Raw genomic sequence first — 69,608 nt, forward strand, 5'->3', positions numbered from 1 at the left:
TTTCTGGTCAAACGCCGAAGTCAAAGTTATTGATGGCGAAGGGAAATTGCTGTCCGTGTTCATGTACGCGATGAGCACGTCTGCATGTTCTTCTGTACCACACGCCTTTCTGTGGTTTTTCCTATATCTGAGCAGGTGTTCCTGCATCCCTCTTCTGCACTATATATAGGCATGGCTTATTTCAAAGTCACACCTGCTCCACTTCTAAAGCGTTTTGCTCATGTGCCGTTTTCTATTTTTTACACCTTTAACGTCCTGAATTTTCACTGGCCTTCATTTGTAGAATGAATTTGAGTTTTAGCCTTAAAAAGCTTCAGTTTTCACTTTCTTTTGTTTCTTGTCCTACAACTGTTATTATTGATCACCGCATTACTGTACTCGACATGACTTCATTCAGCCTTCCCTGAACGTCTGTGACAGGCAGAGAGAGGGCTGTTTCTTGCTCATAAATCACTTCTTCTCTATAAACACAGCGTGATGGCCCTCCGAAAATCCTCTTTTTCTTGTTCGTTTTGGAGACCTTGATCGAAACTGACCTTATTTGTCAGAACGGATTTACAGTATGTTCTCTGCATTTCTGTGCGCGCATTTCCGACATCGCTTTATCTGTCGCAATTTTAACTATATATTTAGGTTCAGATTTCAACTCTAAATCGTACACTAATTACTAGCAGTACAAACTGATGTTTTGCTCCCTCTGACCACAAAAACATATATGTATTGTAGCCGGCATGAACTTCATTTCGTACGCGTGGCTAGTGCGATCCGGACACGGTTAAAGACGGCGACGAGTCGGGCAAACGGAGCCCCTGTTTCAGATCTTTTTGAAGCTGATGCAACACTTCAAGGACAGGCGAAGCAGTGATTTTCCATTCCTCCTACAGTAGGCCTCTGAGCAGTTCTTAAGAGTGTCTCACCCTCCCTTCTTCAAGCAGCTAAGACACCCCGTACCCTCCAGCTGCAGCTGCTCCTGGGCCTAGACAGCATCTTTAAAACACTCCCGGCTAACTCCCCGAGTGGTCTGTCCGCCACAAAGGCCTCATACCGATAAATAACTCCCCGCGGGGTGTGTCGACTGACGGGGTGAGCTGAGCACCTCTACCCTGCGTCAAATAATAATAATAATAATAATAATAATAATAATAATAATAAAGGACAAGAGGCAGGCGGCTCAGCTCCCAAAAGTTGCCGATTCACTTTCCGGCTACAGCACCGCCGGTCCGGGTACCCGAAAATCACCCCGAAAGGGTAAAGAGTTCAACCCCACGGTCTCGGCCTTGGCGGTTTGAAACCCGGCGCGGCTCCACTCACCGTTTCATGGGCGCGCTGAGTCGGCGACACTGGGAAAAGTTTAACCTACCAGCAACAAAGCGAAATGTACACGATAGGCTACCTCAAACTGTCAGTTACACGACCGGGTGTGTCGCTTAATCCAGTCCTATCTGGAATTTTACTTATGGAGGCGAGAAGACGCCCCTCCCCTCTGGGTCCGTGATTCGCCGCCATCTTTAACTGTTCCGTGTCCGAATCGCAGTAGCCACGCGTACGAAATAAAGTTCATCCCAGCTACAAAACATACATATTTTTGTGGTCAGAGGGAGCAAAACATCAGTATTTACTGCTCTCAATTACTGTACGATTTATAATTGAAATCTGAGCCTAAATATAAAGTTAAAATCTCGACAAAGCAATGTAGGAAATACAGAGAAAATAAATCCTTTCTGACATCTAAAATCAGTTTCGATCAAGGTCTCTAAAACGAACAAGAAAAAGAGGATTTTCGAGGGCAATCACGCTGTGTTTATAGAGAAGAAGTGATTTATGAGCAATCTAATTTCTTGTTCGTTTAAAACAGTGAAATGTCAGCTGCACAAGATCGCACCAGAAACAGCCCTCTCTCTGCCTGTCATAGACGTTCAGGAAAGGCTGAATGAAGTCATGTCAAGTACAATAATTCGGAGATCAATAATAACAGTTGTAGGACAAGAAACAAAAGATAGTGAAAACTGAAGCTTTTTAAGGCTAAAACTCAAATTCATTCTACAAATGAAGGCCAATGAAAATTCAGGACGTTAACGTGCTAGAGGTGTAAAAAATACAAAAATGCACATGAGCAAAAAGTTTTAGAAATGGAGCAGGTGTTACTTTGAAATAAGCAAACAGAAAAAAAAACATGAATAAAGTGCAGAAGAGGGATGCAGGAACACTTGCTTAGATATACAAAAAAATCACAAAAAGGTGTATGTTACAAAAGAACATGCAAACATGTTCATCATGTACATGAACATCAATTTCCCTTCGCGATCAATAAAGTCTTATCTATAAACATGAAACAGAGTGAGGAATCAGAAAATTAGCATGCATAAAAAACAGCAATTCTGTCAGTGAGCCCTAAATGAATTAATAGCAACCATGGTTTCATGGAGGACTTCTCAGATAGTTGGACATTCAGGTAGATTGCCAGGTGAAAGGATTTGTAAACATATTTTGTTGAAGCAAGTCAGTTTTTTCCACAACACATAAAAGACATTTTTCCAAGAAAGTTTAGCCTTTGTCACTAATGAAACCACTAAATAAAGACATAAATATAGAAATCTTAAGATTTTTTTATTCAATGTTGGTAGCAGGATGAACTGTGCTAAGTGTATATTTTGTCGCAGAGTTGCTGCAAGATGTTAACAGTGAAAAAAGGTATTTAGAAATGAGTTATTTCAAGAAGAAAATTTTCAGAATAATTGCAAATCTAGCAGGACAGAGAAAGCACAGAAAACAGGCAGTTAGATTGATCAGATTAGTATGAAAAGTCATTTAGCAAAGGGAACGAGAAGAGTGACAAACAAGTATACTTTAGATCTTTTTTTTCTGAACCAGGGAAAATCTGATCATGTTTCTCTATAACAATAATAAAAAACTTTTATTTTATATATCACCTTTAAAAGTGGCATCTCAAAGCAATACAGTAGATGTAAAAACAGATAAAAGGACCACAGATTTCAAAGTAAATCATATAAGAAAGACAAGCAGTTCGAGGTGCTACCAAAATTAGAAAATGAAGCAGATACAGACACTAAGTTCTGAGAAAGGTTCTGAGGTTAGATTTAAATGCACTCAGGGTACGTGACTGATATCACTGGGGATACAAATTGAGAGCTCTGGGGTGCAGCTAGAGAAGACCCTGTCACCCACAGAATGTAGATGTTCTTGAGGACAGCTAGAAGACCAGAGTCAGACGGACAAAGGTGGGGAGTAGACAGATAATAAGCCATATACTGTAGGTACTGAATGAGGATGAGGATTTTGAAGTTGACTCGAAACCCGATAGGTAACCAGTGCAAGGACTTGAAAGCAGGTGTAATGCATCCCTGATAGGATTCTCGCTGTCATATTCTGAACATATTGAAGATTGCTCAGTGTGGATTTAATTTCCCCAGTGAACAGGATGTGCATTTATTAATTCTAGAAAAAAAAAGCCTTTCTTGATTTCTCTAGTTCCCCTTAAAATAAACGATTATTCCACAATGCAGAGTATTACATGGCCAGTATTTACACATGATATTTGTGATTTAAAGAAATTAACACAAGCAGCTTTTGGGGATTTAAGTGTTGGCTGAGTTATTGCAGGATAAAAGACTAGAGATGTTGGTAAGAAGAAGATAATTTTGGGAAAGCTGAGGAATACACTTATAACAAGAACACTTCCTAATGGGGTTAGGCATACTTTTGATGAAGATGATGAAGTTAACAGACTGTATGTTTACATAGATACTGAAATGAGGATTGTATTTTAGATTTTGTGTAGTTGCTGGCATTGAACTGTGTGTTGGATGCACATGAATTGAAGGAATGGGCAAACATAGCTGATGCGGATCCACAGAGCCAGCATATTAAGATGTTTATAATTAGAGGCAATTTGTTTAAATAACTAGGTATGGATACTGATGTGCAAGAGAGGTGGAAAGGCTGTTTCCTTAAGCCAGCAGTATAAAATGTTTTATTCTCAGTGAGATGCTGCCATTTCATAATGGGTTTCTAACACTGTGTATAGTTCCATCCACACAGTGCCTTTACTTCCATTTCTAATCTTTTTATCCAGTACAGAGGATTTGGAGCCTATCCCAGTAAGCAACTGACACAAGGCAGAATACACCCTGGACATGGCGTCAGTCCATCACAGGACAGACAGACACAAACACACACACCAGGGCCAGTTTTCCCATAAACCAATTGACTTACCAGTATGTTTTGGAGTGCGAGAGGGAGTCATATCACACATATGGAGAAAAACCATGTAACCCAGAGAGAACATGCAAACCCCACACACACAGGATGGCAGGAATTGAACCTAGGACCCCAGTGCTGCAAGATAGCAATGCTAACCACTTCGCTACCATTATAAATGGATGGATATCTTAGTTATCTTTCTAGTTCACAGGTTTGCATGCTAATTTAATTTTGAAAGCCCCTGTTCTGTGGGCGACAGCAGGACCAGGTCATCTGCGTAGAGCAGGAACTTGATTTCTGTGTCGTGTAGTGTGAGACCAGGAGCTGCAGACTGTTCCAACATTCCTGCTAATTCGTTGATATAGATATTGAACAGTGTTGGGCTCAGGCTGCAGCCCTGTCTCACCCCGCGGCCTTGGGTGAAGAATTTAGTCCTTTTGTTTCCAATTTTCACTGCACATTTGCTCTCTGAATACATTGATTCAATGATGTCGTACACTTTGCCCCCTATGCCACTTTGGAGTAGTTTATAAAACAATCTCTCTTGCCAAATCGAGTCAAATGCTTTTTTGAAATCGACAAAGCAGGCAAAACTTTTTCCTTTGTGTTTTTGGTGGACGTGTTTGTCTATCAGTGTGTGCAGGGTGTAAATGTGATCAGATGTGCGGTGATCTGGCAAGAAGCCAATCCGACTCTTGCTCAGGACATTGTGTTCGGTAAGGAAGGCCAGTATTCGTGTGTTCAGGATACTGCAGAATACCTTCCCCAGGTTACTGTTCACACAGATGCCCCGGTAGTTGTTGGGATCGAGTCTATCTCCACTCTTATAGATGGGCATGATCAGTCCTTGGCTCCAGGCCTCGGGGAAACATCCAGCTGTCATGATGAGATTGAGGAGTTTGAGCAGGGCTTGTTGCAACTTTGGGCTGCTGTGTCTCAGCATCTCATTTATGACACCATCATGGCCACAGGCTTTGCGTGGTCTGAGGGCCTGGAGTTTGTCCAGTAGCTCCTGCTCAGTGATTGGGGAGTCTAAGGGGTTTTGGTTGTCTTTGATAGCCAATTCCAAAATTTTGAGTTTTTCATAAATGGTGTTTTGGTCTGATTGATTTGTATTTGGGAGCTTTTCATAGAGATTTTCAAAGTATGTTTGCCAGATTGTTCCATTTTGGATGGCCAATTCTTCTGGTTTTGATTTGTTTAAGTTGTTCCACTTCTCCCAGAAACAGTTCTGATTTAGTGACTCCTCAATTTCTGCAAGTTGTTTGTCTATGTATGTGTTTCTTTTCTTTTTCAGCGTGTGTTTGTCAAGTTTTACCATGTCACAGTACCTGAGTCGCAGATCTGTGTTGTGTGGTTGTCTGTGTTTTTCATTTGAGACTTTTCGTAGTGCATTTCTGATGTTTTTGCACTCCGTATCAAACCACTTTTCTTTGGCTTTTGTTTTTTGGTAGTTTTTTGATTTAGTTGTTTTTAGCTTAGATTTTGATGCTAGTTTGTGGAATAGGTGATTTAGTTTTTGTGTGGCCAAGTTGATGCCTAATTTGTTGGTTTGATACGGAGTGTTTAGGAATGTGTCCATCAGTGTCTGAATTTCGTCATGGCCCAGTGCAGTTTGGTATCTGTCCAGGCTGTCTGTGTCCCATCTGTACGCCTGGTTGAGGTCATACAGCTGGCTGGGCTGTGTCAGTGTGTCTCTGTGCTGGTGTGCTCTCTTCATGTAGAGTGTGATCTGGCTGTGGTCGGAGAGGGGAGTTTGTGGCCTGACAGTGAAGGCACTGATACAGGAGGGGTCCAGGTCGGTGATGGCGTAGTCCACCACACTGCTGCCCAGAGCTGAGCTGTAGGTGAACCTGCCTAGAGAGTCCCCTCTAGTCCTGCCGTTGACGATGTACAGGCCCAGCCCTTGACAGAGCTGCAGCAGCTCGCGCCCGGTGCTGTTGACCGTGGTGTCATGGCTGCACCTGTGGGAGGTGACCGGTGTGTGGTACAGAGGGGATTGTCCGAATATGTGAGTGTTTCCCTGTGTGCTGGTGAAGTCTGCCAGTGTGCCTGTTCGTGCGTTGAGGTCACCACAGAGCAGCACGTTTCCCTGGCCCTGGAAGTGACCGATCTCCGTGTGGAGGCTGGGGAGAATTCCCTCACTGTAGTAGGGGGATTCTGAGGGCGGGATGTAGACAGCACACAGGAAAACCTCGTTTTCTGTACAGATGGTATTTCTTTTGATTTTAAGCCAAACTCGTGACTCTTCTTTCTTTACTAATTGTATGGAGTGACTGAGCTCCGCTCTGTACCACACAATGATCCCCCCAGAGTCTCTGCCCCGGGTGATTTGGGGTTTTTTGACAGAGGGCACCATGATCTCCTTGTAGCCTGGGGGACAGTGGGTAGCCAAGTCTCCCCGACACCATGTCTCCTGTAGGATCATGATGTCTGTCTCCTTTACATCCTTGATAAATTCAGGATCAGTGCTCTTCAGCCCAAATGCTGACGAGCCCAGACCCTGAATGTTCCACATACTTATCTTTAGAGATCTCATTGTTATCGTGTGAATTATCTTTGCAAGTTGTTATTGTTTTCTGGAACTGTATCAAATTTGTGTCGGACATTTACATCATCGACAGAAACAAGTATTGTGCTGGGTTTTTGTCTGTCGCTGTGGGTGGTGGAAGTTCAGCTCATAAGCCGGGTGCAGATGAGGTTCAGGAGCTGCTGGATTTCTCCCAGCTCCAAACCGCTCGGGACTGCTGGTCTGGCCAGGGCTGCGGCGTAGCTGTGCAGGAGGGGCTCGGTCCGGCTCTGCTGTTGTGCTGGGTGGGGAGGGGTTGTGGTTCTGGTCCGGTTCAGCTGCTGGTCTGGGTGAGGGGCATGGGGTGGGGCGCTGGTTCTGGTCCTGTTAGGTCGTTGGTCTGGGTTGGAGGGCTGTAGGGTGGTGCTGGTTCTGTTCTTTGTGGGTTGAGCTGGTCTGGGTTGGGGGTGTGGGTGCTGGGGCGTTCCTCTGGTAGTCCTCCTGTTTCTCTCTGGGGTGCTGTTCGGGTGTCTGCCCAGTGTGGTGTCTTTCAGAGTTTTTGTGAAGAGTCCAATGGTCTGTTTTTTGAGGTGTTTATGGTCGTGTAGGTGCTGTGGTCCAAGGGTGGAGTGATGGGCCAGGTAGACGTTTGGGAGCAGGGCGCAGCACCGTGAGATCTCGGCGTTGATTCTCTGGATGGTGTGGTGCTGCTCGTCCCGTCTCGGCAGCAGGGTGGAGATGACAATTCGGGCGCGAGGGAACTCCTGTATGGCCCTCTCTGCCACTCTCCTGATGGACTGGGCCACCTGCTCCCTCTGGGTCCTCAGGTCGTTGGTGCCGGTGTGGATGATGATGTGCTGAGGGGCTCCCAGTACCGACCTGGACAGCAGCTGCAGGGCCTTCTCTGTCGTCGGACACCAGAGCTTTGCTGTTTGTAATCCCGGGAAGAGCCTGTGCTCATCGATGTACCTCCCGTTGGAGTCGATGAGAAGGGCTACTTCCATGCGTCTGCCTCTGGTGTCCAGTCTGCTGGAGGGGCGCTGTGCTGCCGGGCGGGCGGCTGCTTGGGGGGGTGCAGTGTGTGAGGTGGAGGAGTTGGGTGGGGCCGGGTGTGTGTGTGGGTCACCCTGAGTGTTCGGCAAGGTGGATGTGCTTTTGGGCAGTGGAGTTATGAGGGGATTTGGGGTGCCGGGGGGTGCAGTGGGTGTGGTGTTTGCTACGGTGGGGGTACTGGGTAAGTGGGAGTTGGTGGTGGGGGTTGTAGGGGTGTCAGGTTGTGTGGAGGTGGGTGTGTCTTTGCGGGTTGGGGGTGGGTGTTGTGTGTTGTGTGTTCTGGGTCTCAGGGCTGTTCTGTTGCAGTCCGGGCTGCAGTGGGAAGTAGTGAGTTTCCTCAGCTGGTCTTTGAGAGTCTTGCTTGTCCTCTCCGCGAGCTGCAGCTCCTCTCTCAGCTCTGCTACTTCCGACTGCAGCTTCCTGTTGTCCTGCAGCAGCTCCTCCATCTGTGCCCTGAGCTGTTTGTTGGAGGTTTTACATTCGTTCCTGTGTTTGTTAACCTCGTCTCTTAGCTGTTGTGCTGTCTGCCCCTCTGTGAGTCTCCCCAGCATCAGCTCCTTGAACTCAGTGAAGTCCAGCTCCAGAGCAGAGAGTTTCTCTCTCAGGAGGCGCGCTGTGCTGTGGTCACAGGGGGGTTGGTGTGGGCTGTGTGTGTCCGGGTGGTGTGTTTCCGTGTTGCCGAGGGCTACACTCTTGCTGGGCTGTTCTGTGGCTGAGGCTGTGTTTGTGGGCTCCGAGTCAGGTGGAGCTGAACTCTCCGGTGCTGTGGGCATCAGGCTGCTGGGTCTTTCTCCTGTTTCTGGGGGAGGTTTCTCCAGGTCGGCCTGTGTTTTAAGGTCTGTGAACTTTTCCTCGAAAAGCTCCAGAGCGGCCTCACTGCCCTGTATCATCACTGTACCATTGTGGTAGGCGTTGACGGTCAGGACAGTGTCTTCTACCTCGCTGTCGCCCCCTATGGAGATTTGCCTGCCTTTGCTGATGCCCCTTCTGGTGGTGTTTGTATAATTCTTACACACAGCTGTGTGCCAGGCATTCGGATGCTCAGTAGAAAAGAGCAGGTTGGTTTTTATGTGTTTTTCTCCTGCCTGGCAGTAGTCAGCAATGAGGGTCTCTGGGTTTTCTTTCATCCAGGAGTCTTTGTACTGTTTCCTGGTCTTAACGGTTTTCGTGTCCTCAGGGTACTGGAGTACTGTGCTGAGGGGGCAGGGCTGCTCCAGTGGGGCTGTGTTCTGCTCTGTACTCATCTTCCTCTTTTAAATACAATGGGCCCAGGTGAGAAGAGCAAACAGGCGGCCTGGCTCGGGCGTTTTGAATACAATCAGCCCCCTGTTGCTTGGGGACAGGTTCTTCAACTTTGGCCTTTTGAGTGTAGTGGGCCCAAGTGGTATTTTGTTTAATTTAAACTTTAAGGTAACTTTTTCTAAAGACTTTTTAAACTTTTATCTAGCAGAGCAGTTCAATTTTTTAGAGGCCTCTTCAAGAAAGGAGAAGAAAGAACAGGGCTTACCAGGTGTTTCTCGTGTTGGTGGCTGAGTTCTTGGCTTCTCCTGATGCTGCTTCTATTTTCCTTTTCCTTTTTGTTTCCTTTGGTGTACTTTTTCTTTCTACACTCTGGGGGTGACAGGGCCGTCTCCTCCTGCTGGAGCTATCAGAGAGAGTCTCCTGCCCATCCAGACTCCAGCCCTTCCTCTGACTCTGGGCTCCTGTCTGTCTACACTCTGGGGGTGACAGGGCCGTCTCCTCCTGCTGGAACTGTCGGAGAGAGTCTCCTGCCCATCCAGACTCCAGCCCTTCCTCTGACTCTGGGCTCCTGTCTGTCTACACTCTGGGGGTGACAGGGCCGTCTCCTCCTGCTGGAGCTATCAGAGAGAGTCTCCTGCCCATCCAGACTCCAGCCCTTCCTCTGACTCTGGGCTCCTGTCTGTCTACACTCTGGGGGTGACGGGGCCGTCTCCTCCTGCTGGAGCTATCGGAGAGCGTCTCCTGCCCATCCAGACTCCAGCCCTTCCTCTGACTCTGGGCTCCTGTCTGTCTACACTCTGGGGGTGACGGGGCCGTCTCCTCCTGCTGGAGCTATCAGAGAGAGTCTCCTGCCCATCCAGACTCCAGCCCTTCCTCTGACTCTGGGCTCCTGTCTGTCTACACTCTGGGGGTGACAGGGCCGTCTCCTCCTGCTGGAACTGTCGGAGAGAGTCTCCTGCCCATCCAGACTCCAGCCCTTCCTCTGACTCTGGGCTCCTGTCTGTCGACACTCTGGGGGTGACAGGGCCGTCTCCTCCTGCTGGAGCTATCAGAGAGAGTCTCCTGCCCATCCAGACTCCAGCCCTTCCTCTGACTCTGGGCTCCTGTCTGTCTACACTCTGGGGGTGACGGGGCCGTCTCCTCCTGCTGGAACTGTCGGAGAGCGTCTCCTGCCCATCCAGACTCCAGCCCTTCCTCTGACTCTGGGCTCCTGTCTGTCGACACTCTGGGGGTGACAGGGCCGTCTCCTCCTGCTGGAACTGTCGGAGAGAGTCTCCTGCCCATCCAGACTCCAGCCCTTCCTCTGACTCTGGGCTCCTGTCTGTCTACACTCTGGGGGTGACAGGGCCGTCTCCTCCTGCTGGAGCTATCAGAGAGAGTCTCCTGCCCATCCAGACTCCAGCCCTTCCTCTGACTCTGGGCTCCTGTCTGTCTACACTCTGGGGGTGACAGGGCCGTCTCCTCCTGCTGGAGCTATCAGAGAGCGTCTCCTGCCCATCCAGACTCCAGCCCTTCCTCTGACTCTGGGCTCCTGTCTGTCTACACTCTGGGGGTGACAGGGCCGTCTCCTCCTGCTGGAGCTATCGGAGAGCGTCTCCTGCCCATCCAGACTCCAGCCCTTCCTCTGACTCTGGGCTCCTGTCTGTCTACACTCTGGGGGTGACGGGGCCGTCTCCTCCTGCTGGAGCTATCGGAGAGCGTCTCCTGCCCATCCAGACCAGCCCTTCCTCTGACTCTGGGCTCCTGTCTGTCGACACTCTGGGGGTGACGGGGCCGTCTCCTCCTGCTGGAGCTATCAGAGAGAGTCTCCTGCCCATCCAGACTCCAGCCCTTCCTCTGACTCTGGGCTCCTGTCTGTCTACACTCTGGGGGTGACAAGGTCGTCTCCTCCTGCTGGAGCTATCAGAGAGAGTCTCCTGCCCATCCAGACTCCAGCCCTTCCTCTGACTCTGGGCTCCTGTCTGTCTACACTCTGGGGGTGACAGGGCCGTCTCCTCCTGCTGGAGCTATCGGAGAGAGTCTCCTGCCCATCCAGACTCCAGCCCTTCCTCTGACTCTGGGCTCCTGTCTGTCTACACTCTGGGGGTGACGGGGCCGTCTCCTCCTGCTGGAGCTATCGGAGAGCGTCTCCTGCCCATCCAGACTCCAGCCCTTCCTCTGACTCTGGGCTCCTGTCTGTCTACACTCTGGGGGTGACAGGGCCGTCTCCTCCTGCTGGAGCTATCGGAGAGAGTCTCCTGCCCATCCAGACTCCAGCCCTTCCTCTGACTCTGGGCTCCTGTCTGTCTACACTCTGGGGGTGACGGGGCCGTCTCCTCCTGCTGGAGCTATCGGAGAGAGTCTCCTGCCCATCCAGACTCCAGCCCTTCCTCTGACTCTGGGCTCCTGTCTGTCTACACTCTGGGGGTGACGGGGCCGTCTCCTCCTGCTGGAGCTATCAGAGAGAGTCTCCTGCCCATCCAGACTCCTGCCCTTCCTCTGACTCTGGGCTCCTGTCTGTCTACACTCTGGGGGTGACAGGGCCGTCTCCTCCTGCTGGAGCTATCAGAGAGCGTCTCCTGCCCATCCAGACCAGCCCTTCCTCTGACTCTGGGCTCCTGTCTGTCTACACTCTGGGGGTGACAGGGCCGTCTCCTCCTGCTGGAGCTATCGGAGAGCGTCTCCTGCCCATCCAGACTCCAGCCCTTCCTCTGACTCTGGGCTCCTGTCTGTCTACACTCTGGGGGTGACAGGGCCGTCTCCTCCTGCTGGAGCTATCGGAGAGAGTCTCCTGCCCATCCAGACTCCTGCCCTTCCTCTGACTCTGGGCTCCTGTCTGTCTACACTCTGGGGGTGACAGGGCCGTCTCCTCCTGCTGGAGCTATCAGAGAGCGTCTCCTGCCCATCCAGACCAGCCCTTCCTCTGACTCTGGGCTCCTGTCTGTCTACACTCTGGGGGTGACAGGGCCGTCTCCTCCTGCTGGAGCTATCGGAGAGCGTCTCCTGCCCATCCAGACTCCAGCCCTTCCTCTGACTCTGGGCTCCTGTCTGTCTACACTCTGGGGGTGACAGGGCCGTCTCCTCCTGCTGGAGCTATCGGAGAGAGTCTCCTGCCCATCCAGACTCCAGCCCTTCCTCTGACTCTGGGCTCCTGTCTGTCTACACTCTGGGGGTGACGGGGCCGTCTCCTCCTGCTGGAGCTATCGGAGAGCGTCTCCTGCCCATCCAGACTCCAGCCCTTCCTCTGACTCTGGGCTCCTGTCTGTCTACACTCTGGGGGTGACAGGGCCGTCTCCTCCTGCTGGAGCTATCAGAGAGCGTCTCCTGCCCATCCAGACCAGCCCTTCCTCTGACTCTGGGCTCCTGTCTGTCTACACTCTGGGGGTGAAAGGGCCGTCTCCTCCTGCTGGAGCTATCAGAGAGAGTCTCCTGCCCAGCCAGACTCCAGCCCTTCCTCTGCAGGAGGGCTGGCGTTGAACTGGCTCTGCCTCTTGTTGTGGAAGGCGTTTCGAGAAGGCGCAATATGAAATGAAGCTTCATCACTCAGGCTGTCAGGCTCTACCGGCGCGCACCCCAGTTCCAGAAGCGGGGTTGAAGTCCCCCAGTGTGTTGTGTAGCTTGTATGTATTTACCTTCTGATTTGCACTGTGTGTATCCTGTCGGCGACGTCGGTGTCCTGCCCGTATTTGTTCTCCTGTCTCTCTGTGTCTCTGTGTCTCCTTTCGTCCTGCTGCTCTCCTGTCTCTCTGTCTTCTCTCGTCCTGCTGCTCTTCTGTCACTCTGTCTCCTCTCCTCCTGCTGCTCTCCTGTCTCTCTGTGTCTCCTCTCGTCCTGCTGCTCTCCTGTCTCTCTGTGTCTCTGTGTCTCCTCTCGTCCTGCTGCTCTCCTGTCTCTGTGTCTCCTCTCGTCCTGCTGCTCTCCTGTCACTGTGTCTCCTCTCCTCCTGCTGCTCTTCTCTCTGTCTCCTCTCCTCCTGCTGCTCTCCTGTCTCTCTGTGTCTCTGTGTCTCCTCTCGTCCTGCTGCTCTCCTGTCTCTCTGTGTCTCTGTGTCTCCTCTCGTCCTGCTGCTCTCCTGTCTCTCTGTGTCTCTGTGTCTCCTCTCGTCCTGCTGCTCTCCTGTCTCTCTGTGTCTCCTCTCGTCCTGCTGCTCTCCTGTCACTCTGTCACTGTGTCTCCTCTCGTCCTGCTGCTCTCCTGTCTCTCTGTCTCCTCTCCTCCTGCTGCTCTCCTGTCACTCTGTGTCACTGTGTCTCCTCTCATCCTGCTGCTCTCCTGTCTCTCTGTCTCCTCTCCTCCTGCTGCTCTCCTGTCACTCTGTGTCTCCTCTCCTCCTGCTGCTCTCCTGTCACTCTGTGTCTCCTCTCCTCCTGCTGCTCTCCTGTCTCTGTGTCTCCTCTTGTCCTGCTGCTCTTCTGTCTCTCTGTGTCTCTGTGTCTCCTCTCGTCCTGCTGCTCTCCTGTCTCTGTGTGTCACTGCCTGTATTTGCACCGGTGACCAGGAGGAACGATGTGTCTTTCCACTGTGTGCCTGTACGTGGCTGGAGTGACACATAAACGTCAACTTGACCTGAAGGGCCCATTTCGATCGTAGCAGCGCATCTTGTCCAGAAGAGGGCAGGCTGTTCCTCGTTATGGGCATCGTCTTGGAGAATCTGCCGCTGTCTGAACTGGGGAATTCTGGGACCTGGCCTTTAACTCACAGGCGGCAAATTCAGGAGAAGTCATGTGGAAGGTTAAAATTATTCTTTCTATGTGTGTTCTGGACCTCCACTGCCGGACCAGCTGTCTTAACAGAACCGGACCTGAACCACCGGACCGGCTGTCCTCCTGGTGTAACAGGACCGGATCAGAACCACCGGTCCATCCAGTATGTCAGTGTTCATTGCAGTTTTTCTTCACAGCTTCTTAAGATGCAAATTCAACTATTTTTGATCTGCCTCTGCTCTTGCCCTCAGAAAGCAGGACTGGGGTGCTCACGAGCGTTTCCGATCATCAGAAGCCACAGAGGACGGGGAGTGTTCTGCCACTCCTTCGCTGCAGGTCCGGCTGTGTCTCGTGCGAAGGAGGAGCTCTCGGGCTGTGCACTGGAGGGAAGGGGGTTGCAGGTTCAAAGCCGGGGGGGCCCTTTTGCAGGGCACAGCTCTGCCGCCTGCCCCTCGAGCGAAGTGCCTGACAGACGTCAAGGGATGACAGAGCCAGTAGCGTGAGGAGTGAGTAAATTGAGTCAGTAACGAGCTGAGGCCCCCGATCCCCACCTGCCTGCGGCCCAGGAGGCAGAGTCGCCAGGCCAGTACTGCAGTAAAAACACAGGACAGCCCAGTGAGATCAGGGTAAAAACACAGGACAGCCCAGTGAGATCAGGGTAAAAACACAGGACAGTGCAGTACAGCCCAGTGAGATCAGGGTAAAAATACAGGACACTGCAGTACAGCCCAGTGAGATCAGGGTAAAAACACAGGACAGCGCAGTACAGCCCAGTGAGATCAGGGTAAAAACACAGGACAGCGCAGTACAGCCCAGTGAGATCAGGGTAAAAACACAGTAGAGCCCAGTGAGATCAGGGTAAAAACACAGGACAGTGCAGTACAGCCCAGTGAGATCAGGGTAAAAATACAGGACACTGCAGTACAGCCCAGTGAGATCAGGGTAAAAACACAGGACAGCGCAGTACAGCCCAGTGAGATCAGGGTAAAAACACAGGACAGCGCAGTACAGCCCAGTGAGATCAGGGTAAAAACACAGTAGAGCCCAGTGAGATCAGGGTAAAAACACAGGACAGTGCAGTACAGCCCAGTGAGATCAGGGTAAAACACAGTAGAGCCCAGTGAGATCAGGGTAAAAACACAGGACAGTGTGGTAATAAGTGCTCTGGGTGCTGGCCTGATGAGTCAGCTGCTCATGGGGTCTCACTTCCTCCTGCTGGAAACTCTTTCTCTTTCTCTTTCTCTGCAGGACAGCTGAGCTCCGAGCTGGGTGAGTAAAGACAGATCCCGAGCGATTATTTAATCAATCGAGAGAGAGAGAGAGGCTCGGGTTAGCTCAGGTTGGCTCAGGTTGGCTGTGGGACTTCAGCACAGCCCTGGGAGACAAGAGTACCTGTCGGACAGACAGACAGCGGTCGGGTCCCGCTGCCGGTCCGGCGCTTCCTGTAGTCAGAGCTGTTTCAGCGGCCCAAACCGGCCCGGTTCTCCGACGACGTTGTGGGGGGTGGGGGGGCTTTATTTCCTAATTAGGGGATAAACGCGTCACCTGGCAGCCGGGCGACAGCGGCGAGGACCTCAGGGTGCGCACCTGCGGCGGAGAAGCGCCCGTCAACTCGGTTCATGTAACAGTTCAAGACAAACCCCATCGTCAAGGGGGTACACAGCGCGAAATAAAAACAATTTCTGAGAAGGGTTCAAGCAAATTGGAGTCTGCACCGCTTTCGCAGTTGAAACAGTCTGCAGATACTGCTTCCCACCCGGTTTCAAGTGCTCGGACTCAGGACGTTCATTACCAGCGAGATTTTAGTGTCGTTTTCGACGGGGCTGAAACTTTTTCTCCACAGCAAACACCAGCCTCGGTCTCTCTCTCTCTCTCTTTTTATTAATATCAAGGTTGCAGCTCGGTCCAGAAAGGGACATGGCCGACATAAACGGGGGAATCGTTTCAGGGCTCCAGTTTTTCACACACGGAAAAAGAAAACCACAACGTGCTTCCGCTTCCGGCTTCACGACCGCTTGGCGAGGGGAATAAAAAGATCAAACCAATGCGTTCGCGCGTGTCAGACGAGAGGGGCCCCCAGTGTTGTTTCTGCAACAGCAGTACCTGGATCAACTCGGTGTATAGCGCCCTGCAGCTCCCAGCTGGCCGCCCCACCGGAGCCCAGCAGGGGTGAGCCTGGCCAGTACCTGGAGGGGAGACTCCTGGGAAAACACTAAGGTTGCTGCTGGGAGAGGTGTGAGTGGGGCCAGCAGGGGGCGCTCTCACCCTGCGCTCTGTGGGGGTCCTGATGCCCCAGTATAGTGACGGGGACACTGGACTGTAAACAGGCGCTGTCCTGCGGATGAGACATCAAACCGAGGTCCTGACTCTCTGTGGTCATTAACAATCCCAGGGTGTCTCTCGAGAATAGTAGGGGTGTCATCCCGGTGTCCTGGTCTTTACCCATCATGGCCTCCTAATAACCCCCCTCTCTGAACTGGCTCCATCCCTCTGCTCTCCTCCCCACTGAGAGCTGGTGTGTGGGGAGAGGACTGGAGCATCATCCAGGTGGGGCTGCACACTGGTGGTGGTAGTGGGATCCCCAGGACCTGTAAAGAGTTGCACACTGGTGGCGGTAGTGGGATCCCCAGGACCTGTAAAGAGCTGCACACTGGTGGCGGTAGTGGGATCCCCAGGACCTGTAAAGAGCTGCACACTGGTGGCGGTAGTGGGATCCCCAGGACCTGTAAAGAGCTGCACACTGGTGGCGGTAGTGGGATCCCCAGGACCTGTAAAGAGCTGCACACTGGTGGCGGTAGTGGGATCCCCAGGACCTGTAAAGAGCCGCACACTGGTGGCGGCAGTGGGATCCCCAGGACCTGTAAAGAGCCGCACACTGGTGGCGGTAGTGGGATCCCCATGACCTGTAAAGAGCCGCACACTGGTGGCGGTAGTGGGATCCCCATGACCTGTAAAGAGCCGCACACTGGTGGCGGTAGTGGGATCCCCAGGACCTGTAAAGAGCCGCACACTGGTGGCGGTAGTGGGATCCCCAGGACCTGTCAAGAGCCGCACACTGGTGGCGGTAGTGGGATCCCCAGGACCTGTAAAGAGCTGCACACTGGTGGCGGTAGTGGGATCCCCAGGACCTGTAAAGAGCTGCACACTGGTGGCGGTAGTGGGATCCCCAGGACCTGTAAAGAGCTGCACACTGGTGGCGGTAGTGGGATCCCCTTGCCCTGTAAAGAGCTGCACACTGGTGGCGGTAGTGGGATCCCCAGGACCTGTAAAGAGCTGCACACTGGTGGCGGTAGTGGGATCCCCAGGACCTGTAAAGAGCTGCACACTGGTGGCGGTAGTGGGATCCCCAGGACCTGTAAAGAGCTGCACACTGGTGGCGGTAGTGGGATCCCCAGGACCTGTAAAGAGCTGCACACTGGTGGTGGCAGTGGGATCCCCATGACCTGTAAAGAGCTGCACACTGGTGGCGGTAGTGGGATCCCCAGGACCTGTAAAGAGCTGCACACTGGTGGCGGTAGTGGGATCCCCAGGACCTGTAAAGAGCTGCACACTGGTGGCGGTAGTGGGATCCCCAGGACCTGTAAAGAGCTGCGAGTGGAGTGTCCAGAAAAAGCGCTATGTAAGTGTAAGGAGTTATTAATTATTATGATTATTATTTCTTCAGCTGTTTTTTCAAAAGGACGGCAGTGTGACGCGCTCGTTAAGCTCTCTTGGTGAGGACGTGCGATTGTACGACGACACCCGCAGCTCTTCTGATCAGGGTACGTGATCTTCCTGCTCACACAGAGGCGCAGAAGACACCGATATTAAACACAGAATCCACCGCCCCCCACCCAGGCACACAGAGGACCACAGCTACAGAGCTGTTCCTCTCGCACCGGTAACAGAGCGCCTGAACTGGGCAGACTGGGGTCACTGGATCACCCGAGAGACGACACCTGCAGCTCTTCTGATCAGGGTACGTGATCTTCCTGTGCACACAGACGCGCAGAAGACACCGATATTAAACACAGAATCCACCGCCCCCCACCCGGGCACACAGAGGACCACAGCTACAGAGCTGTTCCTCTCGCACCGGTAACAGAGCGCCTGAACTGGGCAGACTGGGGTCACTGGATCACCCGAGAGACGACACCCGCAGCTCTTCTGATCAGGGTACGTGATCTTCCTGCTCACACAGAGGCGCAGAAGACACCGATATTAAACACAGAATCCACCGCCCCCCACCCGGGCACACAGAGGACCACAGCTACAGAGCTGTTCCTCTCGCACCGGTAACAGAGCGCCTGAACTGGGCAGACTGGGGTCACTGGATCACCCGAGAGACGACACCCGCAGCTCTTCTGATCAGGGTACGTGATCTTCCTGCTCACACAGAGGCGCAGAAGACACCGATATTAAACACAGAATCCACCGCCCCCCACCCGGGCACACAGAGGACCACAGCTACAGAGCTGTTCCTCTCGCACCGGTAACAGAGCGCCTGAACTGGGCAGACTGGGGTCACTGGATCACCCGAGAGACGACACCCGCAGCTCTTCTGATCAGGGTACGTGATCTTCCTGCTCACACAGAGGCGCAGAAGACACCGATATTAAACACAGAATCCACCGCCCCCCACCCGGGCACACAGAGGACCACAGCTACAGAGCTGTTCCTCTCGCACCGGTAACAGAGCGCCTGAACTGGGCAGACTGGGGTCACTGGATCACCCGAGAGACGACACCCGCAGCTCTTCTGATCAGGGTACGTGATCTTCCTGCTCACACAGAGGCGCAGAAGACACCGATATTAAACACAGAATCCACCGCCCCCCACCCGGGCACACAGAGGACCACAGCTACAGAGCTGTTCCTCTCGCACCGGTAACAGAGCGCCTGAACTGGGCAGACTGGGGTCACTGGATCACCCGAGAGACGACACCCGCAGCTCTTCTGATCAGGGTACGTGATCTTCCTGCTCACACAGAGGCGCAGAAGACACCGATATTAAACACAGAATCCACCGCCCCCCACCCGGGCACACAGAGGACCACAGCTACAGAGCTGTTCCTCTCGCACCGGTAACAGAGCGCCTGAACTGGGCAGACTGGGGTCACTGGATCACCCGAGAGACGACACCCGCAGCTCTTCTGATCAGGGTACGAGATCTTCCTGCTCACACAGAGGCGCAGAAGACACCGATATTAAACACAGAATCCACCGCCCTCCACCCGGGCACACAGAGGACCACAGCTACAGAGCTGTTCCTCTCGCACCGGTAACAGAGCGCCTGAACTGGGCAGACTGGGGTCACTGGATCACCCGAGAGACGACACCCGCAGCTCTTCTGATCAGGGTACGAGATCTTCCTGCTCACACAGAGGCGCAGAAGACACCGATATTAAACACAGAATCCACCGCCCCCCACCCGGGCACACAGAGGACCACAGCTACAGAGCTGTTCCTCTCGCACCGGTAACAGAGCGCCTGAACTGGGCAGACTGGGGTCACTGGATCACCCGAGAGACAAGACACTATATCTCTGGAGCGAGACCGGCACAAACAAATGAGGGGGGTCTTCCTCGACTTCCTGCTGCAGAGAAACGTCAGAACTCCTGCCCCCCGCCCCACCCCACCCCATACCCCAGTAACCCGACCAGAACAGGACGGCGCCGATCCATACCGTGCTCGGATCTGTCGGTGTGGTCGACACACACACACACACTGTGAGGATTTGTGTGAGATGATGCCATTCATGTTTGTGTTTTAAATGTTTTTCCCGTTGTCCGGACAGGATCGTGGTGACTGCAGGCATGGGGAATTCGCAGAGCCTCCCAGACAAAAGGTTGTCCTATTTATTAATTATTATTATTATTATTATTATTATTATTATTATTATTATTAATGTTGTTGTTAGACCAGGAGGACAGCCGGTCCAGTGGTTTAGGTCCAGTCCTGTTAGACCAGGAGGACAGCTGGTCCGGTGGTTCAGGTCCAGTCCTGTTAGATCAGGAGGACAGCTGTGGTTCTGATCTGGTCCTGTTACACCAGGAGGACAGCCGGTCTGGTGGTTCAGGTCCAGTCCTGTTACACCAGGAGGACAGCTGTGGTTCTGATCCAGTTCTGTTAGACCAGGAGGACAGCTGGTCCGGTGGTTCTGATCCGGTCCTGTTCCACCGGGAGGACAGCTGGTCCGCTGGTTCTGGTCCAGTCCTGTTAGACCAGGAGGACAGCCGGTCCAGTGGTTTAGGTCCAGTCCTGTTAGACCAGGAGGACAGCTGTGGTTCTGATCCGGTCCTGTTACACCAGGAGGACAGCCGGTCTGGTGGTTTAGGTCCAGTCCTGTTAGACCAGGAGGACAGCTGTGGTTCTGATCCGGTCCTGTTCCACCAGGAGGACAGCTGGTCCGGTGGTTCTGATCCAGTCCTGTTAGACCAGGAGGACAGCTGTGGTTCTGATCCGGTCCTGTTACACCAGGAGTACAGCCGGTCCGGTGGTTCAGGTCCGGTCCTGTTAGACCAGGAGGACAGCCGGTCCAGTGGTTTAGGTCCAGTCCTGTTAGACCAGGAGGACAGCTGGTCCGGTGGTTCTGATCCGGTCCTGTTAGACCAGGAGGACAGCTGTGGTTCTGATCCGGTCCTGTTACACCAGGAGGACAGCCGTTCCGGTGGTTCAGGTCCAGTCCTGTTAGACCAGGAGGACAGCTGGGCCGGTGGTTCTGATCCAGTCCTGTTAGACCAGGAGGACAGCCGGTCCGGTGGTTCAGGTCCAGTCCTGTTAGACCAGGAGGACAGCTGGTCCAGTGGTTTAGGTCCAGTCCTGTTAGACCAGGAGGACAGCTGTGGTTCTGATCCAGTCCTGTTAGACCAGGAGGACAGCTGGTCCGGTGGTTTAGGTCCAGTCCTGTTAGACCAGGAGGACAGCTGGTCCGGTGGTTCAGGTCCGGTCCTGTTAGACCAGGAGGACAGCCGGTCCAGTGGTTTAGGTCCAGTCCTCTTAGACCAGGAGGACAGCTGTGGTTCTGATCCGGTCCTGTTACACCAGGAGGACAGCTGGTCCGGTGGTTCTGATCCGGTCCTGTTACACCAGGAGGACAGCTGGTCCGGTGGTTCAGGTCCAGTCCTGTTAGACCAGGAGGACAGCTGGTCTGGTGGTTCAGGTCCGGTCCTGTTAGACCAGGAGGACAGCCGGTCCAGTGGTTTAGGTCCAGTCCTGTTACACCAGGAGGACAGCCGGTCCAGTGGTTCAGGTCCAGTCCTGTTAGACCAGGAGGACAGCTGGTCCGGTGGTTCAGGTCCGGTCCTGTTAGACCAGGAGGACAGCCGGTCCAGTGGTTTAGGTCCAGTCCTCTTAGACCAGGAGGACAGCTGTGGTTCTGATCCGGTCCTGTTACACCAGGAGGACAGCTGGTCCGGTGGTTCTGATCCGGTCCTGTTACACCAGGAGGACAGCTGGTCCGGTGGTTCAGGTCCGGTCCTGTTAGACCAGGAGGACAGCCGGTCCAGTGGTTTAGGTCCAGTCCTGTTACACCAGGAGGACAGCCGGTCCAGTGGTTCAGGTCCAGTCCTGTTAGACCAGGAGGACAGCCGGTCCAGTGGTTTAGGTCCAGTCCTGTTAGACCAGGAGGACAGCTGGTCCGGTGGTTCTGATCCGGTCCTGTTCCACCGGGAGGACAGCCGGTCCGCTGGTTCTGGTCCAGTCCAGCCGGTCCGGTGGCTCAGGCCCGGTCCAGTTACACCAGGAGTGTGCTCGTCTCCCCTCAGCGCCAGCATGTCCTCCGCCTGCCTGCTCCCGGAGGAGGAGGAGAGCTACCCGCTGGCCCGGCTCCAGGAGGAGGCGGAGGTGAGCTCCCTGTGCTCCGAGCCCGCCTGCTCCATCTGCCTGGGCGGCTTCTCCGACCCGGTGCGCACCGAGTGCGGCCACGAGTTCTGCCGGCGCTGCATCGAGACCTTCTGGGCCGACCACGAGCCCACCTGCCCCCAGTGCCGCCGGGTCTGTGACCCGGCCAGGACCGTGAGCAGAGAGGAGGTGAGCCACAGGGGGCGCTGTAGGCCGCCGAACCCATCCGGATGGGCAGCTTGTTCCCCCCTCCCACCCCTCACTGTGTACAGTAGAGCCTCCTGTCCTGACTGGAGGAGCTCACCCAGCTGTGTCTGGAGAGAAGCCAGGGTATCAGCTTGTTCCCCCCTCCCGCCCCTCTCTGCGTACAGTAGAGCCTCCTGTCCTGACTGGAGGAGCTCACCCAGCTGTGTCTGGAGAGAAGCCAGGGTATCGGCTTGTTCCCCCCTCCCACCCCTCTCTGTGTACAGTAGAGCCTCCTGTCCTGACTGGAGGAGCTCACCCAGCTGTGTCTGGAGAGAAGCCAGGGTATCGGCTTGTTCCCCCCTCCCACCCCTCTCTGTGTACAGTAGAGCCTCCTGTCCTGACTGGAGGAGCTCACCCAGCTGTGTCTGGAGAGAAGCCAGGGTATCGGCTTGTTCCCCCCTCCCACCCCTCTCTGTGTACAGTACAGCCTCCTGTCCTGACTGGAGGAGCTCACCCAGCTGTGTCTGGAGAGAAGCCAGGGTATCGGCTTGTTCCCCCCTCCCGCCCCTCTCTGTGTACAGTAGAGCCCCTGTCCTCAGTGGTTAATGCCCGGTGTGTCCCCAGGCCCCTGGGAGGCCCGTCCAGCTGGTCAAGGTCGGCGCCGATGGCTCCCTGCTGCTCCACCAGGACGTCCTGCAGAACTGCTTCCTGCGCCAGGACGTGAGGCAGACTCCGGTCTGCGTGGTGGCCATCGTCGGGGAGAGGAGGATGGGCAAGTCCTTCCTCCTGAACTACCTCCTGCGCAAGCTGTCCAGAATGGTGAGCACTCCCCTCCCCCGCCACTCTCTGTGTAGAGCGGTCTCCTGTCACCCTCCCCCGCCACTCTCTGTATAGAGCGGTCTCCTGTCACCCTCCCCCGCCACTCTCTGTGTAGAGCACTGTCTCCCGTCACCCTCCCCCGCCACTCTCTGTGTAGAGCACTGTCTCCCGTCACCCTCCCCCGCCACTCTCTGTGTAGAGCACTGTCTCCTGTCACCCTCCCCCGCCACTCTCTGTGTAGAGCACTGTCTCCTGTCACCCTCCCCCGCCACTCTCTGTGTAGAGCGGTCTCCTGTCACCCTCCCCCGCCACTCTCTGTGTAGAGCGGTCTCCTGTCACCCTCCCCCGCCACTCTCTGTGTAGAGCGGTCTCCCGTCACCCTCCCCCGCCACTCTCTGTGTAGAGCACTGTCTCCCGTCACCCTCCCCCGCCACTCTCTGTGTAGAGCACTGTCTCCCGTCACCCTCCCCCGCCACTCTCTGTGTAGAGCACTGTCTCCCGTCACCCTCCCCCGCCACTCTCTGTGTAGAGCACTGTCTCCCGTCACCCTCCCCCGCCACTCTCTGTGTAGAGCAGTCTCCTGTCACCCTCCCCCGCCACTCTCTGTGTAGAGCACTGTCTCCTGTCACCCTCCCCCGCCACTCTCTGTGTAGAGCACTGTCTCCTGTCACCCTCCCCCGCCACTCTCTGTGTAGAGCGGTCTCCTGTCACCCTCCCCCGCCACTCTCTGTGTAGAGCACTGTCTCCCATCACCCTCCCCCGCCACTCTCTGTGTAGAGCGGTCTCCTGTCACCCTCCCCCGCCACTCTCTGTGTAGAGCGGTCTCCTGTCACCCTCCCCCGCCACTCTCTGTGTAGAGCACTGTCTCCCGTCACCCTCCCCCGCCACTCTCTGTGTAGAGCACTGTCTCCCGTCACCCTCCCCCGCCACTCTCTGTGTAGAGCACTGTCTCCCGTCACCCTCCCCCGCCACTCTCTGTGTAGAGCACTGTCTCCTGTCACCCTCCCCCGCCACTCTCTGTGTAGAGCACTGTCTCCTGTCACCCTCCCCCGCCACTCTCTGTGTAGAGCACTGTCTCCCGTCACCCTCCCCCGCCACTCTCTGTGTAGAGCACTGTCTCCCGTCACCCTCCCCCGCCACTCTCTGTGTAGAGCGGTCTCCTGTCACCCTCCCCCGCCACTCTCTGTGTAGAGCACTGTCTCCCATCACCCTCCCCCGCCACTCTCTGTGTAGAGCGGTCTCCTGTCACCCTCCCCCGCCACTCTCTGTGTAGAGCGGTCTCCCGTCACCCTCCCCCGCCACTCTCTGTGTAGAGCACTGTCTCCCGTCACCCTCCCCCGCCACTCTCTGTGTAGAGCACTGTCTCCCGTCACCCTCCCCCGCCACTCTCTGTGTAGAGCACTGTCTCCCGTCACCCTCCCCCGCCACTCTCTGTGTAGAGCACTGTCTCCTGTCACCCTCCCCCGCCACTCTCTGTGTAGAGCACTGTCTCCTGTCACCCTCCCCCGCCACTCTCTGTGTAGAGCACTGTCTCCCGTCACCCTCCCCCGCCACTCTCTGTGTAGAGCACTGTCTCCCGTCACCCTCCCCCGCCACTCTCTGTGTAGAGCAGTCTCCTGTCACCCTCCCCCGCCACTCTCTGTGTAGAGCACTGTCTCCCGTCACCCTCCCCCGCCACTCTCTGTGTAGAGCACTGTCTCCCGTCACCCTCCCCCGCCACTCTCTGTGTAGAGCAGTCTCCTGTCACCCTCCCCCGCCACTCTCTGTGTAGAGCACTGTCTCCTGTCACCCTCCCCCGCCACTCTCTGTGTAGAGCACTGTCTCCTGTCACCCTCCCCCGCCACTCTCTGTGTAGAGCGGTCTCCTGTCACCCTCCCCCGCCACTCTCTGTGTAGAGCACTGTCTCCCATCACCCTCCCCCGCCACTCTCTGTGTAGAGCGGTCTCCTGTCACCCTCCCCCGCCACTCTCTGTGTAGAGCGGTCTCCTGTCACCCTCCCCCGCCACTCTCTGTGTAGAGCACTGTCTCCCGTCACCCTCCCCCGCCACTCTCTGTGTAGAGCACTGTCTCCCGTCACCCTCCCCCGCCACTCTCTGTGTAGAGCACTGTCTCCTGTCACCCTCCCCCGCCACTCTCTGTGTAGAGCGGTCTCCTGTCACCCTCCCCCGCCACTCTCTGTGTAGAGCACTGTCTCCCGTCACCCTCCCCCGCCACTCTCTGTGTAGAGCACTGTCTCCTGTCACCCTCCCCCGCCACTCTCTGTGTAGAGCACTGTCTCCTGTCACCCTCCCCCGCCACTCTCTGTGTAGAGCACTGTCTCCCGTCACCCTCCCCCGCCACTCTCTGTGTAGAGCACTGTCTCCCGTCACCCTCCCCCGCCACTCTCTGTGTAGAGCAGTCTCCTGTCACCCTCCCCCGCCACTCTCTGTGTAGAGCACTGTCTCCCGTCACCCTCCCCCGCCACTCTCTGTGTAGAGCGGTCTCCTGTCACCCTCCCCCGCCACTCTCTGTGTAGAGCGGTCTCCTGTCACCCTCCCCCGCCACTCTCTGTGTAGAGCGGTCTCCTGTCACCCTCCCCCGCCACTCTCTGTGTAGAGCAGTCTCCTGTCCCGCTGCTTGGTTCTGACCCGTGAGCTTGTGCCCCAGGAGCGTGTGGAGGACTGGATGGATGACGAGGGGCCTCTGCGCGGGTTCGAGTGGCAGCCGGGAACCAACAGCACGACTAGGGGCATCTTCATCTGGGACCGGCCCCTGTTCCTGGAGACGCTGGAGGGCAGGGTGAGGGGGGACAGGGGGGTCCCTGGTCTCTGTGCTGACTGTCTCTGTCTCTGTCTCTCAGACGGCCGTGTTCCTGCTGGACTCTGAGGGCAGGGTGAGGGGGGACAGGGGGGTCCAGGGGGACAGGGGGGTCCCTGGTCTCTGTGCTGACTGTCTCTGTCTCTGTCTCTCAGATGGCCGTGTTCCTGCTGGACTCTGAGGGCAGGGTGAGGGGGGCTCTGGGGGTCCAGGGGGACAGGGGGGTCCCTGGTCTCTGTGCTGACTGTCTCTGTCTCTGTCTCTCAGACGGCCGTGTTCCTGCTGGACTCCGAGGGCTGTATGGATCTGAATCGAAAGCCTGAGCTCAGTGTGAAGCTGTCAGCCCTGAGTGTCCTCCTGAGCTCCCACCTGGTGAGCCCCGCTGACCAGTACTGACCCCACTGAATCTCACTGAGCCCCGCTGACCCCTACTGAACCCCACTGAATCTCACTGAGCCCTGCTGACCCCACTGAATCTCACTGAGCCCCGCTGACCCCTACTGACCCCCACTGAATCTCACTGAGCCCTGCTGACCCCACTGAATCTCACTGAGCCCCGCTGACCCGTACTGACCCCACTGAATCTCACTGAGCCCTGCTGACCCCTACTGACCCCCACTGAATCTCACTGAGCCCTGCTGACCCCTACTGAACCCCACTGAATCTCACTGAGCCCTGCTGACCCCTACTGACCCCTACTGAACCTCACTGAGCCCTGCTGACCCCTACTGACCCCCACTGAATCTCACTGAGCCCTGCTGACCCCTACTGACCCCTACTGAATCTCACTGAGCCCTGCTGACCCCTACTGAACCCCACTGAATCTCACTGAGCCCCGCTGACCCGTACTGACCCCACTGAATCTCACTGAGCCCTGCTGACCCCTACTGACCCCCACTGAATCTCACTGAGCCCTGCTGACCCCTACTGAACCCCACTGAATCTCACTGAGCCCTGCTGACCCCTACTGACCCCCACTGAATCTCACTGAGCCCTGCTGACCCCTACTGAACCCCACTGAATCTCACTGAGCCCCGCTGACCCGTACTGACCCCACTGAATCTCACTGAGCCCTGCTGACCCCTACTGACCCCCACTGAATCTCACTGAGCCCTGCTGACCCGTACTGACCCCACTGAATCTCACTGAGCCCTGCTGACCCCTACTGACCCCCACTGAATCTCACTGAGCCCTGCTGACCCCTACTGAACCCCACTGAATCTCACTGAGCCCTGCTGACCCCTACTGAACCCCACTGAATCTCAGAGCCCTGCTGACCCGTACTGACCCCCACTGAATCTCACTGAGCCCCGCTGACCCCTACTGACCCCTACTGAACCTCACTGAGCCCTGCTGACCCCTACTGAACCCCACTGAACCTCACTGAGCCCTGCTGACCCCTACTGAACCCCACTGAATCTCACTGACCCCTGCTGACCCCTGCTGACCCCTACTGAATCTCACTGAACCCCGCTGACCCCTACTGACCCCACTGAATCTCACTGAGCTCCGCTGAACCCTACTGACCCCCACTGCCCCTGCTTGTACCCCACTGCCCCCCACTGCCCCTGACTGCCCCTGCCTGTACCCCTCTGTCCCTGCCTGTACCCCACTGCCCCTGACTGTCCCTGCCTGTACCCCTCTGCCCCTGACTGCCCTTGCTTGTACCCCACTGTCCCTGACTGCCCCTGTTTGTACCCCACTGCCCCCCTCTGCCCCTGACTGCACCTCTCCTCTCTCCCAGATCTTCAACGTGCGTGGCGATGTGAAGGCGTCAGAACTGGAATACCTGGAGGTACAGCTCACGGGGCGCGGTCTGGGCTCGGGACTCGAACCGGGGACCACCCCTTCCCCCAGGCAATAGACACCAGTGGGCACCCCGTGACCCAGACATGTGCGCCCCCTGCTGGTGACTTGCGATGTGGCCGGGGCTCTGCAGGTCTCCTGGTGCTGGGTGTGCTGATCAGGCAGGCTGGGGAGCTGCTGTCCCTGTATCTGTGTGTGAGAGGATTCTGTCTCTGTCTCTGTCTCTCCTGTCTCCTGTCTCTGCTCTCAATTCAATTCAATTCAATTCAAGGTGCTTTATTAGCATGACCGATGGGTACAATCAGTGTTGCCAAAGCAAATGAAAGTAATGATATTTACATGAAACAAAACAAAAATAGAAGTAAAATAAAATCTACAGACATATTACAGACATTTACAACAAAGACATATTATAAAATATTGACATATTCTGTAGGCGGCTGGAGCATTATTGGGAGACAGACTCACTGTTCCTCAGGCTGGGACAGGAGATCACATACTGGGCTGCCAGTTCAACTGAGTTCCCTCCTCCCTCTCCCAGTAGGATTGGGACCCGTTGTGATTCTGGCAGGTGTGGGAACTCTGGGATTAGATTTCTGAATTTAGGGAAGAATGTTTCTCTAATCCCAGAGTATCTGTCACAGTGCAGTAGGAAGTGCACCTCTGTCTCTGTTTCTCCCCGCTGGCAGTGGGAGCACAGCCTGTCCTCTCTGGACAGCCAGGTCAGCCTGTGTCCAGTTTCTCTGGCCAGGCTGTGGTCACTTAGCCTGTCCTCTCTGGGCAGCCAGGTCTGTCTGTGTCCAGTGTCTGTGTCCAGGCTGTGGTCACTGAGCCTGTCCTCTCTGGGCAGCCAGGTCTGCCTGTGTCCAGTGTGTGTGTGTCCAGGCTGTGGTCACTGAGCCTGTCCTCTCTGGACAGCCAGGTCTGCCTGTGTCCAGTGTCTGTGTCCAGGCTGTGGTCACTGAGCCTGTCCTCTCTGGACAGCCAGGTCTGCCTGTGTCCAGTGTGTGTGTCCAGGCTGTGGTCACTGAGCCTGTCCTCTCTGGACAGTCAGGTCTGCCTGTGTCCAGTGTGTGTGTCCAGGCTGTGGTCACTGAGCCTGTCCTCTCTGGACAGCCAGGTCTGCCTGTGTCCAGTGTGTGTGTCCAGGCTGTGGTCACTGAGCCTGTCCTCTCTGGACAGCCAGGTCTGCCTGTGTCCAGTGTGTGTGTCCAGGCTGTGGTCACTGAGCCTGTCCTCTCTGGGCAGCCAGGTCTGCCTGTGTCCAGTGTGTGTGTCCAGGCTGTGGTCACTGAGCCTGTCCTCTCTGGACAGCCAGGTCTGCCTGTGTCCAGTGTGTATGTCCAGGCTGTGGTCACTGAGCCTGTCCTCTCTGGACAGCCAGGTCTGCCTGTGTCCAGTGTGTGTGTCCAGGCTGTGGTCACTGAGCCTGTCCTCTCTGGGCAGCCAGGTCTGCCTGTGTCCAGTGTGTGTGTGCAGGCTGTGGTCACTGAGCCTGTCCTCTCTGGACAGTCAGGTCTGTCTGTGTCCAGTTTCTCTGGCCAGGCTGTGGTCACTGAGCCTGTCCTCTCTGGGCAGCCAGGTCTGCCTGTGTCGCCCAGTTTCTATGGCCAGGCTGTGGTCACTGAGCCTGTACTTCGTCAGGGTCTGTTTCTGTTTGTTATTTTTTATTTTGGTCAAATATTCAGCTAGTGTGTATTGTCTGTTTAAGGTTCTGTAACATTCCAGTTTATGTTGTGTCTGTGTGTGTGTGTCCCAGTGTGTGAGATATTGCTGTTTGATCTGTGCTGTGATGTGGTTGAGTCTGGGTGGTGGTGCTCTAGCAGTGCTGTCCTGAGGCTGGTTGTGTGTTGTGTGTATTGTGCTGTGATGTGGTGGAGTCTGGGTTGTGGTGCTCTAGCAGTGCTGTCCTGAGGCTGGTTAGTGTCGGTGTGGCTCAGGTCGGTGAGCCTCAGGACCAGCTGGCTCAGGGGGCTCTGTTTTGGGCTCAGCTCTTGGCTCAGCAGGGCTTTGTGGTGGTAGGAATTTTGGTCACTGTTTTTTAGGTGTAGCCAATACTTGAATATTCTTTTCTGTATGTTTATCAATAGTGGGTACTGGCCTAATTCGGCCCTGCACCCGTTGTTAGGAGTTCTTCTCTGCACACGGAGGATGTTTCTACAGATCTCCATGTGCAGAGCTGGACTTCACTGGGCAGGAGCTGGAGGCTTCACTGAGCAGGAGCTACTGGACAAACTCCAGGCCCTCAGACCACGCAAAGCCTGTGGCCATGATGGTGTCATCAAGGAGATGCTGAGACACAGCAGCCCAAAGTTGCAACAAGCCCTGCTCAAACTCCTCAATCTCATCATGACAGCCGGATGTTTCTCTCTCTCTCTCTCTCCCTGCAGCTCCTGTGTCAGGTGCTGGAACAGGGTGGAGATGTCTTCCGCCTGCAGCACCTGCAGGTAAACCCCCTCCTCTCCGATCTCTCACGTCGAGGTGTCCAAGCGTCCGCGTCTGACTGGGGCTCTCCGGGCGGACATGTTGCGTGAGTCTCCCTGAGACCTCTCTCCATCTCCGGTCCAGGGCTTCGACTTCCTGGTGCGGGACTGGACCCAGTCTGCGGAGCTGGGCCTGAGGAGGGGAGACCAGCACCTGGAAAATATCGTCAAGGTAAGAGGACAGGAGTCAGCGCCCCCTACAGGCTGGGGCACAGATACTGCAGACTGGTCAGAGCCCCCTACAGGCTGGGGTACAGCCCCCTACAGGCTGGGGTACAGATACTGCAGACTGGTCAGAGCCCCCCTACAGGCTGGGGTACAGATACTGCAGACTGGTCAGAGCCCCTACAGGCTGGGGTACAGCCCCCTACAGGCTGGGGCACAGATACTGCAGACTGGTCAGAGCGCCCCTACAGGCTGGGGTACAGATACTGCAGACTGGTCAGAGCCCCTACAGGCTGGGGTACAGATACTCCAGACTGGTCAGAGCCCCTACAGGCTGGGGTACAGATACTCCAGACTGGTCAGAGCCCCCTACAGGCTGGGGTACAGCCCCCTACAGGCTGGGGTACAGATACTGCAGACTGGTCAGAGCCCACTACAGGCTGGGGTACAGATACTGCAGACTGGTCAGAGAGCCCCTACAGGCTGGGGTACAGATACTGCAGACTGGTCAGAGCACCCCCTACAGGCTGGGGTACAAATACTGCAGACTGGTCAGAGCCCCCCTACAGGCTGGGGTACAGCCCCCTACAGGCTGGGGTACAGATACTGCAGACTGGTCAGAGCCCCTACAGGCTGGGGTACAGATACTGCAGACTGGTCAGAGCCCCCTACAGACTGGGGCACAGATACTGCAGACTGGTCAGAGCACCCCTACAGGCTGGGGTACAGCCCCCTACAGGCTGGGGTACAGATACTGCACACTGGTCAGAGCACCCCCTACAGGCTGGGGTACAGATACTGCAGACTGGTCAGAGCACCCCTACAGGCTGGGGTACAGATACTGCAGACTGGTCAGAGCCCCTACAGGCTGGGGTACAGATACTGCAGACTGGTCAGAGCCCCCTACAGGCTGGGGTACAGATACTGCAGACTGGTCAGAGCCCCTACAGGCTGGGGTACAGATACTGCAGACTGGTCAGAGCCCCTACAGGCTGGGGTACAGATACTGCAGACTGGTCAGAGCGCCACTACAGGCTGGGGTACAGCCCCCTACAGGCTGGGGTACAGATACTGCAGACTGGTCAGAGCGCCCCTACAGGCTGGGGCACAGATACTGCAGACTGGTCAGAGCACCCCTACAGGCTGGGGTACAGCCCCCTACAGGCTGGGGTACAGATACTGCAGACTGGTCAGAGCCCCTACAGGCTGGGGTACAGATACTGCAGACTGGTCAGAGCGCCACTACAGGCTGGGGTACAGCCCCCTACAGGCTGGGGTACAGATACTCCAGACTGGTCAGAGCGCCACTACAGGCTGGGGTACAGCCCCCTACAGGCTGGGGTACAGATACTGCAGACTGGTCAGAGCGCCCCTACAGGCTGGGGTACAGATACTGCAGACTGGTCAGAGTGCCACTACAGGCTGGGGTACAGATACTGCAGACTGGTCAGAGCCCCTACAGGCTGGGGTACAGATACTGCAGACTGGTCAGAGCACCCCTACAGGCTGGGGTACAGCCCCCTACAGGCTGGGGTACAGATACTGCAGACTGGTCAGAGCACCCCTACAGGCTGGGGTACAGATACTGCAGACTGGTCAGAGCGCCACTACAGGCTGGGGTACAGATACTGCAGACTGGTCAGAGCCCCTACAGGCTGGGGTACAGATACTGCAGACTGGTCAGAGCGCCACTACAGGCTGGGGTACAGCCCCCTACAGGCTGGGGTACAGATACTCCAGACTGGTCAGAGCGCCACTACAGGCTGGGGTACAGCCCCCTACAGGCTGGGGTACAGATACTGCAGACTGGTCAGAGCGCCCCTACAGGCTGGGGTACAGATACTGCAGACTGGTCAGAGCCCCCTACAGGCTGGGGCACAGATACTGCAGACTGGTCAGAGCACCCCTACAGGCTGGGGTACAGCCCCCTACAGGCTGGGGTACAGATACTGCAGACTGGTCAGAGCACCCCTACAGGCTGGGGTACAGCCCCCTACAGGCTGGGGTACAGATACTGCAGACTGGTCAGAGCCCCTACAGGCTGGGGTACAGATACTGCAGACTGGTCAGAGCACCCCTACAGGCTGGGGTACAGATACTGCAGACTGGTCAGAGCACCCCTACAGGCTGGGGTACAGCCCCCTACAGGCTGGGGTACAGATACTGCAGACTGGTCAGAGCGCCCCCTACAGGCTGGGGCACAGATACTGCAGACTGGTCAGAGCACCCCTACAGGCTGGGGTACAGATACTGCAGACTGGTCAGAGCACCCCTACAGGCTGGGGTACAGCCCCCTACAGGCTGGGGTACAGATACTGCAGACTGGTCAGAGCGCCCCTACAGGCTGGGGTACAGATACTGCAGACTGGTCAGAGCAATCCTACAGGCTGGGGTACAGATACTGCAGACTGGTCAGAGCCCCTACAGGCTGGGGTACAGCCCCCTACAGGCTGGGGTACAGATACTGCAGACTGGTCAGAGCCCACTACAGGCTGGGGTACAGATACTGCAGACTGGTCAGAGCCCCTACAGGCTGGGGTACAGATACTGCAGACTGGTCAGAGCCCCTACAGGCTGGGGTACAGCCCCCTACAGGCTGGGGTACAGATACTCCAGACTGGTCAGAGCCCCTACAGGCTGGGGTACAGCCCCCTACAGGCTGGGGTACAGATACTGCAGACTGGTCAGAGCCCCCTACAGGCTGGGGTACAGCCCCCTACAGGCTGGGGTACAGATACTGCAGACTGGTCAGAGCCCCCTACAGACTGGGGTACAAATACTGCAGACTGGTCAGAGCGCCCCTACAGGCTGGGGTACAGATACTGCAGACTGGTCAGAGCACCCCTACAGGCTGGGGTACAGATACTGCAGACTGGTCAGAGCACCCCCTACAGGCTGGGGTACAGCCCCCTACAGGCTGGGGTACAAATACTGCAGACTGGTCATAGCCCCCCTACAGGCTGGGGTACAGCCCCCCTACAGGCTGGGGTACAGATACTGCAGACTGGTCAGAGCGCCCCTACAGGCTGGGGTACAGATACTGCAGACTGGTCAGAGCACCCCTACAGGCTGGGGTACAGATACTGCAGACTGGTCAGAGCCCCCTACAGACTGGGGTACAGATACTGCAGACTGGTCAGAGCGCCCGTACAGGCTGGGGTACAGATACTGCAGACTGGTCAGAGCGCCCCTACAGGCTGGGGTACAGATACTGCAGACTGGTCAGAGCCCCCTACAGGCTGGGGTACAGCCCCCTACAGGCTGGGGTACAGATACTGCAGACTGGTCAGAGCGCCCCTACAGGCTGGGGTACAGATACTCCAGACTGGTCAGAGCCCCCTACAGGCTGGGGTACAGATACTGCAGACTGGTCAGAGCCCCCTACAGGCTGGGGTACAGCCCCCTACAGGGTGTCATGTCCTCCTGTGTTTCAGCACCTGCAGGACTCCAGCACATACAAACAGGCTCTGAGGATCCTGAGGGAGAAGAGACCGAGCTGCTTCCTGCTGCCCTTCCCTGGGAACAGGCTGGTCCGGACCCAGCGAGGGTCGGTCCAAGGTCAGACTCCTGAACACCTGCCAGTTCCCCCCTCCCGCCCCTGTCTGTGTACAGTAGAGCCTCCTGTCCTGACTGGAGGAGCTCACCCAGCTGTGTCTGGAGAGAAGCCAGGGTATCGGCTTGTTCCCCCCTCCCGCCCCTCTCTGTGTACAGTAGAGCCTCCTGTCCTGACTGGAGGAGCTCACCCAGCTGTGTCTGGAGAGAAGCCAGGGTATCGGCTTGTTCCCCCCTCCCACCCCTCTCTGTGCACAGCAGAGTGTCTGTGAATACCAGGTCCCCTTGCAGCCTCTTTTCAAGACGACAGAGGTTTAGGAAGTTCTGACGTCTCTGGCTTCTCGCTGTGTTTTTCTAAGACATGGATGAGGAGTTTCAGCTCCACCTGATGGACTATATCAACCACACCGCCCAGGTCCTGGAGAGAAGGCAGCCCACCGAGACTGGAGCAACACTGGCAGGGAAGTTCAAGGTAAGACTGGACCAGCAGATCCACACACTGACTTGTCACCCCTCACCCACCGAGACCCGTGAGGCGGAACTGAGCTCGTTCTTGTCTTGGCAGGAAGCAGCTCGTGTCATTCTTCAAGGCAAATACAGCATTTCCTCCCCTGCAGAGGTGAGCCTCCCTGAAGCACAGGAAAAACTACTCAACTGTCTGTCAGTGTGGGACCCTCCCTCCAGACTGAAGAGACTCAGTTCCTCCAGCCTGTCAGTGTGGGACCCTCCCTCCAGACTGAAGAGAATCAGTTCCCTCAGCCTGTCAGTGCGGGACAGACAAAGATATCAGTACAGTATAGTTACAGTATCGGTGTCAGTACTGTAGCAGTGTGGATATCAGTACAGTACAGTTACAGTATCAGTGTCAGTACAGTAGCAGTATCAGTGTGGATATCAGTACAGTATAGTTACAGTATCAGTGTCAGTACTGTAGCAGTATCAGTGTAGATATCAGTACAGTACAGTTACAGTATCAGTGTCAGTACTGTAGCAGTATCAGGGTGGATACCGGTACAGTATAGTTACAGTATCAGTGTCAGTACTGTAGCAGTGTGGATATCAGTACAGTACAGTTACAGTATCAGTGTCAGTACAGTAGCAGTATCAGTGTGGATACCAGTACAGTATAGTAACAGTATCAGTGTCAGTACTGTAGCAGTGTGGATATCAGTACAGTATAGTTACAGTATCAGTGTCAGTACAGTAGCAGTATCAGTGTGGATATCAGTACAGTATAGTTACAGTATCAGTGTCAGTACTGTAGCAGTATCAGTGTAGATATCAGTACAGTATAGTTACAGTATCAGTGTCAGTACTGTAGCAGTATCAGTGTGGATATCAGTACAGTATAGTTACAGTATCAGTGTCAGTACTGTAGCAGTATCAGTGTGGATATCAGTACAGTACAGTTACAGTATCAGTGTCAGTACTGTAGCAGTATCAGTGTGGATATCAGTACAGTACAGTTACAGTATCAGTGTCAGTACTGTAGCAGTATCAGTGTAGATATCAGTACAGTACAGTTACAGTATCAGTGTCAGTACAGTAGCAGTATCAGTGTAGATATCAGTACAGTACAGTTACAGTATCAGTGTCAGTACAGTAGCAGTATCAGTGTGGATATCAGTACAGTATAGTTACAGTATCAGTGTCAGTATAGTAGCAGTATCAGTGTAGATATCAGTACAGTACAGTTACAGTATCAGTGTCAGTACAGTAGCAGTATCAGTGTGGATATCAGTACAGTATAGTTACAGTATCAGTGTCAGTATAGTAGCAGTATCAGTGTGGATATCAGTACAGTATAGTTACAGTATCAGTGTCAGTACAGTAGCAGTATCAGTGTAGATACCAGTACAGTACAGTTACAGTATCAGTGTCAGTACTGTAGCAGTATCAGTGTAGACATCAGTACAGTACAGTTACAGTATCAGTGTCAGTACTGTACCAGTATCAGTGTGGATACCAGTACAGTATAGTTACAGTATCAGTGTCAGTACAGTAGCAGTGTCAGTGTGGATACCAGTACAGTATAGTTACAGTATCAGTGTCAGTACAGTAGCAGTGTCAGTGTGGATATCAGTACAGTATAGTTACAGTATCAGTGTCAGTATAGTAGCAGTATCAGTGTGGATACCAGTACAGTACAGTTACAGTATCAGTGTCAGTACTGTAGCAGTATCAGTGTAGACATCAGTACAGTACAGTTACAGTATCAGTGTCAGTACTGTACCAGTATCAGTGTGGATACCAGTACAGTATAGTTACAGTATCAGTGTCAGTACAGTAGCAGTGTCAGTGTGGATATCAGTACAGTATAGTTACAGTATCAGTGTCAGTACAGTAGCAGTATCAGTGTGGATATCAGTACAGTACAGTTACAGTATCAGTGTCAGTACTGTACCAGTATCAGTGTGGATATCAGTACAGTACAGTTACAGTATCAGTGTCAGTACTGTACCAGTATCAGTGTGGATATCAGTACAGTATAGTTACAGTATCAGTGTCAGTACTGTAGCAGTGTCAGTGTGGATACCAGTACAGTACAGTTACAGTATCAGTGTCAGTACAGTAGCAGTATCAGTGTGGATATCAGTACAGTACAGTTACAGTATCAGTGTCAGTACAGTAGCAGTATCAGTGTGGATATCAGTACAGTATAGTTACAGTATCAGTGTCGGTACTGTAGCAGTATCAGTGTAGATACCAGTACAGTATAGTTACAGTATCAGTGTCAGTACTGTAGCAGTATCAGGGTGGATACCGGTACAGTATAGTTACAGTATCAGTGTCAGTACTGTAGCAGTGTGGATATCAGTACAGTACAGTTACAGTATCAGTGTCAGTACAGTAGCAGTATCAGTGTAGATATCGGTACAGTATAGTTACAGTATCAGTGTCAGTACAGTAGCAGTATCAGTGCGGATATCAGTACAGTACAGTTACAGTATCAGTGTCAGTACAGTAGCAGTATCAGTGTAGATATCAGTACAGTATAGTTACAGTATCAGTGTCAGTACTGTAGCAGTGTGGATATCAGTACAGTATAGTTACAGTATCAGTGTCAGTACAGTAGCAGTATCAGTGTAGATACCAGTACAGTACAGTTACAGTATCAGTGTCAGTACTGTAGCAGTATCAGTGTGGATACCAGTACAGTACAGTTACAGTATCAGTGTCAGTACAGTAGCAGTGTCAGTGTAGATATCAGTACAGTATAGTTACAGTATCAGTGTCAGTACAGTAGCAGTATCAGTGTAGACATCAGTACAGTACAGTTACAGTATCAGTGTCAGTACTGTAGCAGTATCAGGGTGGATACCGGTACAGTATAGTTACAGTATCAGTGTCAGTACTGTAGCAGTGTGGATATCAGTACAGTACAGTTACAGTATCAGTGTCAGTACAGTAGCAGTATCAGTGTAGATATCGGTACAGTATAGTTACAGTATCAGTGTCAGTACAGTAGCAGTATCAGTGTAGATACCAGTACAGTACAGTTACAGTATCAGTGTCAGTACTGTAGCAGTATCAGTGCGGATATCAGTACAGTATAGTTACAGTATCAGTGTCAGTACAGTAGCAGTATCAGTGTAGATACCAGTACAGTACAGTTACAGTATCAGTGTCAGTACTGTAGCAGTATCAGTGTGGATACCAGTACAGTACAGTTACAGTATCAGTGTCAGTACAGTATCAGTGTCAGTGTGGATACCAGTACAGTACAGTTACAGTATCAGTGTCAGTACAGTATCAGTGTCAGTGTGGATACCAGTACAGTACAGTTACAGTATCAGTGTCAGTACTGTACCAGTATCAGTGTGGATACCAGTACAGTACAGTTACAGTATCAGTGTCAGTACTGTACCAGTATCGGTGTAGATATCAGTACAGTACAGTTACAGTATCAGTGTCAGTACAGTAGCAGTATCAGTGTAGATATCGGTACAGTATAGTTACAGTATCAGTGTCAGTACTCTAGCAGTATCAGTGTAGATATCAGTACAGTACAGTTACAGTATCAGTGTCAGTACAGTAGCAGTATCAGTGTGGATATCGGTACAGTACAGTTACAGTATCAGTGTCAGTACAGTAGCAGTATCAGTGTGGATACCAGTACAGTACAGTTACAGTATCAGTGTCAGTACAGTAGCAGTATCAGTGTAGATATCGGTACAGTACAGTTACAGTATCAGTGTCAGTACAGTAGCAGTATCAGTGTGGATATCAGTACAGTATAGTTACAGTATCAGTGTCAGTACTGTAGCAGTGTGGATATCAGTACAGTACAGTTACAGTATCAGTGTCAGTATAGTAGCAGTATCAGTGTGGATATCAGTACAGTATAGTTACAGTATCAGTGTCAGTACAGTAGCAGTATCAGTGTAGACATCAGTACAGTACAGTTACAGTATCAGTGTCAGTACTGTAGCAGTATCAGTGTGGATATCAGTACAGTACAGTTACAGTATCAGTGTCAGTACTGTAGCAGTGTGGATATCAGTACAGTATAGTTACAGTATCAGTGTCAGTACTCTAGCAGTATCAGTGTAGATATCAGTACAGTACAGTTACAGTATCAGTGTCAGTACAGTAGCAGTATCAGTGTAGATACCAGTACAGTACAGTTACAGTATCAGTGTCAGTACAGTAGCAGTATCAGTGTAGACATCAGTACAGTACTGTTACAGTATCAGTGTCAGTACTGTAGCAGTATCAGTGTAGATACCAGTACAGTACAGTTACAGTATCAGTGTCAGTACAGTAGCAGTATCAGTGTGGATACCAGTACAGTATAGTTACAGTATCAGTGTCAGTACAGTAGCAGTATCAGTGTGGATACCAGTACAGTATAGTTACAGTATCAGTGTCAGTACAGTAGCAGTATCAGTGTAGATATCGGTACAGTATAGTTACAGTATCAGTGTCAGTACTGTAGCAGTGTGGATATCAGTACAGTACAGTTACAGTATCAGTGTCAGTACAGTAGCAGTATCAGTGTAGATATCGGTACAGTATAGTTACAGTATCAGTGTCAGTACTGTAGCAGTGTGGATATCAGTACAATACAGTTACAGTATCAGTGTCAGTACAGTAGCAGTATCAGTGTAGATATCGGTACAGTATAGTTACAGTATCAGTGTCAGTACTGTAGCAGTGTGGATATCAGTACAGTACAGTTACAGTATCAGTGTCAGTACAGTAGCAGTATCAGTGTAGATATCGGTACAGTATAGTTACAGTATCAGTGTCAGTACTGTAGCAGTGTGGATATCAGTACAGTACAGTTACAGTATCAGTGTCAGTACAGTAGCAGTATCAGTGTAGATATCGGTACAGTATAGTTACAGTATCAGTGTCAGTACAGTAGCAGTATCAGTGCGGATATCAGTACAGTACAGTTACAGTATCAGTGTCAGTACAGTAGCAGTATCAGTGTAGATATCAGTACAGTATAGTTACAGTATCAGTGTCAGTACTGTAGCAGTGTGGATATCAGTACAGTACAGTTACAGTATCAGTGTCAGTACAGTAGCAGTATCAGTGTGGATACCGGTACAGTACAGTTACAGTATCGGTGTCAGTACAGAATCAGTATCAGTGTGGATACCAGTACAGTATAGTTACAGTATCAGTGTCAGTACTCTATCAGTATCAATGTAGATATCAGTACAGTATAGTTACAGTATCGGTGTCAGTACAGAAACAGTATCAGTGTGGATACCAGTACAGTATAGTTACAGTATCGGTGTCAGTACAGAAACAGTATCAGTGTAGATACCAGTACAGTATAGTTACAGTATCAGTGTCAGTACTGTACCAGTATCAGTGTAGATATCAGTACAGTACAGTTACAGTATCAGTGTCAGTACAGTAGCAGTATCAGTGTAGATACCAGTACAGTATAGTTACAGTATCAGTGTCAGTACAGTAGCAGTATCAGTGTAGATATCAGTACAGTACAGTTACAGTATCAGTGTCAGTACAGTAGCAGTATCAGTGCGGATATCAGTACAGTACAGTTACAGTATCAGTGTCAGTATAGTAGCAGTGTCAGTGTAGATATCAGTACAGTATAGTTACAGTATCAGTGTCAGTACTGTAGCAGTGTGGATATCAGTACAGTATAGTTACAGTATCAGTGTCAGTACAGTAGCAGTATCAGTGTAGATACCAGTACAGTACAGTTACAGTATCAGTGTCAGTACTGTAGCAGTGTCAGTGTGGATACCAGTACAGTATAGTTACAGTATCAGTGTCAGTACTGTACCAGTATCAGTGTAGATATCAGTACAGTACAGTTACAGTATCAGTGTCAGTACAGTAGCAGTATCAGTGTGGATATCAGTACAGTATAGTTACAGTATCAGTGTCAGTACTGTAGCAGTGTCAGTGTGGATACCAGTACAGTATAGTTACAGTATCAGTGTCAGTACTGTACCAGTATCAGTGTAGATATCAGTACAGTACAGTTACAGTATCAGTGTCAGTACAGTAGCAGTATCAGTGTAGATACCAGTACAGTACAGTTACATTATCAGTGTCAGTACTGTAGCAGTATCAGTGTGGATACCGGTACAGTACAGTTACAGTATCAGTGTCAGTACTGTACCAGTATCAGTGTGGATACCAGTACAGTATAGTTACCGTATCAGTGTCAGTACAGTAGCAGTATCAGTGTGGATACCAGTACAGTATAGTTACAGTATCAGTGTCAGTACAGTAGCAGTATCAGTGTGGATATCAGTACAGTATAGTTACAGTATCAGTGTCAGTACTGTACCAGTATCAGTGTAGATATCGGTACAGTACAGTTACAGTATCAGTGTCAGTACAGTAGCAGTATCAGTGTGGATATCAGTACAGTATAGTTACAGTATCAGTGTCAGTACTGTAGCAGTGTGGATATCAGTACAGTACAGTTACAGTATCAGTGTCAGTACAGTAGCAGTATCAGTGTAGATATCAGTACAGTACAGTTACAGTATCAGTGTCAGTACAGTAGCAGTATCAGTGTAGATACCAGTACAGTACAGTTACAGTATCAGTGTCAGTACAGTAGCAGTATCAGTGTGGATACCAGTACAGTACAGTTACAGTATCAGTGTCAGTACAGTAGCAGTATCAGTGTAGATATCAGTACAGTACAGTTACAGTATCAGTGTCAGTACAGTAGCAGTATCAGTGTAGATATCAGTACAGTATAGTTACAGTATCAGTGTCAGTACTGTAGCAGTGTGGATACCGGTACAGTACAGTTACAGTATCAGTGTCAGTACAGTAGCAGTATCAGTGTAGATACCAGTACAGTACAGTTACAGTATCAGTGTCAGTACTGTACCAGTATCAGTGTAGATATCGGTACAGTACAGTTACAGTATCAGTGTCAGTACAGTAGCAGTATCAGTGTAGATATCAGTACAGTATAGTTACAGTATCAGTGTCAGTACTGTAGCAGTGTGGATACCGGTACAGTACAGTTACAGTATCAGTGTCAGTACAGTAGCAGTATCAGTGTGGATACCAGTACAGTACAGTTACAGTATCAGTGTCAGTACAGTAGCAGTATCAGTGTGGATATCAGTACAGTATAGTTACAGTATCAGTGTCAGTACAGTAGCAGTATCAGTGTAGATACCAGTACAGTATAGTTACAGTATCAGTGTCGGTACAGTAGCAGTGTGGATATCAGTACAGTACAGTTACAGTATCAGTGTCAGTACAGTAGCAGTATCAGTGTAGATATCAGTACAGTATAGTTACAGTATCAGTGTCAGTACTGTAGCAGTGTGGATATCAGTACAGTATAGTTACAGTATCAGTGTCAGTACTGTAGCAGTGTGGATATCAGTACAGTACAGTTACAGTATCAGTGTCAGTACTGTAGCAGTATCAGTGTGGATACCAGTACAGTATAGTTACAGTATCAGTGTCAGTACAGTAGCAGTATCAGTGTAGATATCAGTACAGTATAGTTACAGTATCAGTGTCAGTACTGTAGCAGTGTGGATATCAGTACAGTATAGTTACAGTATCGGTGTCAGTACTGTAGCAGTGTGGATACCAGTACAGTACAGTTACAGTATCAGTGTCAGTACTGTAGCAGTATCAGTGTGGATACCAGTACAGTATAGTTACAGTATCAGTGTCAGTACAGTAGCAGTATCAGTGTAGATATCAGTACAGTATAGTTACAGTATCAGTGTCAGTACTGTAGCAGTGTGGATATCAGTACAGTATAGTTACAGTATCAGTGTCAGTACTGTAGCAGTGTGGATATCAGTACAGTACAGTTACAGTATCAGTGTCAGTACAGTAGCAGTATCAGTGTAGATATCGGTACAGTATAGTTACAGTATCAGTGTCAGTACTGTAGCAGTGTGGATATCAGTACAGTACAGTTACAGTATCAGTGTCAGTACAGTAGCAGTATCAGTGTAGATATCGGTACAGTATAGTTACAGTATCAGTGTCAGTACTGTAGCAGTGTGGATATCAGTACAGTACAGTTACAGTATCAGTGTCAGTACAGTAGCAGTATCAGTGTAGATATCGGTACAGTATAGTTACAGTATCAGTGTCAGTACAGTAGCAGTATCAGTGCGGATATCAGTACAGTACAGTTACAGTATCAGTGTCAGTACAGTAGCAGTATCAGTGTAGATATCAGTACAGTATAGTTACAGTATCAGTGTCAGTACTGTAGCAGTGTGGATATCAGTACAGTACAGTTACAGTATCAGTGTCAGTACAGTAGCAGTATCAGTGTGGATACCGGTACAGTACAGTTACAGTATCGGTGTCAGTACAGAATCAGTATCAGTGTGGATACCAGTACAGTATAGTTACAGTATCAGTGTCAGTACTCTATCAGTATCAATGTAGATATCAGTACAGTATAGTTACAGTATCGGTGTCAGTACAGAAACAGTATCAGTGTGGATACCAGTACAGTATAGTTACAGTATCGGTGTCAGTACAGAAACAGTATCAGTGTAGATACCAGTACAGTATAGTTACAGTATCAGTGTCAGTACTGTACCAGTATCAGTGTAGATATCAGTACAGTACAGTTACAGTATCAGTGTCAGTACAGTAGCAGTATCAGTGTAGATACCAGTACAGTATAGTTACAGTATCAGTGTCAGTACAGTAGCAGTATCAGTGTAGATATCAGTACAGTACAGTTACAGTATCAGTGTCAGTACAGTAGCAGTGTCAGTGTAGATATCAGTACAGTACAGTTACAGTATCAGTGTCAGTACTGTAGCAGTGTGGATATCAGTACAGTATAGTTACAGTATCAGTGTCAGTACAGTAGCAGTATCAGTGTAGATACCAGTACAGTACAGTTACAGTATCAGTGTCAGTACTGTAGCAGTGTCAGTGTGGATACCAGTACAGTATAGTTACAGTATCAGTGTCAGTACTGTACCAGTATCAGTGTAGATATCAGTACAGTACAGTTACAGTATCAGTGTCAGTACAGTAGCAGTATCAGTGTGGATATCAGTACAGTATAGTTACAGTATCAGTGTCAGTACTGTAGCAGTGTCAGTGTGGATACCAGTACAGTATAGTTACAGTATCAGTGTCAGTACTGTACCAGTATCAGTGTAGATATCAGTACAGTACAGTTACAGTATCAGTGTCAGTACAGTAGCAGTATCAGTGTAGATACCAGTACAGTACAGTTACATTATCAGTGTCAGTACTGTAGCAGTATCAGTGTGGATACCGGTACAGTACAGTTACAGTATCAGTGTCAGTACTGTACCAGTATCAGTGTGGATACCAGTACAGTATAGTTACAGTATCAGTGTCAGTACAGTAGCAGTATCAGTGTGGATACCAGTACAGTATAGTTACAGTATCAGTGTCAGTACAGTAGCAGTATCAGTGTGGATATCAGTACAGTATAGTTACAGTATCAGTGTCAGTACTGTACCAGTATCAGTGTAGATATCGGTACAGTACAGTTACAGTATCAGTGTCAGTACAGTAGCAGTATCAGTGTGGATATCAGTACAGTATAGTTACAGTATCAGTGTCAGTACTGTAGCAGTGTGGATATCAGTACAGTACAGTTACAGTATCAGTGTCAGTACTGTAGCAGTATCAGTGTGGATACCAGTACAGTACAGTTACAGTATCAGTGTCAGTACAGTAGCAGTATCAGTGTAGATATCAGTACAGTACAGTTACAGTATCAGTGTCAGTACAGTAGCAGTATCAGTGTAGATACCAGTACAGTACAGTTACAGTATCAGTGTCAGTACAGTAGCAGTATCAGTGTGGATACCAGTACAGTACAGTTACAGTATCAGTGTCAGTACAGTAGCAGTATCAGTGTAGATATCAGTACAGTACAGTTACAGTATCAGTGTCAGTACAGTAGCAGTATCAGTGTAGATATCAGTACAGTATAGTTACAGTATCAGTGTCAGTACTGTAGCAGTGTGGATACCGGTACAGTACAGTTACAGTATCAGTGTCAGTACAGTAGCAGTATCAGTGTAGATACCAGTACAGTACAGTTACAGTATCAGTGTCAGTACTGTACCAGTATCAGTGTAGATATCGGTACAGTACAGTTACAGTATCAGTGTCAGTACAGTAGCAGTATCAGTGTAGATATCAGTACAGTATAGTTACAGTATCAGTGTCAGTACTGTAGCAGTGTGGATACCGGTACAGTACAGTTACAGTATCAGTGTCAGTACAGTAGCAGTATCAGTGTGGATACCAGTACAGTACAGTTACAGTATCAGTGTCAGTACAGTAGCAGTATCAGTGTAGATATCAGTACAGTACAGTTACAGTATCAGTGTCAGTACAGTAGCAGTATCAGTGTGGATACCAGTACAGTACAGTTACAGTATCAGTGTCAGTACAGTAGCAGTGTCAGTGTGGATATCGGTACAGTACAGTTACAGTATCAGTGTCAGTACAGTAGCAGTATCAGTGTGGATACCGGTACAGTATAGTTACAGTATCAGTGTCAGTACTCTAGCAGTATCAGTGTAGATATCAGTACAGTACAGTTACAGTATCAGTGTCAGTACAGTAGCAGTATCAGTGTGGATACCAGTACAGTACAGTTACAGTATCAGTGTCAGTACAGTAGCAGTGTCAGTGTGGATATCGGTACAGTACAGTTACAGTATCAGTGTCAGTACTGTAGCAGTGTCCTGTCTGTGACCTCTCTCTCTCTTGCCCAGCTCATTGCTGCCCTCAAACTCCAGAAAGCAGAGCAGGAGTTCACCAACTTTCTGCAGGAGCAGGTGAGAGAGACTGAGTGTGTGTGTGTCTGAGACAGTGCGTTTGACAGTATGTGTGTGCTTGTGTGAGAGTGTTTGTATGAGTGTGTGTTCTGGAGTGTCCTGTGTTTCACTCTTGTTGTTTCTGGGGTGTCCTGTGTCTTGTTTCTGGGGTGTCCTGTGTTTCACTCCTGTTGTTTCTGGGGTGTCCTGTGTCTTGTTTCTGGGGTGTCCTGTCTTTCACTCCTGTTGTTTCTGGGGTGTCCTGGGTCTTGTTTCTGGGGTGTCCTGTGTTTCACTCCTGCTTGTTTCTGGGGTGTCCTGTGTCTTGTTTCTGGGGTGTCCTGTGTCTTGTTTTTGGGGTGTTCTGTCTTTCACTCCTGCTTGTTTCTGGGGTGTCCTGTGTCACTCCTGCTTGTTTCTGGGGTGTCCTGTGTTTCACTCCTGCTTGTTTCTGGGGTGTCCTGGGTCTTGTTTCTGTGGTGTCCTGTGTTTCACTCCTGCTTGTTTCTGGGGTGTCCTGTTTCTTGTTTCATGGGTGTCCTGTGTTTCACTCCTGCTTGTTTCTGGGGTGTCCTGTGTCTTGTTTCTGGGGTGTCCTGTCTTTCACTCCTGTTGTTTCTGGGGTGTCCTGTGTCATGTTTCTGGGGTGTCCTGTGTTTCACTCCTGCTTGTTTCTGGGGTGTCCTGTTTCTTGTTTCTTGGGTGTCCTGTGTTTCACTCCTGCTTGTTTCTGGGGTGTCCTGTTTCTTGTTTCTGGGGTGTCCTGTGCTTCACTCCTGCTTGTTTCTGGGGTGTCCTGGGTCTTGTTTCTGTGGTGTCCTATGTTTCACTCCTGCTTGTTTCTGGGGTGTCCTGTTTCTTGTTTCTTGGGTGTCCTGTGTTTCACTCCTGCTTGTTTCTGGGGTGTCCTGTGTCTTGTTTCTGTGGTGTCCTGTGTTTCACTCCTGCTTGTTTCTGGGGTGTCCTGGGTCTTGTTTCTGTGGTGTCCTGTGTTTCACTCCTGCTTGTTTCTGGGGTGTCCTGTGTCTTGTTTCTGGGGTGTCCTGTCTTTCACTCCTGTTGTTTCTGGGGTGTCCTGTGTCTTGTTTCTGGGGTGTCCTGTCTTTCACTCCTGCTTGTTTCTGGGGTGTCCTGTGTTTCACTCCTGCTTGTTTCTGGGGTGTCCTGTGCTTCACTCCTGCTTGTTTCTGGGGTGTCCTGTTTCTTGTTTTTTTGGGTGTCCTGTGCTTCACTCCTGCTTGTTTCTGGGGTGTCCTGTTTCTTGTTTTTTTGGGTGTCCTGTGTTTCACTCCTGCTTGTTTCTGGGGTGTCCTGTGTCTTGTTTCTGGGGTGTCCTGTGTTTCACTCCTGCTTGTTTCTGGGGTGTCCTGTTTCTTGTTTCTTGGGTGTCCTGTGTTTCACTCCTGCTTGTTTCTGGGGTGTCCTGTTTCTTGTTTCTGGGGTGTCCTGTGCTTCACTCCTGCTTGTTTCTGGGGTGTCCTGGGTCTTGTTTCTGTGGTGTCCTATGTTTCACTCCTGCTTGTTTCTGGGGTGTCCTGTTTCTTGTTTCTTGGGTGTCCTGTGTTTCACTCCTGCTTGTTTCTGGGGTGTCCTGTGTCTTGTTTCTGGGGTGTCCTGTGTTTCACTCCTGCTTGTTTCTGGGGTGTCCTGGGTCTTGTTTCTGTGGTGTCCTGTGTTTCACTCCTGCTTGTTTCTGGGGTATCCTGTGTTTCACTCCTGCTTGTTTCTGGGGTGTCCTGTGTCTTGTTTCTGGGGTGTCCTGTCTTTCACTCCTGTTGTTTCTGGGGTGTCCTGTGTCTTGTTTCTGGGGTATCCTGTGTTTCACTCCTGCTTGTTTCTGGGGTGTCCTGTGTCTTGTTTCTGGGGTGTCCTGTCTTTCACTCCTGTTGTTTCTGGGGTGTCCTGTGTCTTGTTTCTGGGGTGTCCTGTCTTTCACTCCTGCTTGTTTCTGGGGTGTCCTGTTTCTTGTTTCTGGGGTGTCCTGTGTTTCACTCCTGCTTGTTTCTGGGGTGTCCTGTGCTTCACTCCTGCTTGTTTCTGGGGTGTCCTGTGCTTCACTCCTGCTTGTTTCTGGGGTGTCCTGTGTCTTGTTTCTGGGGTGTCCTGTGTCTTGTTTCTGGGGTGTTCTGTCTTTCACTCCTGCTTGTTTCTGGGGTGTCCTGTGTCTTGTTTCTGGGGTGTCCGGTGTCCTGTGTCTTGTTTTTGGGGTGTTCTGTCTTTCACTCCTGCTTGTTTCTGGGGTGTCCTGTGTCACTCCTGCTTGTTTCTGGGGTGTCCTGTGTTTCACTCCTGCTTGTTTCTGGGGTGTCCTGGGTCTTGTTTCTGTGGTGTCCTGTGTTTCACTCCTGCTTGTTTCTGGGGTGTCCTGTTTCTTGTTTCTTGGGTGTCCTGTGTTTCACTCCTGCTTGTTTCTGGGGTGTCCTGTGTCTTGTTTCTGGGGTGTCCTGTCTTTCACTCCTGTTGTTTCTGGGGTGTCCTGTGTCATGTTTCTGGGGTGTCCTGTGTTTCACTCCTGCTTGTTTCTGGGGTGTCCTGTTTCTTGTTTCTTGGGTGTCCTGTGTTTCACTCCTGCTTGTTTCTGGGGTGTCCTGTGTCTTGTTTCTGGGGTGTCCTGTGTGTCACTCCTGCTTGTTTCTGGGGTGTCCTGTGTCTTGTTTCTGGGGTGTCCTGTGTCTTGTTTCTGTGGTGTCCTATGTTTCACTCCTGCTTGTTTCTGGGGTGTCCTGTTTCTTGTTTCTTGGGTGTCCTGTGTTTCACTCCTGCTTGTTTCTGGGGTGTCCTGTGTCTTGTTTCTGGGGTGTCCTGTGTTTCACTCCTGCTTGTTTCTGGGGTGTCCTGGGTCTTGTTTCTGGGGTGTCCTGTCTTTCACTCCTGCTTGTTTCTGGGGTGTCCTGTTTCTTGTTTCTGGGGTGTCCTGTGTTTCACTCCTGCTTGTTTCTGGGGTGTCCTGTGCTTCACTCCTGCTTGTTTCTGGGGTGTCCTGTGTCTTGTTTCTGGGGTGTCCTGTGTTTCACTCCTGCTTGTTTCTGGGGTATCCTGTGTTTCACTCCTGCTTGTTTCTGGGGTGTCCTGTGTCTTGTTTCTGGGGTGTCCTGTCTTTCACTCCTGTTGTTTCTGGGGTGTCCTGTGTCTTGTTTCTGGGGTGTCCTGTCTTTCACTCCTGCTTGTTTCTGGGGTGTCCTGTTTCTTGTTTCTGGGGTGTCCTGTGTTTCACTCCTGCTTGTTTCTGGGGTGTCCTGTGCTTCACTCCTGCTTGTTTCTGGGGTGTCCTGTGTCTTGTTTCTGGGGTGTCCTGTGTTTCACTCCTGCTTGTTTCTGGGGTGTCCTGTTTCTTGTTTCTTGGGTGTCCTGTGTTTCACTCCTGCTTGTTTCTGGGGTGTCCTTTGCTTCACTCCTGCTTGTTTCTGGAGTGTTCTGGGTCCTGTTTCTGGGGTGTCCTGTGTTTCACTCCTGCTTGTTTCTGGGGTGTCCTGTGTCTTGTTTCTGGGGTGTCCTGTGTTTCACTCCTGCTTGTTTCTGGGGTGTCCTGGGTCTTGTTTCTGTGGTGTCCTGTGTTTCACTCCTGCTTGTTTCTGGGGTGTCCTGTGTCTTGTTTCTGGGGTGTCCTGTCTTTCACTCCTGTTGTTTCTGGGGTGTCCTGTGTCTTGTTTCTGGGGTGTCCTGTGTTTCACTCCTGCTTGTTTCTGGGGTGTCCTGGGTCTTGTTTCTTGGGTGTCCTGTGTTTCACTCCTGCTTGTTTCTGGGGTGTCCTGTGTCTTGTTTCTGGGGTGTCCTGTGTTTCACTCCTGCTTGTTTCTGGGGTGTCCTGGGTCTTGTTTCTGTGGTGTCCTGTGTTTCACTCCTGCTTGTTTCTGGGGTATCCTGTGTTTCACTCCTGCTTGTTTCTGGGGTGTCCTGTGTCTTGTTTCTGGGGTGTCCTGTCTTTCACTCCTGTTGTTTCTGGGGTGTCCTGTGTCTTGTTTCTGGGGTGTCCTGTCTTTCACTCCTGCTTGTTTCTGGGGTGTCCTGTTTCTTGTTTCTGGGGTGTCCTGTGTTTCACTCCTGCTTGTTTCTGGGGTGTCCTGTGCTTCACTCCTGCTTGTTTCTGGGGTGTCCTGTGTCTTGTTTCTGGGGTGTCCTGTGTTTCACTCCTGCTTGTTTCTGGGGTGTCCTGTGTCTTGTTTCTGGGGTGTCCTGTGTTTCACTCCTGCTTGTTTCTGGGGTGTCCTGGGTCTTGTTTCTGTGGTGTCCTGTGTTTCACTCCTGCTTGTTTCTGGGGTATCCTGTGTTTCACTCCTGCTTGTTTCTGGGGTGTCCTGTGTCTTGTTTCTGGGGTGTCCTGTCTTTCACTCCTGTTGTTTCTGGGGTGTCCTGTGTCTTGTTTCTGGGGTGTCCTGTGTTTCACTCCTGCTTGTTTCTGGGGTGTCCTGGGTCTTGTTTCTTGGGTGTCCTGTGTTTCACTCCTGCTTGTTTCTGGGGTGTCCTGTGTCTTGTTTCTGGGGTGTCCTGTGTTTCACTCCTGCTTGTTTCTGGGGTGTCCTGTGTCTTGTTTCTGGGGTGTCCTGTCTTTCACTCCTGTTGTTTCTGGGGTGTCCTGTGTCTTGTTTCTGGGGTGTCCTGTGTTTCACTCCTGCTTGTTTCTGGGGTGTCCTGGGTCTTGTTTCTGTGGTGTCCTGTGTTTCACTCCTGCTTGTTTCTGGGGTGTCCTGTGCTTCACTCCTGCTTGTTTCTCGGGTATCCTGGGTCCTGTTTCTGGGGTGTCCTGTGTTTCACTCCTGCTTGTTTCTGGGGTGTCCTGTTTCTTGTTTCTTGGGTGTCCTGTGTTTCACTCCTGCTTGTTTCTGGGGTGTCCTGTTTCTTGTTTCTGGGGTGTCCTTTGCTTCACTCCTGCTTGTTTCTGGGGTGTTCTGGGTCCTGTTTCTGGGGTGTCCTGTGTTTCACTCCTGCTTGTTTCTGGGGTGTCCTGTGTCTTGTTTCTGGGGTGTCCTGTGTTTCACTCCTGCTTGTTTCTGGGGTGTCCTGGGTCTTGTTTCTGTGGTGTCCTGTGTTTCACTCCTGCTTGTTTCTGGGGTATCCTGTGTTTCACTCCTGCTTGTTTCTGGGGTGTCCTGTGTCTTGTTTCTGGGGTGTCCTGTCTTTCACTCCTGTTGTTTCTGGGGTGTCCTGTGTCTTGTTTCTGGGGTGTCCTGTGTTTCACTCCTGCTTGTTTCTGGGGTGTCCTGGGTCTTGTTTCTTGGGTGTCCTGTGTTTCACTCCTGCTTGTTTCTGGGGTGTCCTGTGTCTTGTTTCTGGGGTGTCCTGTGTTTCACTCCTGCTTGTTTCTGGGGTGTCCTGTGTCTTGTTTCTGGGGTGTCCTGTCTTTCACTCCTGTTGTTTCTGGGGTGTCCTGTGTCTTGTTTCTGGGGTGTCCTGTGTTTCACTCCTGCTTGTTTCTGGGGTGTCCTGGGTCTTGTTTCTGTGGTGTCCTGTGTTTCACTCCTGCTTGTTTCTGGGGTGTCCTGTGTTTCACTCCTGCTTGTTTCTGGGGTGTCCTGTGCTTCACTCCTGCTTGTTTCTCGGGTATCCTGGGTCCTGTTTCTGGGGTGTCCTGTGTTTCACTCCTGCTTGTTTCTGGGGTGTCCTGTTTCTTGTTTCTTGGGTGTCCTGTGTTTCACTCCTGCTTGTTTCTGGGGTGTCCTGTTTCTTGTTTCTTGGGTGTCCTGTGTTTCACTCCTGCTTGTTTCTGGGGTGTCCTGGGTCTTGTTTCTGGGGTGTCCTGTGCTTCACTCCTGCTTGTTTCTGGGGTGTCCTGGGTCCTGTTTCTGGGGTGTCCTGTGTTTCACTCCTGTTGTTTCTGGGGTCTCCTGTGTCTTGTTTCTGGGGTGTCCTGTGTCTTGTTTCTGGGGTGTGCTGTGTTTCACTCCTGCTTGTTTCTGGGGTGTCCTGTTTCTTGTTTCTTGGGTGTCCTGTGTTTCACTCCTGCTTGTTTCTGGGGTCTCCTGTGTCTTGTTTCTGGGGTGTCCTGTGTTTCACTCCTGCTTGTTTCTGGGGTGTCCTGTGTCTTGTTTCTGGGGTGTCCTGTGTGTCACTCCTGCTTGTTTCTGGGGTGTCCTGTGTCTTGTTTCTGGGGTGTCCTGGGTCTCGTGACTGCTGGTCTCTGGGGCGCCCCGGGGTGACCTTGCGCCCCCTGTCCCCAGGGCATGACCGTGATGGTTTCCCCAGCGAAGATGGAGGAGAGGGTGAGGCAGAAGGAGGACGAGGTGCTGAAGGGGGCGCAGTGCGGGGCCCTCCCGCAGGATATGGAGGCGCTGCGGGAGTCTGTGGGCGCCGCGCGCGCCGAGTTCCTGCAGATCCACCGGATCAAGTTCGGGCTGACGGTGGGCGGGCTGGTGGCCGTGCCCCTGCTGGGCGTGGCCGGGGGCGTGGCCGGGGGCGTGGTCGCCGGGGCCGCCATGGCCGCGGAGGCAGGGGTCGTCGCCGCGGGAACCACCATCGGCGCCACGGCCGGCTTGGGGGTGGGCAGCATGGCGACTGCTGCCGCCACGGCGATCTACAGGAGGTTCGGCGGGAAGCCCTCGAACCCTGAGCCCGGGGAGCACTGAGCCCTCAACACCGGGGCGCTGCAGCAAGGAAACACCGGAGCCCCCTCTAGTGGCCCCCCTGCCGGCCAGATTCGCACCCCGCCCTGCGGCCCCTCGAAACTCTGTCCCCCAGATTAGTCCAGATTACTCCTCTCCTCAGATCTGCTGTCAATTGAGTCTTAATTAGTCCAGATTACTCCTCCCCTTAGATCTGCTGTCAATTGAGTCTTAATTAGTCCAGATTACTCCTCTCCTCAGATCTGCAGTTAATTGAGTCTTAATTAGTCCAGATTACTCCTCTCCTCAGATCTGCTGTCAATTGAGTCTTAATTAATCCAGATTACTCCTCTCCTCAGATCTGCTGTCAATTGAGTCTTAATTAGTCCAGATTACTCCTCTCCTCAGATCTGCTGTCAATTGAGTCTTAATTAGTCCAGATTACTCCTCTCCTCAGATCTGCAGTTAATTGAGTCTTAATTAGTCCAGATTACTCCTCTCCTCAGATCTGCTGTCAATTGAGTCTTAATTAGTCCAGATTACTCCTCTCCTCAGATCTGCTGTCAATTGAGTCTTAATTAGTCCAGATTACTCCTCTCCTCAGATCTGCTGTCAATTGAGTCTTAATTAGTCCAGATTACTCCTCTCCTCAGATCTGCTGTCAATTGAGTCTTAATTAGTCCAGATTACTCCTCTCCTCAGATCTGCAGTTAATTGAGTCTTAATTAGTCCAGATTACTCCTCTCCTCAGATCTGCTGTCAATTGAGTCTTAATTAGTCCAGATTACTCCTCTCCTCAGATCTGCTGTCAATTGAGTCTTAATTAGTCCAGATTACTCCTCTCCTCAGATCTGCAGTTAATTGAGTCTTAATTAGTCCAGATTACTCCTCTCCTCAGATCTGCTGTCAATTGAGTCTTAATTAGTCCAGATTACTCCTCTCCTCAGATCTGCTGTCAATTGAGTCTTAATTAGTCCAGATTACTCCTCTCCTCAGATCTGCTGTCAATTGAGTCTTAATTAGTCCAGATTACTCCTCTCCTCAGATCTGCAGTTAATTGAGTCTTAATTAGTCCAGATTACTCCTCTCCTCAGATCTGATGTCAATTGAGTCTTAATTAGTCCAGATTACTCCTCTCCTCAGATCTGCTGTCAATTGAGTCTTAATTAGTCCAGATTACTCCTCTCCTCAGATCTGCAGTTAATTGAGTCTTAATTAGTCCAGATTACTCCTCTCCTCAGATCTGCTGTTAATTGAGTCTTAATTAGTCCAGATTACTCCTCTCCTCAGATCTGCTGTCAATTGAGTCTTAATTAGTCCAGATTACTCCTCTCCTCAGATCTGCTGTCAATTGAGTCTTAATCAGTCCAGACGAAGAAAGCTGCCTTCTGCCTGTCAGGGGTGAGAGACCAGCAGCAGCTGTGATAATTACAGCACGGACTGGAGCTCGTTAACGGAGTCCGGGCTCGTCTGCGTCTCGAATGAAACAGAACCTCCCGCACGTCCGGTCCGAACCTGCAGGGTTTTGTACGTCTTCCTCAGTTCCTGCCTGGGATAACGACTTGAAAGTGGTTTTGAACAAATGATGTTTGTTTGTTTTTATGACGAATGGAATGGTTTTCTCAGGCCAGGGAAACGAGATTGATGGAATAAAAATAAAACCCATTTTTAATTTCGACTGCTGTGTTTCACTACTGCGGCTCCGAGAGAGAGAGGCTCTTTATGATGGACGTTCTTGGGTGACTTGTTCTGCACCTGCGGTGTCACCCCAGGACACACCTGCGGTGTTCGTACGCTTCTCGCACGAGAGGAGTGATACTGCTGAGGAACAGGAGTTTCGTCCGCCCAGCCCTGTCAGACTTCGCTCCCATGAGCACGCGGTTTCGTTATGAGTTTCTCAAGCGCTGTTATCTTCCTCTGCGATTGAGCTGTTCCCAGAACCGATAAGTTATCGCTGGATTGGCTGCCTCTCTGACCTGACGCCCGGGGTGAGTTTCAGAGGTTCACCTGCCCGCTGCTGGTGTGTCCAGTCACGAGACGCACTGCAGGAACGCTCGGGTGTTTTGTGGGTTTTTATATATATATACAGTCTGTGCTGTCATGTGTTGAATTTGCTGTTAAAAATATATATCATTCATGTGTTGTGCAGTTTCTGTCTGGAGAGCTGGTGTTAAACTACTAGTTTATTACAAAATGCCTGTCGGTCGTCATGGTAGATTGTTCCCCCCTCCTGCCCCCCTATGTGTACAGTAGAGCCTCTTGTCCTGACTCACTGGGCTGTCCAAACACAGGACAGCCCAGTGAGATCAGGGTAAAAACTCAGGACAGCGCAGTACAGTCCAGTGAGATCGGGGTAAAAACACAGGACAGCCCAGTGAGATCAGGGTAAGAACGCAGGACAGCGCAGTGAGATCAGGGTAAAAACACAGTACAGCGCAGTACAGTCCAGTGAGATCGGGGTAAAAACACAGGACAGCGCAGTACAGCCCAGTGAGATCAGGGTAAAAACACAGGACAGCCCAGTGAGATCAGGGTAAAAACACAGGACAGTGCAGTACAGCCCAGTGAGATCGGGGTAAAAACACAGGACAGTGCAGTACAGCCCAGTGAGATCAGGGTAAAAACACAGTAGAGCCCAGTGAGATCAGGGTAAAAACACAGGACAGCCCAGTGAGATCAGGGTAAAAACACAGGACAGGGCAGTAGAGCCCAGTGAGATCAGGGTAAAAACACAGTAGAGCCCAGTGAGATCAGGGTAAAAACACAGGACAGCGCAGTACAGCCCAGTGAGATCAGGGTAAAAACACAGGACAGCACAGTGCAGCCCAGTGAGATCAGGGTAAAAACACAGGACAGCGCAGTAGAGCCCAGTGAGATCAGGGTAAAAACACAGGACAGCGCAGTACAGCCCAGTGAGATCAGGGTAAAAACACAGGACAGTGCAGTACAGTCCAGTGAGATCAGGGTAAAAACACAGGACACTGCAGTACAGCCCAGTGAGATCAGGGTAAAAACAGAGGACAGTGCAGTACAGCCCAGTGAGATCAGGGTAAAAACACAGTACAGTGCAGTACAGTCCAGTGAGATCAGGGTAAAAACACAGGACAGTGCAGTACAGCCCAGTGAGATCAGGGTAAAAACACAGTACAGCCCAGTGAGATCAGGGTAAAAACACAGGACAGTGCAGTACAGCCCAGTGAGATCAGGGTAAAAACACAGTACAGTGCAGTACAGTCCAGTGAGATCAGGGTAAAAACACAGGACAGTGCAGTACAGCCCAGTGAGATCAGGGTAAAAACACAGTACAGCCCAGTGAGATCAGGGTAAAAACACAGGACAGTGCAGTAGAGCCCAGTGAGATCAGGGTAAAAACACAGGACAGTGCAGTACAGCCCAGTGAGATCAGGGTAAAAACACAGGACAGTGCAGTAGAGCCCAGTGAGATCGGGGTAAAAACACAGGACAGTGCAGTAGAGCCCAGTGAGATCAGGGTAAAAACACAGGACAGTGCAGTGAGATCAGGGTAAAAACACAGGACAGCCCAGTGAGATCAGGGTAAAAACACAGGACAGTGCAGTGGAGCCCAGTGAGATCAGGGTAAAAACACAGGACAGTGCAGTACAGCCCAGTGAGATCAGGGTAAAAACACAGGACAGCGCAGTACAGCCCAGTGAGATCAGGGTAAAAACACAGGACAGCGTAGTACAGCCCAATGAGATCAGGGTAAAACACAGTAGAGCCCAGTGAGATCAGGGTAAAAACACAGGACAGCACAGTGCAGCCCAGTGAGATCAGGGTAAAAACACAGTACAGCCCAGTGAGATCAGGGTAAAAACACAGGACAGCGCAGTACAGCCCAGTGAGATCAGGGTAACAACACAGTACAGTGCAGTGAGATCAGGGTAAAAACACAGGGCAGCGCAGTACAGCCCAGTGAGATCAGGGTAAAAACACAGTACAGCCCAGTGAGATCAGGGAAAAAACACAGTAGAGCCCAGTGAGATCAGGGTAAAAACACAGGAGCCCAGTGAGATCAGGGTAAAAACACAGGGCAGCACAGTACAGCCCAGTGAGATCAGGGTAAAAACACAGGACAGCCCAGTGAGATCAGGGTAAAAACACAGGACAGTGCAGTAGAGCCCAGTGAGATCAGGGTAAAAACACAGGACAGCGCAGTACAGCCCAGTGAGATCAGGGTTAAAACACAGGACAGCCCAGTGAGATCAGGGTAAAAACACAGTACAGTGTAGTACAGCCCAGTGAGATCAGGGTAAAAACACAGGACAGTGCAGTAGAGCCCAGTGAGATCAGGGTAAAAACACAGGACAGCGCAGTACAGCCCAGTGAGATCAGGGTAAAAACACAGGACAGTGCAGTACAGCCCAGTGAGATCAGGGTAAAAACACAGGACAGCCCAGTGAGATCAGGGTAAAAACACAGGACAGCGCAGTAGAGCCCAGTGAGATCAGGGTAAAAACACAGGACAGTGCAGTAGAGCCCAGTGAGATCAGGGTAAAAACACAGGACAGCGCAGTACAGCCCAGTGAGATCAGGGTAAAAACACAGGACAGCACAGTGCAGCCCAGTGAGATCAGGGTAAAAACACAGGACAGTGCAGTACAGCCCAGTGAGATCAGGGTAAAAACACAGTACTGTGCAGTACAGCCCAGTGAGATCAGGGTAAAAACACAGGACAGTGTGGTAATAAGTGCTCTGGGTGCTGGCCTGATGAGTCAGCTGCTCATGGGGTCTCAGCTCCTCCTGCTGGAAACTCTTTCTCTTTCTCTTTCTCTGCAGGACAGCTGAGCTCCGAGCTGGGTGAGTAAAGACAGATCCCGAGCGATTATTTAATCAATCAAGAGAGAGAGAGAGGGAGAGAGGCTCGGGTTGGCTCAGGTTAGCTGTGGGACTTCAGCACAGAGGCGGAGTATCTGTCGGACACCCTAAGACCTAGAAACGTGAACAGGGGCTCTCGTGTCGCACCAGCGGTAATCCGGAAACTGGCGCCTCTGCACCAGTGGAAGGAGCACACAAGCAGAACGTGGGGAAAAATCCAAAGAAAGCACCCCACTCCCCCCTAAAGGTCCGACTGTTGATCTGCATGAAGGCTGCAGAGTCTGGGGTCAACTGATCAGATCTGGGGGTCGTGGCTGTGCTGTTTTGTACGACACAGAGTGACGTCACAGCCAGGAAAAGAAGGCGCTATATTGAAATGCAGTGAAACACCCACCCCACCTGCCCAGACAGACTCGGGGAAACTTGTTTTCATCGCGATCAGGAGGTCAGGCACCGAGTTTGTTGGTACCTTGTAGACAGTCACGTGATCACCCGCAAAAACAAGGCGCTATATCTGGGAAACACGGGTCCGGGTCGTTACACTGCAGACGGCAGACGACTCGACTTACCTACTATTTTACTGCGTTAGTTGCTACCCCTGACAGCCTTGGACGTAGCTCCCCTTGAAAAAACACACTGACGCGCGCGCTTTGCCACAGCGGTCTTGAGGCTGCAGGTTCGAGTCTTTGTCCCTCAGCGCGCCTGTTTACTGAAGGAGACAGTGAGACACTGATCACTTCTTCAGATTTGTAAAAAAGCAGACCGCTGCGAGGCTCTGGGTGAGGACGTGCAGTTGTTTGCTCATGTTTTGAGACGACACCCGCAGCTCTTCTGATCAGGGTACGTGATCTTCCTGCTCACACAGAGGCGCAGAAGACACCGATATTAAACACAGAATCCACCGCCCCCCACCCGGGCACACAGAGGACCACAGCTACAGAGCTGTTCCTCTCGCACCGGTAACAGAGCGCCTGAACTGGGCAGACTGGGGTCACTGGATCACCCGAGAGACGACACCCGCAGCTCTTCTGATCAGGGTACGTGATCTTCCTGCTCACACAGAGGCGCAGAAGACACCGATATTAAACACAGAATCCACCGCCCCCCACCCGGGCACACAGAGGACCACAGCTACAGAGCTGTTCCTCTCGCACCGGTAACAGAGCGCCTGAACTGGGCAGACTGGGGTCACTGGATCACCCGAGAGACGACACCCGCAGCTCTTCTGATCAGGGTACGTGATCTTCCTGCTCACACAGAGGCGCAGAAGACACCGATATTAAACACAGAATCCACCGCCCCCCACCCGGGCACACAGAGGACCACAGCTACAGAGCTGTTCCTCTCGCACCGGTAACAGAGCGCCTGAACTGGGCAGACTGGGGTCACTGGATCACCCGAGAGACGACACCCGCAGCTCTTCTGATCAGGGTACGAGATCTTCCTGCTCACACAGAGGCGCAGAAGACACCGATATTAAACACAGAATCCACCGCCCCCCACCCGGGCACACAGAGGACCACAGCTACAGAGCTGTTCCTCTCGCACCGGTAACAGAGCGCCTGAACTGGGCAGACTGGGGTCACTGGATCACCCGAGAGACGACACCCGCAGCTCTTCTGATCAGGGTACGTGATCTTCCTGCTCACACAGAGGCGCAGAAGACACCGATATTAAACACAGAATCCACCGCCCCCCACCCGGGCACACAGAGGACCACAGCTACAGAGCTGTTCCTCTCGCACCGGTAACAGAGCGCCTGAACTGGGCAGACTGGGGTCACTGGATCACCCGAGAGACGACACCCGCAGCTCTTCTGATCAGGGTACGTGATCTTCCTGCTCACACAGAGGCGCAGAAGACACCGATATTAAACACAGAATCCACCGCCCCCCACCCGGGCACACAGAGGACCACAGCTACAGAGCTGTTCCTCTCGCACCGGTAACAGAGCGCCTGAACTGGGCAGACTGGGGTCACTGGATCACCCGAGAGACGACACCCGCAGCTCTTCTGATCAGGGTACGAGATCTTCCTGCTCACACAGAGGCGCAGAAGACACCGATATTAAACACAGAATCCACCGCCCCCCACCCGGGCACACAGAGGACCACAGCTACAGAGCTGTTCCTCTCGCACCGGTAACAGAGCGCCTGAACTGGGCAGACTGGGGTCACTGGATCACCCGAGAGACGACACCCGCAGCTCTTCTGATCAGGGTACGAGATCTTCCTGCTCACACAGAGGCGCAGAAGACACCGATATTAAACACAGAATCCACCGCCCCCCACCCGGGCACACAGAGGACCACAGCTACAGAGCTGTTCCTCTCGCACCGGTAACAGAGCGCCTGAACTGGGCAGACTGGGGTCACTGGATCACCCGAGAGACAAGATGCTATATCTCGCGAGCGAGATCGGCACAAACAAATGAGGGGGGTCTTCCTCGACTTCCTGCTGCAGAGAAACGTCAGAACTCCTGCCCCCCGCCCCACCCCACCCCATACCCCAGTAACCCGACCAGAACAGGACGGCGCCGATCCATACCGTGTGGTTACCGTGCTCGGATCTGTCGGTGTGGTCGACACACACGTTGTGTGGATTTTTGGAAGATTAATGACTGTTCATGTCTTTTATTTTTGTTGTTGTCTAAACAGGCTTCAACAGCATGGCTGGGCAGCTTGTTCCCCCCTCCCGCCCCTCTCTGTGTACAGTAGAGCCTCCTGTCCTGACTGGAGGAGCTCACCCAGCTGTGTCTGGAGAGAAGCCAGGGTATCAGCTTGTTCCCCCCTCCCACCCCTCTCTGTGTACAGTAGAGCCTCCTGTCCTGACTGGAGGAGCTCACCCAGCTGTGTCTGGAGAGAAGCCAGGGTATCGGCTTGTTCCCCCCTCCCACCCCTCTCTGTGTACAGTAGAGCCCCTGTCCTGACTGGAGGAGCTCACCCAGCTGTGTCTGGAGAGAAGCCAGGGTATCGGCTTGTTCCCCCCTCCCACCTCTCTCAGTGTACAGCAGAGCCCCGAGAGGCTCTTCCTCTCCGCAGGCCTGAGGGTCTCCTGGGGTTCAGGGAGAGTCGGACTGGAGGTCTCTGCGGGGGCCGGGGGGGGTGACCCGAGAGACGGAGGCAGACAGGGGCGTGGGGACAACACTCCTGGCTCACCCCCTGGTCCAATCCGCCCGTCTGTGGGGAGTCTGTGTGGACTCCGGCTCCAGGTGCTCCAGGAAGCTCTCCGGCTGATGATTCCCGTCAGGAACGTTCTGGGGGCAGGAAGAGGCCCCGCTGTTCCCGGACGGCGCAGATAAGGCGGCGCGGTGACCTTCGAGCTCGGTCCCGCCCTCAGCCGGGACTATAAAGCAGGCCGGGCCGGCGCTGGGGCTCAAGCGACTCGGGACGAGAGAGAGAGAGAGAAGACTGCGACGCTCTGCCATGATGGGTGAGTCTCTCTCACACACCCGGGGTCTGTCTGTGTGGAGTCTGCATGTCCTCCCCCGCTTCTGGCATGGGCCTCTGGGAGAACTGGCCCTTGTGTGTCGCTGCCTGAGTGTCTGTGTGTGTATCAGTGTGTGAGTGTGTCTCTGTGTATATCAGTGTGTGAGTGAGTGTGTGTCTCTGTCTGTATATTATCAGTGTGTGAGTGTCTGTGTGTGTCTCTGTGTGTATTAGTGTGTGAATATCAGTGTGTGAGTGTCTGTGTGTGTCTCTGTGTGTATCAGTGTGTGAGTGTGTCTGTGTATATCAGTGTGTGAGTGTGTCTCTGTGTATATCAGTGTGTAAGTGTCTGTGTGTGTCTCTGTCTGTATATTATTTGTGTGTGTGTCTCTCTGGCTGTATATTATCAGTGTGTGAGTGTCTGTGTGTGTCTCTGTGTGTATCAGTGTGTGAGTGTCTGTGTGTGTATCAGTGTGTGAGTGTGTCTGTGTATATCAGTGCGTGAGTGTGTGTGTGTCTCTGGCTGTATATATTTGTGAGTGTGAGTGATTGTGTGTCTCTGTCTGTGTATATTGGTGAGTGTGTGTGTGTCTCTGTCTGTGTATATTGGTGAGTGTGAGTGTCTGTGTGTGTCTCTGTGTATATCAGTGTGTGAGTGTGTTTGTGTCTCTGGCTGTGTATATTGGTGAGTGTGTGTGTGTCTCTGTCTGTGTATATTGGTGAGTGTGTGTGTGTCTCTGTCTGTGTATATTGGTGAGTGTGTGTGTGTCTCTGTCTGTGTATATTGGTGAGTCTGTGTGTGTCTCTGTCTGTGTATATTGGTGAGTGTGTGTGTGTCTCTGTCTGTGTATATTGGTGAGTGTGTGTGTGTGTCTCTGTCTGTGTATATTGGTGAGTCTGTGTGTGTCTCTGTCTGTGTATATTGGTGAGTGTGTGTGTGTGTCTCTGTCTGTGTATATTGGTGAGTCTGTGTGTGTCTCTGTCTGTGTATATTGGTGAGTCTGTGTGTGTCTCTGTCTGTGTATATTGGTGAGTGTGAGTCTCTCCTGCTCCTCTGGAGCTGCAGTCCTGCTCTCTGTGTTGATCAGGGCTTCGCTCATGATGATGGATAATCACGATCAGAACTATTGATACAGTGATCAATACTTCAGTGTCACTCCATTAATCACTCCTTCCCAGCTGTGAGCTCAGGGTTCGATTTCCCTGCTGTGTCCGAGCTCTTTCCCCCCGAAGTCCGGTCTCTGCCCCACGAGCAGGAGCTGCTGCCTCACCTCCCCCCCCCCTCTCCTAGATACCCTGAGGACCCTGCTGTTGGCCGCGGCGTGCCTGACCGCGCTGGCGACCTCTGAACCCCCGGCGCCGTCCGAGCCCGACATCGGGAACGCCCAGCAGCTCAACGTCTCCCTGGCAGGAGTGCTGAACCTGAGCGCGGTGAACTCAAGAAGTAAGTGGGTTGCCAATGGCTTTGGCCTAGAAATGCTGGCCCCTCCTCCCCCCTCAGGCGAGACCAGCCGCGCCCCGAGCTGCCGATCGCCTCCTCCTGAGTGCGCTTCGGCCTCCTGGCCCCGTCCGCGCCTCCGCAGGCGAGACCAGTCGCACCCCGAGCTGCCGATCGCCTCCTCCTGAGTGCGCCTCGGCCCCCAGTCCCGCCCCGTCCGCGCCTCCGCAGGCGAGACCAGTCGCACCCCGAGCTGCCGATCGCCTCCTCCTGAGCGCGCCTCGGCCTCCCGGCCCCGTCCGCGCCTCCGCAGGCGAGACCAGCCGCACCCCGAGCTGCCGATCGCCTCCTCCTGAGTGCGCTTCGGCCTCCTGGCCCCGTCCGCGCCTCCGCAGGCGAGACCAGCCGCACCCCGAGCTGCCGATCGCCTCCTCCTGAGTGCGCCTCGGCCCCCAGTCCCCGTCCGCACCTCCGCAGGCGAGACCAGCTGCGCCCCAGAGCTGCTGATCGCCTCCTCCTGAGTGCGCCTCCGCAGGCGAGACCAGCCGCTCCCCGAGCTGCCGATCGCCTCCTCCTGAGCGCGCCTCCGCAGGCGAGACCAGCCGCTCCCCGAGCTGCCGATCGCCTCCTCCTGAGCGCGCCTCCGCAGGCAAAACCAGTCGCACCCCGAGCTGCCGATCACCTCCTCCTGAGCGTGCCTCCGCAGGCGAGACCAGCCGCGCCCCGAGCTGCCGATCGCCTCCTCCTCCTGACTGCGCCTCCGCAGGCGAGACCAGCCGCGCCCCGAGCTGCCGATCGCCTCCTCCTGAGCGCGCCTCACGCCCCTCCTCCCCCCACAGGCACCCCCCACGACTGCAGCAGCCTCCCGGCCAACAGCGTCAGCGGCGTGTACCTGGTGCAGCCCGTGGGCGGGCCCAACCTGATGGTGTACTGCCTGAATAAGGGCCGGGACCGGTGGACGGTGATCCAGAGGAACTCCGCCACCACCACGCTGGCCTGGGACCAGACCTGGGCCGCCTACAAGACCGGCTTCGGCACCGTGAGCGGTGACCACTGGCTGGGCAACGAGTACATCCACCTGCTGACCGCCCAGCGCACCTACAAGGTCCGCTTCGCGCTCGTCGACTCCAGCGGCCGGGAGAGCGTCGCCGACTACGACACCTTCCGCGTGGAGGCGGAGGGCCAGGGCTACGCCCTGCGGCTGGGCCAGCACTCGGGCAGCGCCGCCAACCGCCTGCAGGTGGGCAGCACCTCCGGCCTGCAGGACAACATGAAGTTCTCCACGCGCGACCGCGACCAGGACCTGACCAGCTCCAACTGCGCCTCCTCGCACGGCGGCGGCTTCTGGTTCAACAGCTGCTACTCCGCCCACCTGAACCGCCGCGGGGCGCTCTACTGGGACGGCAACGTGCAGGCCTCCACCATCATGATCGCGCCCACCGACATCTGCCACTAGGGGGCGCCACTGGGGGAGCACCAGGGCCCCACACACACACACACACACACGGGCTGATTAATCACACAGCGGATAACGTGCAGGCCTCCACCATCATGATCGCGCCCACCGACATCTGCCACTAGGGGGCGCCACTGAGGGAGCACCAGGGCCCCACACACGCACACACACACACACACGGGCTGATTAATCACACAGCGGATAACGTGCAGGCCTCCACCATCATGATCGCGCCCACCGACATCTGCCACTAGGGGGCGCCACTGAGGGAGCACCAGGGCCCCACACACACACACACGCACACACACACACACGGGCTGATTAATCACACAGCGGATAACGTGCAGGCCTCCACCATCATGATCGCGCCCACCGACATCTGCCACTAGGGGGCGCCACTGAGGGAGCACCAGGGCCCCACACACACACACACACACACACACACACACGGGCTGATTAATCACACAGCGGATACCCACAGCCAGGGGGCGCCACTGTGACAACACCAGGGCCCCACACACACACACACGGGCTGATTAATCACACAGCGGATACCCACAGCCAGGGGGCGCCACTGTGACAACACCAGGGCCCCACACACACACACACACACACGGGCTGATTAATCACACAGCGGATACCCACAGCCAGGGGGCGCCACTGTGACAACACCAGGGCCAAACACACACACACACACGCTGATTAATCACACAGCGGATACCCACAGCCAGGGGGCGCCACTGTGACAACACCAGGGCCACACACACACACACACGGGCTGATTAATCACACAGCGGATACCCACAGCCAGGGGGCGCCACTGTGACAACACCAGGGCCACACACACACACACGGGCTGATTAATCACACAGCAGATACCCACAGCCAGGGGGCGCCACTGTGACAACACCAGGGCCACACACACACACACGGGCTGATTAATCACACAGCAGATACCCACAGCCAGGGGGCGCCACTGTGACAACACCAGGGCCACACACACACACACACGGGCTGATTAATCACACAGCGGATACCCACAGCCAGGGGGCGCCACTGTGACAACACCAGGGCCCCCCACACACACACACGGGCTGATTAATCACACAGCGGATACCCACAGCCAGGGGGCGCCACTGTGACAACACCAGGGCCCCACACACACACACACACACACGGGCTGATTAATCACACAGCGGATACCCACAGCCAGGGGGCGCCACTGTGACAACACCAGGGCCAAACACACACACACACACGGGCTGATTAATCACACAGCGGATACCCACAGCCAGGGGGCGCCACTGTGACAACACCAGGGCCACACACACACACACACGGGCTGATTAATCACACAGCGGATACCCACAGCCAGGGGGCGCCACTGTGACAACACCAGGGCCCCACACACACACACACACACACGGGCTGATTAATCACACAGCGGATACCCACAGCCAGGGGGCGCCACTGTGACAACACCAGGGCCCCACACACACACACACGGGCTGATTAATCACACAGCGGATACCCACAGCCAGGGGGCGCCACTGTGACAACACCAGGGCCACACACACACACACACGGGCTGATTAATCACACAGCGGATACCCACAGCCAGGGGGCGCCACTGTGACAACACCAGGGCCACACACACACACACACGGGCTGATTAATCACACAGCGGATACCCACAGCCAGGGGGCGCCACTGTGACAACACCAGGGCCACACACACACACACACGGGCTGATTAATCACACAGCGGATACCCACAGCCAGGGGGCGCCACTGTGACAACACCAGGGCCACACACACACACACACGGGCTGATTAATCACACAGCGGATACCCACAGCCAGGGGGCGCCACTGTGACAACACCAGGGCCCCACACACACACACACACACACGGGCTGATTAATCACACAGCGGATACCCACAGCCAGGGGGCGCCACTGTGACAACACCAGGGCCCCACACACACACACACACACACGGGCTGATTAATCACACAGCGGATACCCACAGCCAGGGGGCGCCACTGTGACAACACCAGGGCCAAACACACACACACACACACACACACACGGGCTGATTAATCACACAGCGGATACCCACAGCCAGGGGGCGCCACTGTGACAACACCAGGGCCACACACACACACACACGGGCTGATTAATCACACAGCGGATACCCACAGCCAGGGGGCGCCACTGTGACAACACCAGGGCCACACACACACACACTGATGTCTCAGATGAGACAAGAGGTTTCTGGAGCTGCTGAATAAAAGTTGTGCTTCCCAGAGATGAGCGCGTCTGTGTTTTTTCTCTGCCCTGGGCAGCGGCACGGCCACCACCTGCCTGCGCGTGGGCCTGCCCCCAGAGTGACCCTGTTCTCTGTCCCCCTGCTTGTGCGATGCACAAAGAGCTCTCCAGTCTGCTGTAGACACCAGCATCGAGTCGGTTTTCACTGCTGTTTATTCTGGAATAAACTAGTTGATAAACTAATAAACTAACCCTAACCCTAACGCTGACAGGTGGATAATGTTAAAATGTCGCCCGATGGCCAGAGTGGGGCTCCGTCGCACGTGACACAAGTGCAGTCCCCCACACCAGAGCACACAACCAAACTGATTCCTCAGATGAAGATACACCCTCCTTCCTGCGTTGTCTCTGTCTTCAGTCGCACTACCTGCCCTAACAGCCAGCCCCGGGATCGATCTGACCGGTTTCTCTGCCTGTGGTCTAGGGCCTCTGCTCTATCCACCTGCGGACAGACGCTGAGCGTCCGCCCGGGCCCACTCACACCTCTGGGTGCTCGGGGTCAGCCCCGCTGGGCGGATCTTCGCAAGGCCCTGTCGGGTCTGATCTTACCGGGTGTCGCTGAAGATGACGACGGCACCATACGCATCACGTCCCCCCAGTACGCGGCCCATGAGTCGCCGAAACGGGGCAGAGGATACGCGTCGAGCGTCGATACCGCCTCGAGCTTCCGAAAATCCCCGCACATCCGTGGAGAAGCCTCTCTCTGTGGCACGATCGCCATGGGGCTGCTCCGTTCCCTAGTCGATGGTTCGGTAGCCCCTCAGTCTCTCTGGCGCAGAGCGAAACCCTGTCGATTTCGCTTCACAGCAAATTCAACACACAACACCACAGACTGCGTATCCTCTTGTCTCTTTAGCCACTGTCCGCCTGGAATTCCCTGCCCTTAAACATATTCGTCTATCTCTGCAGCAGAACACAGCAGGAGCCCGGTTCAGGTCTTAAACTGAAGCTAACCCCCTTGGCTTTGAGGGTGGACAGAAAGTCACTTTTCTGGTATGTCTTGAAAAAACATATGGAAAAAACAGCAGGCGGCAGTGTTGTTTTGGTCTTCAGAGGTCGGAATTGTCACTTCTAGGTCCTGGGAATGATGTGAAGGCCTTGTCCTAGGTGACTACTAGCTTGGATAACAATCTGGGACAAATGGATCAATCAGAAAAAATTCTACATCCTGTTTTGTGAAGACTGGACCCGGAATGAAATTTCACGTCTAACAATAATAACAATAAAAACCTTTAGACACTGCTAGAGAGCCTTTATCTGCTAACAAAACCTCAGAGTTGCCCTCTGGTGTGAAAAAAAGGAGCACTGATAAGAAACTGATAAGAAACCGATCGATTACCCCTTCTGAGTCAATGATTGACAGCTGAAAGGCGGGCGGAACACAGCCCGAGGCTTCTAGAGGAAGTCTCACCCCCTCAGGGCTCCGAATGGCTGGAAACACAGTGAATGACGGCGCTGTTGACCAATCAGATCGCCTGATCTGTGGCGGCCCTGCTTCAAACATGTACTACAGAGTCGATAGCGTGCAGGTGTGGAGAGGAGCAGGTCTGGGGGCTGTGGATATATATCAGCTTCGGAGTAAGGTAAAAACATGGGATATGTATTTTTTTTTGTTGGGTTTTGCTTTTGCGGTCTTGTTTTGCTGGCTTATTGATTGCCTTGTCGATGCATACTGGAAGTTTGGAAGTGCCTCATCAGATAGAAAGTGACTTTGTGATCGATTGTCTTGGTTTTTTTTTTAAAAAAAACACGTTTTTTTTAAAGCTCCGGTTGTCCTTTTTCGATTGGTAAGATGGTTTTGTGGTTTTGTTGGATGAAAAATGAAAGGTGGATATCGATTCCCCCCGCGGACGTGCACGACCACGCCGGGGACAGCACACGCGTGGCCCCGTGGAGGGTCCGATGCGGTTTTGTGAAAAACAGTTTTTACACTGTCCGCCTGATACAAGCTTTTCTGTAAAGGGCTTGTGGTTTCGGTGATGTGAGACGAGATGTTTTTATCACGCTCGGATATTCTTGTGTCCAGATCCTCGCAAGGGAAACACAGAAAGCCTTCAGACCAAACGCATCTTAAAGAGCCCGACTTGTGGAAATGTCCCCAGCCTCCACATCAAGCTGTCAGTGAGCTCTTTCTCTCTGTTTAAACCTGTGTGATGACACAGGGTCACAGCGAGAGAAATACAGCCAGAGGAGGAGCAGTCTCCATCACCCAGCCTGTGAGCAGGAATACTACAGCTGTGTGTGACCTCTGAAACCCTTTCCTGATGTCCTGTTTTCACTCAGGTGAGGCTCAGCTATACTCACACCACTGCTGACAGCAGGGAGATTCACGTGTTCTCATTAAAAACAGCTCCCATGATGTGCAAACTGCTTGTTTACACACAGAGAGGACTGACACAGCTCTGCGTTGTCAATCTCTTTTTCCCACTCTGCACTGGGGCAGTAGCATTTAAACCACAGCACCCACAGTGCTGCAAGCGCGTGTTTCACACACTAGGCAGCTCCTCTGACCTTTCCCAGCCTTGCTTTGGCTTGTGAAACCTCTATTATTTATTTTTTCAAGATGGCACCATTAGACATGCAATACACTGGGAGATAGGAGGTCTGCTTCATGACTCAATAGCTCTTCAAGCACAACACCCACAGTGCTGCAAGCAAGTGTCTTCAAGTTCAAGTCTGCTGTCATCCTGCTCATAGACGGGTATATGGTATAATGAAATGCGCTGTAGCTAGCTCTCGGACGCTGCGTAGTACAAAACAACAACAACAACAACAACAACACAAGTGTATAATAAAAGAAAGCCAGAGACAACAGGTAACAGGCAGTGTGCAAAACAACATCAGATGTGCAGACACACGCATCAGCAGAATGAAATAAAAGGACAGAAATGCTGGGGGTGAGCTTCTTGACATGCGAGGTGGAGGTAGATTTCACTGTGTGTTTGAGTTTTTGGTCAGAGAGAAGGCACTGTGAGGTTCAGGTCGTAGGTGAGAGAGGCTGGGAGTTTAATGGTTTGATAGTGCGGGGGTAAACACTGTCTCTGAGTCTGGGAGTCCGGGCCCGGATGCTCCGGTACCGTTTTCCAGATGGTAGAGGGTCATACAGTCTGTAGCTGGGGTGTGGGGGGTCTTTGATGATGCTCAGATCTATCCTCAAGCACCGTCTGTCATCAGTGTCCTGTATGGATGGGAGGGCAGCCCCAGTGATGGACTGGGCAGTGTCCACCGCCCGCTGTGGGGCTCTGCGGTCAGCAGCACTGCAGTTGCCATACCACACTGTGATGCAGCCTGTCAGTGTGCTTTCTGTAGTGCCTCTGTAAAAGTTCGTGAGGATCTGGGGACATATCGTAGCCTTCTTCAACCGTCTGAGGAAGTACAGGCGCTGCTGCGCTTTCTTGATCAGACAGGTGGCATTGAGACCATGTGAGGTCCTCGCTGATATGGACGCCAAGGAATCTGAAGTTACTGACCCTTTCCACTTCAGTCCCGTTGATGTGGATAGGGGCGTGTCCAGTTTGCAGTTTCCTGCAATCACCGATCAGCTCCCTGGTTCTGCTGACGTTGAGGGTGAGGTTGTTGTCATCACACCACGCTGTAAAGAGATGAGCTCCTCCCTGTAGGCCCTCTCATCACTGTCTGTGATCAGACCCACAACCGCGGTGCCATCGGCAAACCTGCTGATGGGGTTGGTGTCGTTTGGCCTTGCAGTCGTGGGTGTAGAGGGAGCCGAGCAATGGACTAAGCACACACCCCTGGGGGACCCCAGTGTTCAGAGTGAGTGTGCCGGAGGTGTGGTTCCCAAGCCTGACCGCCTGAGGTCTGCCCGTCAGGAAGTCCAGGCTCCGGTTGCAGAGGGTGGTGGCGAGACCCAGCGCACTGCGTTGCCTGACTAGTTTCTCTGGGATGATGGTGTTAGAAGCCGAGCTGAAGTGGATGAATAGCAGTCTTGTGTACGTGTTCTGTGTGTCCAGATGGGACAGGGCCGTGGAGACTGCGTCACCTGTGGATCTGTGGGGCCGGGAGGTGAATGGGTACAGGTCCAGTAGTGTGTCTGGACTGGTGTCCTTAACGTGCCCCATGACCAGCCTCTGGAAGCACTTCCTGAGGACAGGGGTTAGTGCCCCCAGGCGGCAGTCATGAAGACATGTCTCTGGGGTCTTCCTCGCTCCTGGGATGATGGCGGTTGTCTTGAGGCAGGTGGGGACTACGGCTCGGGCCAGAGACATGCTGACAATGTCCGCGAACGCCCCCGCCAGCCGATGGGCGCGGGCTCCGAGTCCTGCAGCCTTGCGTGTGGTCACTCCGAGCAGAGATCTCCTCGCCTCACCTGCAGACAGCGGGGCCGCTCTGAGGGCTGGTTCTGTGTTGCTGGCTTCAAACTGGGCGTAGAAGGCGTTGAGCTCGTTGGGCAGGGAGGCATCGTGGGCAGGTGCACAGATGATCTTCCTCTTGTCGTCTGTGAGGGCCTGTGTACCTTGCCACCTGCGCCATGTTCCTCCAGTTCCTGTTTCAGTGTGATTTTTTCCGCCTGATGATTGAGGCTGGCTGACTTCAGTTCTGATTTATTGCCTGATTTGAATGCTGCAGACCTCACTGTTCATCCGTGGTTTCTGTTTAGGAAAAGCTCTTTTACTTTTGTGTCCCACCGCCAGCACGTGTCCTGATGGAGCTAGTGACTGATGTATATTCCTGTGTGGCTGTCTCTTTAAACACACCCCAGTCAGTGCCTTCAAACCAGTCCTGCAGGAGTGATTCAGCTCCTTCAGGCCCCACTTTCCCTGTCCTGACTGCTGGTTTCACTCACCTGTGCGGCTGTCGGTGTGCGGGGAGGAGAAATGGTGATTGTGGTCTGTGTCCACAGTGGGGGAGGGGTCCGGTCTTGTGAGCGTTCTGAATGTTGGTGTAAACGTGGTCCAGAGTGTTTTCCCCTCTCGGTGGGAAGGAGACTTGCTGGTATGGTATTTCGGGAGAAGGGAGTTCAGGTTTGTA

At 52.7% G+C, this 69,608-nt stretch overlaps 3 protein-coding genes across 5 annotated transcripts in view; 2 read left to right on the plus strand and 1 right to left on the minus strand.

Annotated features, from left to right (window-relative positions):
• LOC148812645 (uncharacterized) overlaps window positions 1-1,409 on the minus strand; it is a 5,729-nt gene extending 4,320 nt beyond the window's left edge. Inside the window, exon 1 of one of the 2 annotated variants that reach the window (XM_088908505.1) lies at window positions 1,312-1,409. Coding sequence is in view for 1 of the 2 variants with exons in the window: in XM_088908504.1 (XP_088764630.1) it covers window positions 1,312-1,319 (8 nt within the window). In the remaining variant the exon portion in view is untranslated. The remainder of the gene's footprint in view (window positions 1-1,311) is intronic. The other variant, XM_088908504.1, reaches the window with a different exon arrangement.
• Window positions 1,410-14,952: 13,543 nt separating this feature from the next.
• On the plus strand, window positions 14,953-52,793 carry LOC148812646 (RING finger protein 112-like). Of its 2 annotated transcripts, XM_088908603.1 has the most exons (15): window positions 14,953-14,976; window positions 17,372-17,468; window positions 19,483-19,533; window positions 21,452-21,716; window positions 22,338-22,532; window positions 25,179-25,310; window positions 25,596-25,700; window positions 27,073-27,123; window positions 29,525-29,581; window positions 29,703-29,789; window positions 33,217-33,340; window positions 33,694-33,806; window positions 33,900-33,953; window positions 44,557-44,619; window positions 50,754-52,793. In XM_088908603.1, exons 3-15 carry the CDS (start codon window positions 19,502-19,504, stop codon window positions 51,156-51,158), a joined length of 1,683 nt encoding a protein of 560 aa, XP_088764729.1. In that variant the 5' UTR covers window positions 14,953-14,976; window positions 17,372-17,468; window positions 19,483-19,501; the 3' UTR covers window positions 51,159-52,793. The 2 variants fall into 2 exon arrangements, with proteins under 2 accessions (XP_088764729.1, XP_088764730.1); XM_088908604.1 differs by lacking the exons at window positions 14,953-14,976; window positions 17,372-17,468 and adding an exon at window positions 19,009-19,044.
• A 6,545-nt stretch (window positions 52,794-59,338) lies between these two features.
• On the plus strand, window positions 59,339-62,428 carry LOC148812647 (fibrinogen-like protein 1-like protein). Its single transcript, XM_088908607.1, has 3 exons — window positions 59,339-59,401; window positions 60,689-60,841; window positions 61,675-62,428. Exons 1-3 carry the CDS (start codon window positions 59,395-59,397, stop codon window positions 62,289-62,291), a joined length of 777 nt encoding a protein of 258 aa, XP_088764733.1. The 5' UTR covers window positions 59,339-59,394; the 3' UTR covers window positions 62,292-62,428.
• Window positions 62,429-69,608: the final 7,180 nt, after the last annotated feature.

This window comes from Atractosteus spatula (genome assembly GCF_055471065.1).
Source record: "Atractosteus spatula isolate fAtrSpa1 chromosome 10 unlocalized genomic scaffold, fAtrSpa1.hap1 SUPER_10_unloc_2, whole genome shotgun sequence".
NCBI lineage: Eukaryota > Metazoa > Chordata > Actinopteri > Semionotiformes > Lepisosteidae > Atractosteus > Atractosteus spatula.

Coding starts and splice junctions, on each gene's coding strand:
- LOC148812646 (XM_088908603.1), top strand. CDS start 19,502: ATGGGGAATTCGCAGAGCCTCCCAGACAAAAG. Junction 22,533..25,178: donor TGCGCAAGCTGTCCAGAATG/GTGAGCACTCCC, acceptor CTTGTGCCCCAG/GAGCGTGTGGAGGACTGGAT. Junction 29,582..29,702: donor TCCGCCTGCAGCACCTGCAG/GTAAACCCCCTC, acceptor TCTCCGGTCCAG/GGCTTCGACTTCCTGGTGCG.
- LOC148812647 (XM_088908607.1), top strand. Junction 60,842..61,674: donor GAGCGCGGTGAACTCAAGAA/GTAAGTGGGTTG, acceptor CTCCCCCCACAG/GCACCCCCCACGACTGCAGC.